This window comes from Papio anubis, chromosome 11 (assembly GCF_008728515.1).
Source record: "Papio anubis isolate 15944 chromosome 11, Panubis1.0, whole genome shotgun sequence".
Taxonomy (NCBI): Eukaryota; Metazoa; Chordata; class Mammalia; order Primates; family Cercopithecidae; genus Papio; species Papio anubis.
In genome coordinates, this window is record NC_044986.1 from 102,908,250 (window position 1) to 102,959,608 (window position 51,359).

General features: G+C 46.0%; 1 protein-coding gene and 1 pseudogene across 1 annotated transcript; both read right to left on the reverse strand.

Annotated features, from left to right (window-relative positions):
• Positions 1-2,886: 2,886 nt before the first annotated feature.
• On the reverse strand, positions 2,887-4,874 carry PTF1A (pancreas associated transcription factor 1a). Its single transcript, XM_021943116.2, has 2 exons — positions 3,841-4,874; positions 2,887-3,428 (listed from the first exon to the last, which is right to left on the reverse strand). The coding sequence occupies exons 1-2, from the start codon at positions 4,625-4,627 to the stop codon at positions 3,226-3,228; spliced, it is 990 nt and encodes a 329-aa protein (XP_021798808.2). The 5' UTR covers positions 4,628-4,874; the 3' UTR covers positions 2,887-3,225.
• Positions 4,875-29,639: 24,765 nt separating this feature from the next.
• On the reverse strand, positions 29,640-29,756 carry LOC116269602 (annotated as a pseudogene).
• Between the last annotated feature and the right edge of the window lie 21,603 nt (positions 29,757-51,359).

The window sequence follows — 51,359 nt, forward strand, 5'->3', positions numbered from 1 at the left end:
CCATTCCAGAGGCTCCCCAGCTACTGGTGCAGAAGTGGCTGCTTCTCTCTTTTTGCCTCTCTCTTCCTCTCCTCTTCTAGAGTCACCCCACCACTCGTACCTCACCTCCTAACCTAAAGTTCTCTTTAGAAGGGGGTGGAGGGGAGAACAGGAATGGGAATGGTGCCTCTGCTTCCTAGCTTCTGAAAATAAAAAGCCACTCTCCTTGTGACATGCAATGTCTTTTAAGACAACCACAAGAGTACCTTAACACTAAAGCCCACCAGAAATAGAAGAGAGAGGGAGGGATGGAGACAGGGGTCTTTCATTGAGTGAAATCATTGGCAGTCCACCACGAAGGTAGATACAGTAACCTGGGACAGAGACCAACAGGATGGGCTAGAATTGAGGATGTGTATTTGGCAGGAGGCGGGTGAGATATTGGGGGAGAGGAAGAGAGAGCACCCCAGGCCACCTCTGTTCTCCAAAGACTTTATCAAGCCCATTCCAGGGCTCCCTCCCCCCACTATGACTAGCAGTGGAGTCTGGACCACTGGAGAATGATTTAACCAGCTGTCCAATAGAGATCATAAAATGCACCCTGTACTGGGCTTGCAGCTTCTTTATTATGCTAAATGGACAAGGGCAGCCAGGGCAGACTTTAAACTCTTTCCCCTGGTGGTCCCAGGCTGGGTTTCAGCGCAGGGGCTGATGGGTGTTCAGAAGGGCCGGGCTGGGCAAAGACTCTTCATATCCATCCAGGAGTTTGGCTCACTCAGTTATCTTCATATGCATCTTTTTTTAAAGTTGGACGAAAAGTGTGGACTTAGAAGGACCATTGAATACCTGTCACTCAAACTGCCCTCACATGATCCTTCCAGTGCCAGGCTGTATTTGCCGGCCAGAGATGCCCAGGGCCAGAGGCTCCCCAGACTGGCTCTGCCACAAGGAGAGCAGCCCCTGCACCCAGCGCGGCTCGGGCCTCCCTGACGCCAAAGAAGACTCTGAAATGATACGTTTGTTCTGCCTTTACTGCTGCATTTAAAAAAAAAAAATCGCTACACTAGAATGAATGGATTATGAGTAAATAAAAAGAAGCTGTCAGTCTCTTTGAAGGTTGTGCTTAAAGAGACTTGCCAAGTCAGGACAGAGAGTGACAAGATAGAGACCCTGGTGTTTTGCATGCTCAGCTCGGTTCTTCCGCTTCATCTGCACCGCACTAAAGGTTGTGTTGAGGCATTGAATAGCAAAAAAAGTGGCACGCAACATAAAAGGTGCCACATCACAATGATTGCAGTGTTTTAACTGTGAGTGCCACACTGCCCAATCCAACGGAAACGCAGGTCTATACAGCCGAAGAAAATGGTACAATACTTCCATAACTTATAATTAAGTTGAAGTCGGCCTAACATTTGACTTTGTAATGAGTGTAATGAGATTACATGCCTGATGGAAGCATTTGTGCAAAAGCAACTTTCGTGTTTAATGAGGCCCTAATAAAGGACAAAATCGAATTATTTTCTCTCGTTCTGAAATTCTGTCTCCAGTGTGAAATCTTCTTTTAGGAGGAGGGGAGGGAGAGGGCGCGAAGGCTTAAAAGTTGTGAGAGGGTCCATGGCCAAGGAGCTCCCGGGAGCCTCGCGACCCAGAAGCTCCGCGTGTCTGGCCAGGCCGCGCTGCGGGATCGGGCTCGCGGCCTCGCTTTAATTGCTCTTGGACTAGGTCCATGGCACCCGCGGCGCGCGGGGAACCCCTCGGTGGGTCTGAAACTAGGTTAAAGCAATTAGCATGCTGCCAACATATTGTCCTGCGGCAGGGCCGTGAGTATTAGAGACTATCCGCAATTGTACCTTCGCCCACCAGGCAGCTGCGGGCCGCGGAGCCACACCCCGACTGGGCCAGGCCTGCGCCGCGCGGGACTAAGGTGCCACGCGAAGGAGCGCATCTCCAGTCCGCGCTCGCGCCAGCGCCATCTGCGCGCGCGCCAGGCCTCGCAGTCCAGTGCCGCGCGTCCCGGCTCTGGCGGGCAGGGAAGTACGCCCCGAGATCCCGGGAGGCGCTCTTGGTCACAAAGGAGACAAACCCAAGCCTGGACTCCCAGGCTTTCTGGCTAAGCGACCTCGGCCTCGCCCTCGCTCTTCTCCCCTTCGCTAGGGGGCGACCCTACGCCCCCCCCGCCTCAGGCTCGCCTTCTCCCCAGGTTGCTGGCCGAGGAGGGTCAAGTTCTGTTGAAGGCAAAACGAACTCAGTTTTAGAAGTAAGCCTGTTGCAAAGGTGGCAGGGGTAGCGGGCGGCTTCTTCCTACCTTACCTAAAAGACCCTGGATTTATGTTGAGTGGCCTCGGAGTGGTCTCTAGGTTTGGCACCGTAGCCTGTCCCATCTCCTTTGTGAGGAGTAAGCCTGAGTTCCAGGTACCTGATGCTGTTGCTGCCGAAGAAGTTGGTCACAGGGCAGCTCAAGAGTAGCCCCTTTCCCAGCCAGTGGAAGCAGAAAGGCCCATTCCCTCAGCCCACTAGCCCCCTGCTCCCACAGTACACCGCGCGCTCACTTTTATACACCAGGAGTAGACAGGGTAGGGGTGACCTTGGGTAAATCAAATGTCGTCTCTGAGTCTTAGCTTTTCCATCTGCAAAGTGGGAACAATAAATACTCCAGGATGTATGTGTATAGGGTGTTTGGAAGGTGGGCTAAAAATACATACCAAAGTTGCTATGTAGGGCAGGCGACCTAGATGAAGCGCTGTCATAGAAAGTTGAGGTCTAATCCTCTAACCTACCCACCTTTAGGCGAAATCTGAAATGTAGTTTCTTACTAGAGAGCTATACTTTGAGTCTCTGGTTCGGTTAATTTTTACTAATTCTTTTTAAAGATTATCAATCAAATCATGTACTCAAAAACCTTCAGGAAAAGGTGTAAATAGCATTTATTGACAACGCTTAGAAATAAACCATATCTGGCAATAAATAAGCATGACGTTTTCTGGCCAGAGTTCTCCCAACAACACAGAGTTCAGGAAAATCATAGGCTATTGCATATTTTCAGAAAATCAGGATAAATTATATAAATTATATATTTAAAAAGAAATCATCTATTTCATCAACTCAATAGGATAATAAATAGATAAATAATAAACAGTTGATTGCCATTAGAAAAATTTGATTCTTAAATTACATTTACATTATAGATATTTACATGTACAATATGCACAGAGACATAATCAGATCCTCAGCCGAGTCTGGGACTTCTCAGGACACAAACTCAAATGGTGGTTCGTTTTCTATGTTGTTGAAGGAAGCTTTGCTGTTGAGTTTTCTGGGGTCTTCTGGGGTCCAGACTTTGGCTGTTCGGATAATATTTTGTTCCTTGAGTTGTTTTTCATCAGTCCATGAGAGAGAGTGTCCTGCTAGGGGAGGGAGGCCATAATCAGGGTCGCTGGGGGACGGGGACCCTGGACAGGTGAGAAGAGAAGACAGACTGTGAATATCCAACCACATTCCCATTGGTCCCATCAGGTCCTTTAGGACCCTTTCCTGGGCACCTCAACTGAGCAGGTGTCCTCCGGTTACACTAGAACTACCCTCTTCCTCCACACTTCAAGCCCCCACCATCCCCTCCCAGGAATCCGAGGAGCTGCAAGTCTGGCGGGGACGCGCGCCCTTGAGAGCCGCGGTCAACGTGGCAGAAAAAAAGAAAAAAGAAAAAACAAACAAACGAGAAACGCGAGCTCGCATTCAAGGTTGCCCGTGCCCACCGACAATCCGTCGGTCCGTCATTCGGCTTGGCAGTCAGCTCCCCCAGCCCCTCCGGAGCCTTCGAGTGCCCGTCCCCGTCTACCTGAGTTGGGAAGCGGAAGCACTTACGGGTGCCCCGATGGCAGATGATGACCTTCTGGGCCTGGCCGCCCGGGCTGTCCCCGCCCAGACGCCCGCTGCCGCCCGGACCCCCGCAGCCTCCCGCGCCACCGCCGCGCAAGGGCAGGTCGGCCTGCACGAGCTCGCTGAGGAAGTTGATGTAGCCTATGGCCAGGCGCAGCGTGTCCACCTTGGAGAGGCGCTTCTCGTAGGGCAGCGTGGGGATGTGCGAGCGCAGCCCCTCGAAGGCATCGTTGATGGACTGCATGCGCCGCCGCTCGCGCACGTTGGCCGCCTGCCGCAGTTGCTGCAGCTCCGCCTCGGAGCGCACCCGCCGCCGCCGCCGCGCAGCCGCGGCCGCCGCTCCGCTCAGGCCGCGCAGCCGCGCCCCGGGAGACAGTACTGCCGCCCCGGCGCACGGGTAGGCCAGGCACGAGGGCGGCGAGCCGGGCGAGTAAGGGAAGCCGCCTGGGGGCGCCCCCGCCTCGCAGCAGTAGCCGCCGCCGCCGCCGCCGTCCTCTGGCTCACCGGGGCCCCCCGAGGGCGGCGGGGCGAGCGCTAGCGGGGCGGCCGAGGGCGCGGGCTGCAGCAGCAGGCACGCCCCGTCGCGGTAGCAGTACTCGTGGAGCTGGTGGCTAAGGAACTCCACCTGGGCCTGCTCATCCGCCAGCAGCTCATCACCGTCCTCCAGTGGGTCCCGGGAAGACTGGTCGGTGAAGAAGTCTTCCTCGTCGAAGTACGGAGAAGGAAAGGCGTCCAGGCCCCCGGGGAAGTGCTCCAGCAGCACCGCGTCCATGCTTGCCGCCGCAGTGGGCAGCGGGACTGCCGGGCTGCGCGTTAGTTCTTGGTAAGTTTCTGTGGCCGGTGTCGCCTGTCCCAGCCCCTCCCTCCCGGAGCCCTGGCTGGGGGCAGCTAGGCGGCCGCTGGGCTGCCCGCCCCCGGGCCTCCCTGGAGTGCCCGCGGCCGCTGCGCTCTGGCCGGCGCCCGCGTTGCGCTGGGGAGGGCTGTGAAGGACTTGCTGGAGCTGAGAGCTGGCACGCGAGGATTCTTATAACAACATCCACAGGCGCGTGCCAGGGACCCATCGCGCCAGCCAATCAGAGCGCTGGGTGCCGGCGGCGAGGGGGCCCGGAGGCGCGGCGGTGGGCGGGGGTGGGGGGCGTTTTGCTCCCTTTGGGAGCTCCTGGGGTGAGGAAAAGGCGGGGTCGCGCGGCCCGGGACTCCTCGCACTTCTCTCCTCCTGTTCCTCTGCCTCTGCGTACTGGATTCTGTACCTAGCCCGCGCGCGGCTCCAGCGCCACCTGCGTACCGCGGTGCCCGCCGCCTACCTGCGCGCGCTGAGCAGCGCCGGGTCCTTCTGTCCTGGGGCTGGGGCAGCCGCGCGCCGCGTCTACAAGCAGCCAGAGAAGCTTCTAGGAGTGCGCGCCGGTGGCCCAGATGGCGAGAGCGGAGGCCGCGCGGCGATCGTCGTCCTCCGCGGCAGCCTGGGCAATCCAAGGGTGCTGCCCTCAGGGGCCAGGTGGGTGCATTCCGCCACCCCCTTATCCGAGGCGCGCGGGGCTCCGGCCTGGGTTCCACTGGGGGCTTCTGTCCCATCTCTGGACTTTTCAAGGGCTTTTGCACAGTTTGCAGAGTATATGAGGGTGGCATTGGAAGGTGATCCGGGCCCACTCCCAAGGCGTTCCAGATGCAGCACGGGGGTTGGGAGCGCACCTATGGGACGCCGCTCCGGAGCCTGGCTCCGGTGCCTGGTGCCCGTCCCCAGCGACGTCGGCTCAGTGGCAGCCTCCCCTGCCCTCCCTGGCCCGGCCTGGAGAAAGGAATGGGGAGACGGGAGGGGCTGCCTCCGAGAGCATCTCAGCAGGGCGCGTTTCTTCTGAGAGCAAATCTAGACCCTAGGGATTCTGAGCAATAAACCGGATACAAAAGGAGTCAATTGAATCGTCTGCTCCGGCACAGTCCAGAGGGAGGGCATTGAAGTTAAAGGGCAGAGTGTGAATCGTTTTCAAAGCCCGAGTCTCTCACCTTTCTGACTGGCCACCGGGACCATCCCTGAATGATTTTTTTCTTTCTCGACCTTTCTTTTCTGAAACACACACACACACCACACACACACACACACACACACACACGCCACAAAACGTGTGCAACTCTGCCCCAAGACAGACTTAATCACAGACTGCGATGCAATGTGAATTCCTCCTTTTAAGAGCAACAAAGAAACACTTTCGAGGTCTGGGCAATTCCGGTTAAAAGCCAGGCCGCAGCTTCCACCCCAGAAGAGTTCAGAAGCGCAGCCATCCTGCGTCTTCTCCCTACAGAGGACTGAAAGGAGTCGTCCTCCTGGGCCACTTCCTTTTTCAGGCACTTGTCTCACGAGAGGTTTCTGTTGGGTATTCAGACACCTCTCAAATTCCAAGTCATGCCTCTTCAGATTAGTGATTTAAATACGATTCTTGGTTTTAGACACTGCACTGTAATTAACTGAATTGAGACCAGAGTTAAACCAAAAGATACATAAGGTTAGAAGGCCAGAGATTGCCTTACCTTGAACTGCCAACAACTGCAAACAATTTTAACCCAAGGATGGTCTGGTTTTCAGTAGTTTTTTCCTGTCTTAGTTTCTCAGCCTTCATAGTGAAGGAGTCGTTCACTATTTGCATATCCTTAAAGGCAAATATGGACAGGTTCCCGGTGATAGAGCCTGAGCTGTGATTCTCTGCAATTAGGTTTCTCTTTCTGACCTCAAAGAAAGGGAAAAGGGTGTGTGTGTATCAAGACCAGAAATCTAGCCAGCTAGTGATGTGCACCCTCCCTTCCTCACATAGACTAAAACTAAGTGGAAATATGCCCGTGCCCGTGGGGCAATGTGAGGACATGCAAGAGTAACAAATTACCCAGCTTCAAAGCCTTATCGGAAATACTGATAACTATCCACTGAAGAGAAGACTAGAATTGAGCCTACAAAGTCTCTTTTCAGGAGGTTGAAAGGCTTTCTCTGGTGGCTCTCTAGACTGGTGGCTCTTGAGAAACTATGTGTCATAGACATGTGGGTAGGTGGAGGACTGGGAGACAGGGGAGTGAATGTGAATATATGGGTATCTGTTTTTTCTTTTTGGGGGGGGAGCATGGAGGTTGGGGGATAAAGTCTTGCTCTGTCGCCCAAGCTGGAGTGCAGTGGTGCGATCTTGGCTCATGGCAACCTCCGCCTCCCAGGTTCAAGCGATTCTCCTGCCTTAGCCTCCCGAGTAGCTGGGATTACAGGTGCCCGCCACTACGACTGGCTAATTTTGTATTTTTAGTAGAAACGGGGTTGCACCACTTTGGCGAGGCTGGTCTCGAACTCCTGACCTCAAGTGATCCACCCACCTTGGCCTCCCAAAGTGCTGGGGTTAGAGGCATGAGCCACCATGCCTGGCTATATATGGTTATCTTTTTATTCAATATGATTTTAGCAATCCACTTCCACAGAAAATCATCTGACATTTTTGATGAGTTTGCGGAAAGAGTTACAGAAATTCACCTTGAACACCCAGTGAGCTCATGGGACATTCACTGCTGGTAGGAAGCTTATTGTCTTATGAAGGGGGCAGAACTAGCATGCAGGCTCTGGGTGGCTCCTAGGGGCGCATGGATGAGCATGGGGTGGGAAGAACAGAAAATGTACTCACTTGTTTCAGACATAGTCCTTCCTACCCTTCCTTCTCCTCCTCCTCCTCCCTCTACTGCCCTCTAAGTTTTTAGAGAATTGCTGGCTGTGCACACTGGCCTTGTTGAGAATCTAGGACAAGGCCTACAGACAGTGACACTGTGTCTCACACACACACACACACACACACACAGGCTTTAAGTAAGACATGATCATTCTTTACTCTTATAAAAAGAAGAAAGACTTCTCCGCTAATAAAGGGAATTTTCTCTGGGTCACTGGAGGTCACGACCATGTGGATGGCTGCCCTCTGCCACTGGAAGCAACAGGTTGGATGAGAAGACTGAAACTGAGCCTTATCTTGCCAGGCTAAAGGCCCCCAACTCTCATTCCAGTCATGCCCTCTGCACTCCTGGATCCTCTGGGCAGTTGGGGAGCCTGGAGAGGTGCTTGGTCACAAGGCTCCAGGAGTCTGAGAGAGAGAGAAAGAGAGAGAGAGAGAGAGAGAGAGAAGGCTGCTCCCAGAGCTGCAAGCCACTCTATTCTCTGCCAGGCTCAGGCTTCTTCTCACCACACATTGTCCCCATGAGAGATGTCCCCTAACCTTGTAAAGAGCTCTGCCTCATTATAGAATCGTATCTCATCCCCTGTGGTGGGCAGTAGAAGGAGCACTTGGTTCTTTCTAGTGCCAATCCCTGGTGAGACCTCAAGACTTTTTCAAGTCTTCAGCACGGGCTCAGTGCCACCCTGTTGCCCTGGGCCTGGCAGATTCCCAGGCTTCCTTCCGGCTGCCCATAGGTCTTGCCCCATCTCCTAGGTTCTCAGCTGCAGGAGAGCTTCTGGCCAGGGCCATTGATGTTGAGCCTTGGTCTCATCTCTCTATCTCTGCCTCTCTCTCGTTATTGTTTTTAGAGACAAAGTGTCGCTCTGTCACCCAGGCTGGAGTGCAGTAGTTCAATCACAGCTCACTGCAGCCCTGAACTCCTGGGCTTAAGGGATCCTCCTGTCTCAGCTCCCTGAGTAGCTGGGACCTCAGAAATGAGCTCTCTTATGCTCTCACACGCGCGCTCTCTCTCTCTCTCCCTCTCCCCACACCTAGCTATTTCTCCCTCTTGGGGACTTGAATATTTATTCATTTGTTTCTCATCAAACATTTTCAGAGTCTTTTCCCAGCTTCTAGGAAAAATGACAAGAGGGTTAGAGCCCAGGTCCCTGGCTTTGTCCAGGATGAACTTGGGGCAAAGGCCACTCATGAAGAATGGCACCTCCTGGCTCTCCATCATCAGCTTCCCCATGGAACATTCTCACAGTGCATGATGCTGGGTGTGTATCCTCCCTTCAAGAACCTCATCCTGCAGAAACCAGGATGCAGCTGTCTCACCCACAGTATCCCACATGCCTCCTTAGTGCCTGAAGGCAGGTACTTGTGGATGTGGCTCACAGTCTGTTCCTAGCTTGAGAAAGGGTCCATGTTAATTCCTCATGGCCCATACTGTTCCCTTCCCCACCTCAGAAACACAGAGGTGATGGCAGGTGGGTGGTTTCTTCTCTCCTGTGTCCCTGTCACCACTCCTTATCTGAGATATCTTTCTTCTCCCCGCTTGAGTGGCCAGGCACCCTCATTGGTCCACTCTTTATCCCTGTACTCTTGGGAAAAGATATGGAAAATATACTCACAAGGTTCACGCTGAAAGGCCTCTGAGGCCCAGAGACGTTCAGAGGTTTCCCTAAGGTCACACAGCAAGTTAGTGTCAGTTTTTGTTTTTTTAAATACAGATTTTTCAAAAATAGAGACAAGGTCTGCCTATGTTGCCCAGGCTGGTCTCTAACTCCTGTCCTCAAGTGATCCTCCCACCTCAGCTTCCCAAAGTGCTAGAATTACAAGCATGAGTCACCATAAACGGCCAAGTTAATGCCAGTCTTACCCATCTCAGCCCAGTACTGGCTCCACTGACTGCTGAGAACAGATTCCTGCCCTGCTTCCCTCACACTTCAAAGGCATATTTGTACCTATGTGCAGTGTTGTCTAGGCTAGTCTTGAACTCCTGGCTTCAAGATATCCTCCCACCTCAGCCTCCCAAAGTCCTGGGATTACAGATGTGAGCCACTTTGCCCAGCCTCCCCTTTTTTCTGAAGAAGTTGTTGAATGTAGTTGCTTTAATATGATTTTCACATGCATTAGCTCATTAGCTCCTAATACAGAACTGTGAGATGAACTGGGCAGGTATTTTATTAAACTTTTATTTTTATTTCTTTTTTTGAGACAGGGTCTCACTGTGTCACCCAGACTGGAGTGCAGTGGTGTGATCATAGCCCACTGCAGCCTCTAACTCCTGGGCTCCGGGGATCCTCCCCACTCGGCCTCCTTAGTAGCTAGGACTACAGGTGCACACCACCATGCCCAGCTTGGGCAGATTGCTTTTTATCATTCACAAGTGGAAACAGATTTAGAAGGGCTAACTGGCTTGGAGTGACATGCTGGCACTATGGAGCCACAAGTAGAAATAAGTGGGTTTCTAGCACAAGGGAATGGGGATCTCTTGTGGGAGGGTTTCCTAAGAGACGTTCTCCACTCAGTGGCTGCTCAGCCTTAAAACAATACATAACGGCCGGGCGCGGTGGCTCAAGCCTGTAATCCCAGCACTTTGGGAGGCTGAGACAGGCGGATCACGAGGTCAGGAGATCGAGACCATCCTGGCTAATACAGTGAAACCCCGTCTCTACTAAAAAATACAAAAAACTAGCCGGGCGAGGTGGCGGGCGCCTGTAGTCCCAGCTACTCGGGAGGCTGAGGCAGGAGAATGGCGTAAACCCGGGAGGCAGAGCTTGCAGTGAGCTGAGATCCGGCCACTGCATTCCAGCCTGGGTGACAGAGCGAGACTCCATCTCAAAAAAAAAAAAAAAAAATACATAAATAAAACTGGGCTGTCTCCCACTGAGAATGAGGGCAGGAGGCACGTATCGGTGGTAAAATACAGAGAAGACCCACAGGCTGAATGCCCAGCCCCATTCCTTCTTGCCTTTGCATTTCTCCTTGTTAAACATTAACTTTTAAAGTGAGAACCACCTAAATGCTGATATAATTATCCAAATAAGCATTTTCTGTCATGCCAGGGTTTATTTGATGAATAGCAAAGCTTCTGAGCTTTGTCCTTCGCTTTCGTTATTCGGCAAGGTGTTTGAACTTTAGTAATGTAAACACTGCAAGTCATTATTACTGGATGTCTGTATCTTGGCCTCCAAAGGGAGCAGTGGAAAGAACAACAATGAATTTAATAGAAACAAAAAATTTTTTCTCTGTCTGTTTCTTGTCAAAGCTATACATGTTTTCTGTCTTCATGCCCTTTGGTAGGGCCTTAAATGAACTATGGTGCATCTGTATAATGGAATATGCAGCAGCCAGAAAAAACAAGTTGTTATTTTTGTTTTTTAATTTGGTGATGTGAAATGTCTCCAAGATGTATTGTTAAGTGAAAGAAGCAAGAGTGACTAGTATGTTCCTTCTTGCATTTAACAAAGAAGACAGGGAATATATGTAAGCATGTTTGTGTAGGCATCAAATATCTCTAGATGGGCAGGGTGCAGTGGCTCATGCCTGTAATCCCAGCACTTTGGGAGGCCGAGGCGGGTGAATCACCTGAGGTTGGAAGTTTGAGACCAGCCTTGCCAACATGGTGAAATCCTGTCTCTACTAAAAATACAAAAATTAGCCAGATATGGTGGTGCGTGCCTGTAGTCCCAGCTTTTGGTGAGGCTGAGGCATGAGAATCGCTTGAACCGGGGAGGTGGAGGTTGCAGTGAGCTGAGATGGAACCACTGCATTCCAGCCTGTGTGACAGAGTGAGACTCTGTCTCAAAAAGAAAAAAAAAAAAAAAACCCTCCAGATGGATACCCAAGAAACTAATGCAATTATTGCATCAAGAAAGGAACTGAGTGGTTAGTGGATAGAATTATTGTATACTCCTTTGAATCTTTTGATTTTTAAGATATGTGAAAGTAGATGCAGGATTTTTAAATTTTAAAACTATTTTTAATTTTTAATTTTGATGGATACATAATAATTATACATATTTTTGGATCACATGTGATATTTTGATACCAGCATACAAAGTGCAATTATCAAATCAAGGTAATTGAGGGTATTCATCACCTCAGACAATTATCACTTCTTCATATTTGGAACATTCCAGTTTTTCTCTTCTAGCTATTTTGAAGTATACAACCTACTTGAGTTTGAACTTAGCTGACTTTTATATTTAGTGGGTTCATGGTGAGGCCCCAATAATAGAGGTTAATTGACTAACCGAGTGGATAAGGTAGGCTTCACCACAGCAGCTTTTAGAAAGTACTGACTTCTGGGGGGGTGTAAATTTCCTTTTTAAAAAATATTTTTTTCTTTGTATATTGTATTTATTTTGAACATTCTTTTTTGAAAAAACTATTTCAATAGCTTTTGAGGTACAAGTGGTTTTTGGTGACATGAATGAATTGTATAGTGGTGAATTCTGAGATTTTAGTGCACCTGTTGCCCAAGTACTGTACGTTGTACATAATATGTAGTTTTTCATCCCTAGCCTCCGTCCCACCACCCCACTTCTGAGTCTTCAAAGTCCATTTTATCATTCTGTAGGCCTTTATGCAGGAAATTTTTAAAAAGTTAATGAACTTATTTTTTTAAGAAAAATTTTGGAGTTTATTATGTCTTTATATAAACCCTGGAGGAGCCCTTCAGAGATCTGGATTGTAGCTTGTGCCATTTTAAAATATCAGCAAGAACTAGTTGGTAGGTGGGAACAACAAGGGCTCGCAGGGGCTGCCAAGTAACCTTGGTGACTCCCTTCCATAATAATCTAAAATGGGTGGCATTGGATGCAATGCTTTTTCTTGTATGAAGTCAATGTCGAATAAAGTTTAGAGAGATTCAACAATGTAAAACACATTTTAAATTACTAAATACTCATGAAAACCACCACATTTTCTGCATTGTCTGCAATGGCACAACCTACTGGTGACTATTGTTTGTTAACATTTTGGTCTATTTTCTTCTGTGTATTTCTAGTTCTATATCTTACAGTTTTCACTGGACAGCATCTCATAATTTCTCCATCCCTTTACTGGCAGGCTTTAATGGTGGCATGATTCTTCATCACATGGCTTTACTGTTGGGTAATTTCATGTTCACTGAGCACCACTCGCTTCATCTGAGAACTCACAATTCAGTTCATGCTTTCTGTATCTCTTTGACTGCCTTTGTATTCTATTTGTGGTCTTTTTTTTTTTTTTTTTTTTTTTTTGTAGTAGTACTATTCCTCTTGTTCCCTTAAAATCTTGTCTAGAGCAAAAAACTCTTCATCTTCTGGGTTAATCTGTGCTTGAAGAAACATATGCCAGACCACATCTGGTTCAAGCACAAAAGTGCCCAATGTTAGCCAAGAAACATTAGGTTTTTGGGAAAGCTGCCTGAAATCTCAAGTGTACAGTTTTCCTGCTTATGCTTTTCAAGAAATAGGCAGCTGCATGTCCCTAGCCATGCCTCTGCTCCTGCATATACAAAAAGAAATTATCCTAATATTACCTCATTGGGTTATTGTAAGGATTAAGTGAGTTAACAGATATAAAGCACATCAACAGTGCCAGGCACATAGTAGTAGTTGCTTAATAAGTTATTTAGTAGTAGGTGCTCAATACATGATGGAATGGATATGTGTAAGTCATCGTGAGAAGTGGGAGCCTGCTTAATCACACAGGAGTCATTCCAGGTGTTGGCCACCGCATCCTACCTCCTAGATTCATAGTGGAGAGTATCAATGACTATATCAACAAATACTGAGTTTAATTCACTGTCTACACTGGAAGATGCAGCATACTTCTATTCAGCTATTCTCATGACTTCTGGAGCAGTCAGGATTATATCTAGTTACAGCTTTTTGCTAATGATCCTGGCTTTAAAGTGGGGACCAGAAAAGTAGTTCGTTGGCCAGGCATGGTGGCTTATGCCTGTAATGCCAGCACTTTGGGAGGCCGAGGTGGGAGGATCACTTAAGCCCAGGAGTTGCCTCGGCAATGTAGTGAGACCCCATCTCTACAAAAATTAAAAAAGTTAACTGGGCATAGTGGCACATGCCTGTGGCCCCAGCTACTCAGGAGGCTGAAGTGGGAGGGTGCCTTGAGCCCGGGAGGTTAAGGCTGCAGTGAGCTGTGAATGCACCACTGCACTCCAGCATGGGTAACAAAGTGAGATTCTGCCTCTTAAAAACAAACAAACATAAAACAAGGCAAGATGCTCAGGATGGTGGGCGGGAGGCGGGGGAGGTGTTCCCACAGGCCAATCTTTATCATTTCTCCTCTGCAGTGTCCCTCTCCAAGTCACCAGTTAGACTGATTCCAAGACTGTGAGTGCAGGAGCCCAGGAGGAGACAGCTTTCCCCGTCTAACTCCCTCACTCTCCCCAGCCCTGCAGAGAAGCCAAGGATGTTTGTTTCACTTCTTATCTGAAGGATAAGCCAGGCTTGTTATGGGACACGGTTGCCTCACAATCTGCTCATTCCTCTGTAATCAGTATTTATAGCCATTTCTCTCTTCATAACAAGGGGACTCTCCATTACTGGGATTGAGTTTCCTGGCAGGACCTATCATTGGACCTCTCCTTTCTGTGGGACTCTGATTTTTCTGGATCCATATTTCTTCAATGAAAGCTCCACAGTTTTATTACAACAATTTTTTAATTTTGTGATATCATTTAGATGATAACCTTTAAAAATAATGACAGTGAAGTATGGGCGTCTGCTGGAACATCTAGATGAGCACCTTAGGACTTGGTCCTACCATGGGACATGGGACCTGAATCTGGGCTTCCATTCATGTTTAAGATTAGGGGGTGCCAATCAGGCAACTTTAATTACTGCAGGCTAAAGAAAACACACAAAGATTGTGCTTGTGCCTAGAAAAGATGAAATAGCTGCACAACAAGCTAGACAGACAAAGCTAGCATGGTAGTTTAATTAAACTGGGGTAGAACTATCCCGTGGCACACAGTGGACTGAAGAGAGGAACTGATACCATGTTAGCTTTGTAGGTGGCATATGTCACTATGACAGAGTCATATTATCTATCATAGTAAATGCTGGTTAATTTGAATTTTGTTGATTTATAAACTTTTTCATTTTAAATTTTGTCTGGCTTTGTAGTTATCTAAGAGCAGTACATAGAAAGAGTTTATTCTGATGTTCTAAGTATTTGTGAATTACTAATTAAATTATTAATATGAAATTACTTAAGTACATTACTTAATTTCATATTAATAATTATTGAATGTGACACTGAGAGCCCATAAATGTTTTTATTTGTTGCTGTTTTGTTTTCCATGAATGTATAAATTTGTTTTTGTGCATGTTAAAAAATGTACCCAGTGTATTACTACAGTCTTATTTGTGTGCAATGTAAGTAATCTCTATGGAGATTTTATACAAGTACATACATATGTGTATGTCTACAGGAATATACACATATGTACAGGCATGAATATATATACATATTAAAGTCAAGATTGAGAAATACTATTCCAGATGATTACCAAATACAGATGTTTGGCTTCAGGAGGTAGATAGCAGAGAGGAAAGAGGACAGGAGAAGAAAGTAAAAAGGAAGTGAAGTAAAATAAGAGGGAGAAGATGTAAGAAGAAGAGTTGGAAAGGTAAGAAACACACATGAAAGGGCAGAGAATGGAAAAGCATGGACATTTGGCCCATATCACCTGAATTCAGATCCAAATATCTGCTCAAATGTCCTTATAGTCGTCTGTTCCTGGATCAACTATTTAATCTTGCTTAGATTTAGTTTCATTGGATAGTGAAAGGGGAAGAAATAACAATGTTTACCTTAAGGATTGTTGTGGAAAGTAAAGTAAATGATTTATGAAAAGCATCTGATACGCAGCAGGCATTCAATGAATGCCAGTTCCCATCTTGCTTCCCCTACACTCAGTGGCTAATAAATACGTTTTTTTTTTTTAAATCAAATGTCTATAAAGTACAGAAGAAAAAAGAAAAAAAGAGGCATGCATGAGAAGTGATATTACAGGGGTTCAAAGAAGAACTGGAGCACTCTCTTCCACTGGTATCTTTCACCTTGAGCCTTGATTATCTGTATCAACTTAAAAGTTCTTTTTTTGACTATACACCTTGCATTATTTTGGATAAGTGTTCTACCTTCTGTAACACCTGTCTAAGGATAAGGGTGATTAAAATATAACATTTATGTCTCTCTCATGTAATAGTTTAGCATAGGCAATCCAAAGTTTATATGATGACTACATGGGTGGAGGTCAAGCTTCCTTGCAGCTTGTTGCTCTGAAACTTGCTCCTGAAACATGGCTTCCATCCCTGAGTTTAAAATGGCTGCTCCTACTCCTACAATTGCTGCATCCCAGCCAGCAAGAAAAAGGAAAGGACACACTTTCCTTCTTTCCTTTTAAGAACCCATGACCTGAAGGTTGCTTACATCGAGGCTGGTCACACTCAATTGGCCTGAGCCATCACATGGCCACATCTAGCTGCAAGGGATGCAGACAAACAGTCTTGAGGTTGGTAGGCATGTTTCTAGTTATAACTTAGAATGTTATCAAAGAAAGAGAGAAAAGTAGTGTGTGTTGGGGAGATGGAGATTAGCTGTGCCCAACGCACCTTATCATTACCAGTTTTGAGTATGACCTCTTGAGAATATATGTATCTTTATATATTTTAAATTGCACACAAATAGGACTGCAGTAATACATTGGGTACATTTTTCAACATGCACAAAAATAAATTTTAAGAAGGTGAGTAAAGATGTAAGTTCTAAAATTCTTCCTGCACCTCAGTAGAACATCTTACTTGCTTTGGAAACTACTACTCTATATAATGCTGAACAATCACTTAAGTTTGTTTTCTTTTTGTTTTGTTTTGAGACAAGGTCTCACTCTGTCACCCAGGCTGGAGTGCAGTGGCATGATCATGACTCACTGCCTCCTCCACCTCCTGGGCTCAAGCAATCTTCCCACCTTGGCCTCCCAAGTAGCTGGGACTACAGGCACATGTCACCACACCCAACTAATTTTTGTAGAGATGGGATTTCACCATGTTATCCAGACTGGTGTTGAACTCCTGGGCTCAAGTGATCCACCCACCTTGTACTCCCAAAGTTCTGGTAACACAGGCATGAACCACCACACCCGACCACTTAGGTATTTTTTTTAAGCTGAATAATCTTGTTGTTTTTCATCATTATATATGAAGCTGTAAACACAGAAATGCTGAGAAAATGTCAAATCATGCTGTTTTAATTTATTTATTGCTTTAAGGAATATGTTTTGAGCATCAACTATGTTCAGGTGACCGTGTTATAGATGTGGAAATACAGAGATGAATATGTGCAATCTCTGCCCCTTAACACATTCTTGGTGTAGTAAAGAGAGGAGTGAGTAATTATGATCCAGTTCAGTGAGGGCTATATTGAGGTATAAGTTGGTATAAGAATGAGGGGACAGGGAGAGCTTCAAAAATGGAACAATGTTGACCAGGCATGGTGGCTCATGCCTGTAATCCCAGCATTTTGGGAGGTTGAGGCAGGCAGAGAGGTCAGGAGTTTGAGACCAGCCTGGCCAACATGGTGAAACCTAATCTCTACTAAAAATACAACAATTAGCCAGGCATGGTGGCACGTGCCTATAATCCCAGCTACTCGGGAGGCTAAGGCAGGGGAATTGCTTGAACTCAGGAGGGAGAGGTTGCAGTTAGCTCAGATTGTGCTGTTGCACTTCAGCCTGGGCAACAGAGCAAGACTCCATCTCAGGGGAAAAAATAAAAGGAACAACGTTGAGCTAAGCCAGTCCTGAGGAAGCATGACCACAAGAGGAGGGGCAGAAATGTGCTTCTGGGAGGTTGAACATATTTACAAAAGCCTAGAGCTGTGAATAGCCCATGGATATCCCCAGCAAATCCATGAGATGTTAGGGGCTCAGCCCCAAGCACAGCCTGGGTTCTGCACCTTCCAGTGTGCCTTTTTGCATCTCCTTTCTTAGTCCCGCCTCCACACCCCAGCCCCATCCCAGGCATGGAGTGGCCTCATGGTGAACACATGGATGACCCACCAAGACTTGTGTCTTCAAAGAATGCCCAGTGCTCCAAATTATCCTTTTTGCCCTCTTTAGAAGCCAATTACTTCAGGGCCATTGGTCTCACTTAGAGGCCATAAAGGAAAACATCTGCTCCCCTAAGGTATGAGCAACACAGAGCAACCACATCATTCCCTCCCCAGGATTTGATTAGGATTCTTGAAAGGTAATGCCATAAATCACAGGAAGGGATTTTTTGAATCTGGCATTTGGGCCTTAGTGCAGTCATTTGAAGGCATTTTGGGGGTAGACAGAGATTTCCTCGTGTCTACTGAATCTCACTTTTATTTAGCCTATACCAGCTCTAGAAATAGATTTCCCTGTGTGCACCTCATGGTAGAATGTCTTTCTGTATCCTAATACACTCCTGATTCTGGCTTTTTTTCTTTTTCAGAAGCTTGTTATCTACTACACCTGAGTACAAACCCATTGTAGAAATCCAAGATGGTGCTAGGAATATATGCAGAGACTCCTAAAAATGTTAAGGGATGTCCCAGATGAAACCAAAGCTGAGAATGCATCATCTGTTATATAATATTTCCCTGCTCAAATTTAAAATGATGTGAGGGATTTATGTTGTCATTGACCTTAGAGGTCTCCAGGACTTAGAGAGTACATTTCGTCTTCAGCTGGACAAGTTTGAGCAGAGAAGAAAGGAAGGTGCAGATAGATTATTTTATACTTTCTGGATGCTTTACAAAAAAAAAGATTAACCGGGAAAGCTTCCACCATACCTAGGCTTTGGGAGCCACTGGAGCAAACCACAGATACTCTAGTTCTTCCAGGCAGATGATAGCTTACACTTCTCTACCCTCTTCAAGGTGAAATGTGGCCATATGACATGCTCAGCGAATGAAAGATGTGTGAAAATGACATGGTACCTCTGGGAGGAAACTTTAAGAGCCAGTGCACAGTTTATCTCTTTTGCCTCCATATTCTGTACTGATTGTGGACATACATCTTGGGGCAGAACATCTGTCAGCTGGGGACCTGGAGTGACTCTGATGAACAAGGTTCCCCAGCAAACCTTCATAGAATGGGTAACCTGGACCAGAAATAAACTTTTGTTGTGTGAAGCTGCTGAGATTTGGGGGTTGCTACTGCAGCAAAACCTAGCCCACCTGACATACCTAGGTTGGTGCATGTAGTATTCTGCACCTAGTGTCACTGCATAGAGACTCAGTACCTTTGTGGATTTGTTTACAATCTTTTGGTTTTAAGTAGTGGAAGCCAATTTGAACTAAGTTAAACTTTAAAAGGGGGATACATCACGGGATACAGAGCATCTCCTAGAATCTGATAGCAGGAATGTAGTGAGGCCTCAGGAGGCAGCAGTGCCAAGTGTTGTAGAAACTGAAGATTCTCCCCTGATACCTAATTTCTCCTTCCTTTCCTAATGGCACTCCAGGATTTTAGCTGGGCACATAGCTACCCAGAATAAAAACTACATTCCCTGCTCACCATGGCAGCTCAGTGTGGCTATGAAACTAATTTCTAATTAATGGGTTGTGACCAGAAATGAGGCCAAGCTTTGGGATTCAATCTTTGAAGGGGAAAGACATGTCCTATGTTGTCACTTCCTCTGTTTCCACTGGTTGGAATGCTGAGGCAACAGGAGGAGTTGGAGCAGCCACTGTGAACTATGAGTTGAACGCTACATGTTGAGGATGACCAAATACACAAAAGGAACTGAAGTCCTCCGTATCATTTACAGTCCATACCAAGCCTGGAATACCTATCCAGCTTCGTTTTGTCTTTATGAGAAATAAATAAACTTGTATCTCACATTTTAAAACTTTTTAAAATAGAGTAGCTAAACTTGTATCCTAGTCAACACATCATGATCTAGAAAGATACCTGGACATTGTCTCCATCTTTCCTGTGCTTCTCTCTGTTTCCTTCTGCACATATTCATCCTTTTCATTTTCTATGGATCAGCTTTCTCTGATTTCTAGTTATTTCATAGAAAACGTGGCTGCCTCAAAGAAGCACTATGTTCATGTATGTAACACACATTTATTAAGCACCTGTTCTGTGCTGGGAAATATCTCTTCTATGTACTGTTCTGTCTGTTGCTAGCATTAAACACTAGCAGAACACAGATCCTTTTTTCCGTGGGGCATACAGAGGAGTGAAAATGAGGAGTAGAGGTAGACAGTAACATGAAACAGAATGATCATCTTGAAATTTGAAGAAATAAAAAATTTTATTTAAAAAAGAATTTTATTAAGGATGAAGTAAAGAGGGATGCTAAGGATGGAAATGTAGATGGGATCTAGATCAAAGAAGACCTTGTAAACTGTGTTATGGAGATGGGCATCCTATAGATAGTCATTTCCAGACTGGATAAACCTTATAGGGGTACGGGAAGAAACTATCAGAACTATCATCTATATTTTTATCTTTTTAAGAAAAATTGTGTGTCTTATGCATTCTTTGTAATATATATAACTGATTTGTAAAGCAGTGCATGTTTATAACTTACATATAATTAATTTGGGAATAGAAAGCTGACAAATGGTTTTACCCAGGGGGATAGCATGATCCAGTTTACCAATTACAAAGGGTGCGGTGTGGAGAATGGATGGAAGCAAGGCAGGACTACAGGCAGGGAGACTGAGCAGAAGGCTGTGGCAGCAGAACAGCTGGGATATTGTGAAGGACTGAACTGGGTGGTGACTGGGCAGAATGGAGAGAGATTTTGGAAAGAGAATTACTAGGACTTCTGAACTTATTGAATGCGGGACTTGGAAAAAGAGAGAAGGAAAATATGATACTAAGGATTCTGCTTTTGCCATCAGGATGAATGGTAGGCCTGTTACTGCAATTTTAGGCAAACTAAGGTCTGTAAATTGGCCCTACATTGAGGGACATGGAAATTGCTGGTGAAAATGATTAAAAACAGTTTCAATGTGAGACTGGGGTGCAGAGTGATGAAGACTGAATAAAGGCAACGAACTTGATTGAGACACCTATCTGGGGGAACTTATTAAGAGGTAGAGTTGTGAACGTGATAAGAGAAAGGTCAGGGGTGATTTTTTGTTATTTTTTGAAGATGGGAAAGACTTTCACCCTGGGAGGAATCCATTTTCTCCCCTTCATTCTCCTCTCAAACAATCCTTTTCAGACACACATCCATCTTCCTTATCCTTGGCCAACTTCCTTGTTCCTGGATCAGCTTCTCTATTACTTTAAGAAAATCATTTTATTTTATCTGGTCAAAAACGAATCCTAATAATTGATGACGCATATAAAAGTAATGACGGTGGTGGACTTACATTAAGGGAAAGGAAGTTTCCAGCTAATATTAGACAAGACAGACAAGCTCTAAAACTTTTTGAAGTTCCCTTTAGACACCCCCAACATTTCTGTCTCCTTAATCTTTTCTTCAAGTTGGCCCTGAGTATTATTAAACACCACTTGTTCTTTTTTAAATTGTCTTAATATCATAGCAGTATTTCTTGTGCTATTTTTCTTTTTCAGTATTTTCGCCCTGTGAAGGCTTTTTGGGGCTTGCCTAGGGAGTAAACTCCATTCACAATTTACTCCCTAAGGAAAGAAAGCATTTCAAGGTTTTGCTTTAAAAGCCAGCTTGAGGGGTGGGGGTGGGGCGGGGGGCTCAAGTTCTTGGTTTGTCAGGTCTTCGGGGCACAGACGGGTACAGGAGTGATCCACTAAAGGCATAGCTGTTGATGCAGCCCAAAGAAGCTAACGTACCTTTCGTGGTTTCTTCTGGTCAGGGAGTGACTGTGGCTTTGGGAGAGGTCAGTAAGGAGAAGGCCACACTGCTGTTTAACCAGAAACAGCTGCTAAATGCGCCTGGGCTCAGGCCCTTCTTTGCACAGGAAGACAGACAAGGAGAGGGCAGGCCTACCTGGAAAGTTCAAGTTAAATCCTGGCAGGCTTCTGGAGGCCCAAGCAGCCCAACGTGTGGGCAAAATGTTTCTTCCCCGGCACACCGCTTGCCTCCCCGGAGAGGTTCAAGCGTCCTGTGACCTCCTGCTGCCCTTAGTCTTGAAACCAAACCGGGACTGGGCAGCCAGGCCCCTGCAGCTTTTTCTGTCCCGACCCCTAGGACGTCCGTCGGCACCCCTGGCTGGCTGCTATGGCTGCAGAAGAGCAAGAGCGAAACCGCGCGAGTGGCAGGAGCAGGCCAGGCCGGAGGCCCCTCCCCGGCTCCCTCTCCGGCGGCCTGCCCTCCCCCTCCCGGGGCGTTTTTATAGCAGACACCTGCAGCACGGGCGGCCGCCCGGGTTCCCGACACAAGGCGCTGGTACCTGAGCCCTTGACTGGTAATGCACCATAAACGGCTCCTTTCAGGCCCTTTCAGAGCGGGAGCGCGGAGGTCACCGTGTCTACAAACCCCTCTGTGTCCGCCACGTCTCCTGGGCCCTGGGCGCTCAGGCCTCCAGCCGCAGAGCACGCCTGCCCGTGGGAATCCCAACACTTGTGCTCTGCGAGGCCGGCGGGGCGGGGGCGGGGAAGTGGGACCACCCGGCCCTCCCCAAGCCCTGCCGCCTCCGCCCTCCCCGCCGCTCGTTCACAGAGCGCAGCGAGTGGAACGAATTGGGTGCGCAGTCCTCAGACGCTGGCGGAAATCAAATGATAAGGCGAGGTGGGACACCCGCTCTCCGCCCCACGGCCGACGTCCACCCCACGGCAAAGGTATCACGCGGTGTGTCCCGCCTCCCGGCACCGCGAGAGGCGGGATGACTCTGCCTGGGCCCCGGCGCAGCCAAAGGCCCGGCTCGGTGGGGCGCGATCCCAGATCGGCGCGCACAGCCCTCCGAGGGCCAGGTTGGATTGGGTGCGGTTGTACCTGTGGCGTGGGTGACCCAGTGACTGGGACCCGGGCCAGTGCTGTCAGATGTGCACGTCCTGGGCGGGGCTGGCGGCCGAGTGTCACTAGTAGCGGCGGCGGCGAGGCAGCCATTTGCCGCCTCCCAAGCCCGGCGGTGCGCGCAGGGCTTGGAGCACTCGGTGCTGAGACGCGAATGCGTATAAAGAGAAAAGTGTTTCCAATGTTTCCCCAAAATGGGGAACAGGGAAGAAGGACAAGTATCATGCAAGACGCCACGGCCACCTGTCTTTTGCCGACCATTCTGCCTTCTTTTCCGGTGGCCTGGCTCTGGGCACCGAAAGGCGGGGAGAGGGCGCCGCGCCCTAGAGCCAGCCGCGCTCGGGGACCGCAGGCGGCGCTGGCCCAGGCCACCCAAGTCCAGCAGACGAGCCCTCGTCCTGCGGGGGACCGGGCCGGAGGCCAGGGGGACGGCAGTGTCGCCGGAGGGAGCGCGCAGTCCAAGGCCGGTGCTCCGGCCCCGCGCGCCCCCTCCCGGGTCCGCAGGGAACCCGGGTTACCTGGGGAGCCGGGCTTTGTCGGCCACGCTGGCTCTCCGAGGCCCCAGAACTAATTAAACGCCTCTTTTGGCCAAGGAAAGCCTTGCGCCGGACGGGGGTGGGGGCGTGTGGGGGCGGCATGTGGGCACGGGAATAATCAGCCCCATTCTTGCGCTTCTACAAAACCCGCGGCGCAGCGAGAAGTGAACAGCGGCCGCCTGAATGGCGGTTTCAAAAGGCGACACCTGCAAGCGCGGCCGGTTGTGAATTGAATTGAGTCAAATGCGGCGCCCGCTCGTACCTGAGCAGCGAGCTATTAGTGTCAGGCGCTCCCGGTCGTCCGGGAGGGGAAGCGCGCGGCCCGGCCGCCGGCGCTGAATGCGGCAAGCTGCGGCGCGGCCGCTCCATGGGAATGTCGCCACTTGTGCTGCTAGCGGTCGGGAGGGGGTGCGCTGCCCTTTCAGAGACAGACACAATTAGGCAAAATGCTCAATGAACATTATAAATGACGTGCGATCGCTCTGCAGATTGCCTGGCAAATCAAATTATATGGTCGCTCGCGGGCAATTTCCATGTGCTTTTAAAACTTGAACAGGTATTCGCCCATTTAAAAAAAAAAAAAAAAAAGAGGGGGAGGGGGGAGGCGACTCAGGGATTCCGGAAAAAAAACAAGTGAAAGAGTCGGTGTTGAATATTCACATGTCCCCTTTGTTGGCGACTGACTTCACAATGGGCTTGGAGAGGGGGTGCGTTTGGACGAGACACATTTTTTACTGTCTTCCATGCCGCAGAGGAAGGCACCAGAAGTTTGCATTTATTACAACTCACAATTACAGTGGGACTCCCTTTTTTCTTTTAAGACTAAAATACTTCTCATAATGAATGACTTGAAAGCTACTGTCATTCTAATAAGATGGAAGAAACATTCTAATCAGATGGAAGCGCGCCCGGGTGCACTTGGGGAGGAGGCGGAAAGAACCCTGCGCTTCTCCCTGGCACCGAGCATTAACCCCGGAGGGAGCTGGGGAAGCTGGGGCTCCAAGCTCTGCACAGCCCAGACTCTGGGCCTCAGGCGCGGCCCCGAGGCTCCCCAGTTGTCCTTCGGCCTCCCTGCGGTCCCCCAAGTATCAGGAGGAGCAGCGGCACAGGACCAGTGAGAGAAGAAGCGCTGGGTGCAGTGCGCCCAGGGCGGCTCCGGCAGTGATGCTGGCACCGGCACGAGCACCCCGGCCGCCCTTGGTCTGCCCCAGCTTGGCCCTGCGCTCTGCGGCAGCGACCCTCGGAGGAGGGGGACAGCTGGAGGCGCCCGGATTGCGCGGACCCCCGCAGAGGCCAGGAGCCGAGCCTCAGGCGAGAGGCTGTCATCGAGCAAGAGCAGAGTCGATTCTGGCTTCAAAAAAAGGAAGCAAGGAAGCAGCAGCCATCCGTGGCCTCATGCCCCTGCCGACCTCTATCTCATTTTCGATTTTCTACTCTTTTTGTTTCTAGATAATTGGGACGGAGGGAGGGGCGAAGAATTGCAGATCGTGGTGACAGTTGGTAAATATATGCATCTTAGTGAGGAAAGACAAGCAGAAGAGAAAATTGGAAATCCAGCTTTGGGGTTCGTCTTTGTCGGTGACTCACTGTGTTATCTTGGGCAAGTAGCTTAACCTCTTGGGCTCAGTTTTCTCATCCATGAAATGGGAACCAATGTCTGATGTGTCTTCCTCGCGGGGTTGTTTTCATTAGGACTTTAATTGGGAACGACAATCTTTTGGGTAGGTTGTTTTTGTGTGCCTTGAAGTCAAAAACTATGCATAAGCCCCAGGGATAAAAACCTCCGTGAGAGGACAAATCTCAGAAACTCAGAGACCTGAGCACTGGTGTCCCTCCCCTCCCAATCGTTGAGCAGGAATCGCTCCTTGTTGGGACTGGAGGAAAGGAATGTTCTTCCCAACTGCTTCCCCGTGTAAAGAGGGATTGGGTCCCTGAGGAGTGAGGAGAGCAAAACTCAACCAACATGCTGACCATCTGGTAGTGTGTGTGTGCGCGCTTGTGTGCACGTGTGTAAGGGGCCAGGTCTCCAATAGTTGGACATTTTCATTTCTCCTTGTCTCACACTTTTCCTGCTGGTAGCAATGACCATTTCGTGAAGAGCAATGAATGAAGCGCAATTCATGAGTTAGGAAGGTGAATTTCATTGAGAAATAACATTTTTTATTGCAGTTCTGGGCATGAGAGTCCCGGAATGGTGAAGGTTCTGGGAGCCCCGCGGAGCCAGGTGCGCTGGCCTTGGTGCTGAAGGTAAAGGCCTAGCCTGCGGAGGCAACCGCCTCAAACCATGGGCCATCTGCTCAAAGCTAAAAGCAAGGGGATCACACCTTTTTAATACCTCCCGTCCAGGGTGTGTGCTTGTTTCCGTTAAGGGGGTTTAGGGGTGAAGGGTGTGTGTGTGCGCGTGCCCGCGCGTGTGTAATAAAAAATAACATATGAAAGCACAGTGACATTGTCTAATAAAGTTTAGTTCATTGAATGGACATTTAAATACCTTTCTCTGAATCTGCTCCATAACTTACTTATTCAATTCCATGTGGGAAAATTTTTACTAAATAATAGTCATACAATGTCTTAAGGATACCTGTTTCTTACTTTCTTTTCATCGTCTGATCTAAACATTATAGTGGAGAAGTTTCAGCCAAGAGCAAAATTTGTCAAAGACAAGAGTGGTCCATTCAGCACTTCTCCCTGATGACATTTAAGTTCTTCACTGCTTCTGGGCCCAAAATGGGGTGATTCCATCTCAGGAAAGAAATGACTGGGAAAGAATAATCTTGGAAAGGTACATGCGGTTTTAATTAATGAATCTATTCTGAGATCTCTAAGGAAGCTCAGTTAGTACAGGGTCAAACCCAGTGATTAAGGCTTCATGTGTGCCATTTATGGGAAGAATTTTCCTTGGGCTAAAATATGGTCAAAAGACCAAGGACCTGTTCTCTTCATTTTTCTGTCACAATATCTTTTTTTTTTTTTTTTTTTTTTTTGGAGACAGGGTATCACTCTGTCACTCAGGCTGGAGTGCAGTGGCATAATCACAGCTCACTACAGACTCAAATTCCCAGGCTCCAGCCATCCTCCCATGTCAGCCTTCCGAGGAGCTGGGATCACAGGCACTAGTCACCAAGCCCAGCTAATTTTTGGTAGAGACAGGGTTTGACCATGTTTCCCAGGCTGATTTTGAACTCCTGAGCTCAGGCAATTCACCTGCCTCAGCCTCTCAAAGTGCTGGGATTACAGGCATGAGCCACCACACCTGAAATATCATATTCAACAGTTAAAAATCTATTTATACAGTGCTCATTCAAAATAGATATTAAGTAGTATGTGCAAATATGTATCCTTTAACAGGATCAGAAAATAAGTAAATGAGAATATTTGGAGTGAAAGTAGAAAAAATAAAATGTAACTGGAATTAATTTCTGTACATTTGCTAGAGATGCTCTAAAGTTTGGCTCCAAACCTCCTAGTTGTTCCCAATGCAAAGAAGAACCACAATAAATGTCATGATTCACGGGGTCTAAGATAAAAGTAAACTGGTTTCTCATAGAAGAACAACTGTTTGCAGTACTGACATCAGACGGAAACCTCTTCCATGTGCCCCCATAAAATGATGTACCCATAAAATGAAAAGTGACCTGAACAGTGTCCCTAAAGCAAACAGATCTTAGTTGTGTGGGCTAGCTTCTATTTGTGTCACTCAGTGAAGCCCCACAGTATTCCCTTTGTTTGAGTAAGAATAAAACTGGCGAGAAAAAGACTTGGTAAACACCATGCTCACTCACATCCTTACTGGGATGTTGCAGTCTTAGCACTGGGGGCAAACCATCCTGAGAATCCTCATGCTACAGTTGTTGCAACTTCTGAAAGATTTGCAAAAAATGCTCTCGGGACTCAGCCTGGTATTTAAGGTAAGACCAATGACAATGACAGACTTTAGAAAAGAGGAGGTGTTACTGTTAGTGCTGGAACCTTCAGAGCCATCTTTGGGCCAGTGCTCCAACTTCAGTACCTATAAAAGTCATCAGCTTTAACTTCACGTTTTTAGGCCCTAGAGATTATGATTTGGTGGGTCTAGTGGCATCAGGAAAAAACATTATATATATATAAAATATACATATATACATTATATATGTGTATGTATGCATCATATGTATATGCATACACATACATGTCTATATGTGTGTATATGCATACACATACATGTATATTTATGTGTATACATAATTTTTGAAAAAGCATAATTTTTTATAAGCACCCTAGATATGCAATGAGATCACTAAATTTTTTCCTTCTTCTCTTGTATAGAGCTAATCTACAGCTTCCAGCCTTTCTTGCAGCTGTGTTGGACTGTGTAATTGAGTCCAGGTCAATGGAATGTAGGCAAAAGTGATGTACATCACTTCTAACATTAGTCCCTAAAACCACTCTTGAAATCCTCTAAGTTGGCTTTTTCTCCTCTTGTCATCTGCCACCTTTGTACAGAGGATCCCAGAGAGGACTCTGAATGCCCTGAGTGATGGCAGAGACATTAGATGGAAGGAAAACTGTGCCCCTGAATGAGTGTGTAGGGAAGATCACCATTTACAATCTGCAACAGTCACAGAGCTATGTAATGAGCAATAACTACATGTTTATGCTGTCAGCTACTGAAATTTGGGGACTGTTTGTTACAGCCTCTAGCTTTTCTTAACTTAATATACCAGGTGATTCTAACATGGTCCAATAACCACTTTTGGAGAAACACTACTCCAAACCAAACTGTGGAGAAGCAAATGATTCTGCCTTCTGGTGACAATTCCTTAGCGTCTAAGAAGGACTCAAATGGTAATGGTTTCAGGAGTGGTAGCAATCCAAGTAAATGCAAGATTTCGGGTCAGTGCCTACATTCCACAAATGTTGCCTCCTCATAAAATTTATTCAAAAGTCATAATTTATATGGCATTATTTTATTTCCTGAATATTTTCCTCCTTTTTTTCTCTCTGCCTTGATCCTGTCACCACTGGGGAAGAAAGATGAGCTCGAAGAGAAAAGGAAGAGCCACAGGTCTGTAGAGTCTTTGTTATGTGGTAGACACTATCCAGAACACTTTTCATGCACAATCTCATTTATACTCACATACATCCCTTCAAAATAGGCATGAATATTCTCATTTTATAATGAAGACTCTAAAATCTTGTTGGAATTGCTGTGCTGGCATTAGGGACTTACTGATGAACTTAAAGCTCTGCCCTTTTAGGGAGTTTGACTGGGTGACCTAAGTACACCTAAGCTATACATCTCAGTGGGAAGGCAGATGAAGGGGCATCACCTCAATCTGAGTGGTATCACTGGGCTGGAATAGCAGTTAGGGAAAGGGTGTGCTCGATGCTGTAGACCAGTTTGCTCAGTTCTGCAAGGGACTGTTCTAAATGGACCCATTGTAAGCCTGTTCAAACTCATTAAGCTCCTTGAATTCTGACCTGGTAGAAAGGATGTGCTTTTTACTAAGAACCTTATAAAGGTACTATTTTTGGCCCCAGAAACTCCATTTCTAGGGGTCAGTTCTAAGGAAATAATTTGAAATACGGAAAGCACTGTATGCAAAAAGCTCTACAATGACACTATTTATAAACAAAATGAGGATACAACCTAAATCCTGTTTAAGTGGATAAGTCATTTAATGATGCACTATTAAATGACATGCATGGTCATGAAAATAATCATGCAGAGGGCTTATAATAACTTTTAAAATGTTGACGAGATAATGTTAAGTGAAAAATATTAAAATGTAGATTTGAATTAAAATGGCCACCTAAAATGAAAAAAAGCACATCAAAAGCTAGTGATAGAAAAAAGATGGAAAGAAATATACCAAAATGTTCATAGCATTTTGTCTTTGGGAAAAAGAATTAGAGATAATTTTCTCCCCCACTTTTCTAATTTTTTTCAAATATTCTATTATGCTCATGCTTATATTTTATAATGGAAAATCAAAAAATAGAAAATTTAATACAAGGAATTTGCTTTTAGAGAAATAGTTCAGAAGAAAAATTTTAAGCTGTAAAAAAATTTTGAAATACAGCACACAGAAAAATGTATGAAATGCACAACTCAAGGATTTATCACAAGACAAGCACCACCAAGCTCAAGAGCTAGAATACTGCCAGTGCCCAGAAATCCCTCTTATATCCCCCTCAATCACCATCCCCTTTGTCGTCTCCAAGAATAATGACTGTCAAGCTTCTATGGTCACTGTTTCCTTGCTTTTCTTCAGAATGTTGTCTCCTAAGTCTGAATCCTTAAACATGAGGATTTTATCTACCTTTTGAACTTTATGGAAATAGAATCATAGAGCATTTCTTTGTATCTGCTTTCTTTTTTTAAAAAACACTATAAATGGGAGGTGCCTCCATGTTGTTGCATGTGGCAAAATTCATTAATCGCTGTATAGTGTTGCATTGTATGAATGCAACATTATTTATCTATCATTTTCCCATAGATGTTTCCAGTTTGGACCATTAGGAATAAAGCTGCTGTGAACAGTCTTACACGTTTCTTGGTGCATGCATGTGCAGACATTTCTTTGAGGATAAACCTAGGAGTGGAAGTTCTGGTTCATAGGACATGCGTATCTTTTTCTTCTTCTTTTCATAATGTTCCTTCTTATATGTATCAAAGCTCATACTGCACAATGAGCTCTGGCTTGCAAAAGAGAATTTATTTTTTGCATCTGTCTAAGGATGTGGATGTCTTCAGTAGATTTAATGCTGAACTATTCCCCACTGTGGTTCTAAGAGTTTACATTTCCATTGGCAAGAAGCATGTGCTTTAACTCTTTATGGAGTGGAAGCATATGGTCCATAAAAGGAGACTCTGGGGGATATGTTTTTAGCCTTTTTCTTTCAGGGACAGACTGGAGAAAGCTTCTTTATCCGATTATGTGATCCCCAAGGCTCACAATAGATACTGACATTGCTATATACTCCAGCTCAGAATCTAAGCTGACCTTGAAGTGAATCTCCCAATACAGTTAAAAAAAAAAAGAAACCATCCCACCAGCCACAGCGTTGAAGGGCACTCAGAAATAACACTTGGGTGAAAAGAGTTAGGTACTAAAGAGTAAAGTTCTGGATGTGAATGGATCACATAAATAAAATATCTTTCGATAGTTCTAAGTCTGGGAACTTCAGGAAGCCATGGAGATGGTAATGGGGCTAAACCAATAATTTTCAACATTAAACACTTAGAGAAATGAACTGTTTACTGCGAATAGGACTGGGCAGGATCTCTAAAGCTTCCTGGCCTTGTTTTGACCTGGAATTCTGTGAACTCATTGTGATAGCTCTGGCAACATCATGCTAATCACAGGCTTTGGTTGGAAGTCATGTGTATCTCTGAGTAACAAAGTTAGGAAAATTAGCTTTAAATGGACACATGTATAGTCTCTTAAACCTTGGGGCCTATGGGGTTTGTGGTGTTGAAGAGACTGGGGAGCACTGAAGGTTTATCATGAGGAATGTGGGTATGCTTGGCAACCCAGAAACATACCCGCACCTGTCTGTTCAATCTCTCCTTCCTGGCCATTCTTCATTTCTTAAATTTTAAATGTTTAAATTTATTTTAGAGGTGGAGTCTTGCTATGTTGCCCAGGTTGTTCTCAAACTTTTGGCCTCAAGTGACCCTCCCACCTCAGCCTCCTGGGTAACTGGGATTCCAGGTTCCACCATGCCTGGCTCTCTTTGGCCATTCCCTACTCTCTAGCACAGACTCTCAGTGATGGGTCCTGTGGAGGATGACACATTTTACCCCTGTCCACAGGCGTAGGGGCTTAGCAGGATTTGACCAGCCTGTTATGCAAGGCAAAAGAAACATCAAGGGGATGGCACGTGCCACCTCTGTAAGAAATACATCTTGGGGGACAGAATGGATGTCACCATATGATGAAAGACCTGTATTAGTTTTCTGCAGCTTCTGTAGCAAATTACCACAAATAAAACAACACAAATGTATTATGTTACAGGTTTTTTGTTTGTTTATTTGAGACAGTCTCACTCTGTCGCCCAGGCTATAGTCTAGTGGTACGATCTCGGCTCACTGCAACTTCCACTTTCCGTGTTCAAGTGATTCTCGTGCCTCAGCCTCTAGAGCAGCTGGGATTACAGGTGCGCACCACCACACCCGACTTATTTTTGTGTTTGGCAGAGGTGGGGTTTCGCCATGTTGGCCAGGCTGGCCTCAAACTCCTGAACTCAAGTGATCTGCTGGCCTCAGCCTTGCAAAGTGCTGGGATTATAGTCCGGGGCCTTATGTTACAGTTTTGTAGATTAAAAGTCTGACATGAAGGCTGGGATGCAGTGGCTCTGGCCTGTAATTGCAGCACTTTGGGAGGACAAGGCAGAAGGATCCCTTAAAGCCAGGAGTTTGAGACCAGCCTGGACAACAAAGTGAGACTCTGTCTCTCCAAAAATAAATACATAAATAAACAAATAACGGAAAATTAAAAATTATCAATTTTAAAAGTCTGACTTGGGTCTCAGCGGACTATAATTGAGTGTCAGCAGAGCTGCCTTTCTATCTGGAGGCTCTACGGGAGACCCACGGAGATCTGTTTCCTTGTCTTTCAGTTTCTAGAGGCCTCTCACATTCCTTGGCTTGTGGCCTCTTCCTCCATCTTCAAAGCCCAGTAATATTGCATCCCTGGACTATCTCTTCCCCCAGTCACATCTCCTTCTTCCTTCCTTTTTGTCTTTTAAGAATGCCATGATTTCTTAGTGCCCCCAGGATCACCCAGGATCATCTATTTTAAAGGCAGCTAATTAGTGACCTGAATTCCATCTGCAACCTTAATCTCCCTGTGCCTTGTCACCTAGCATAGTCACATGTTCCAGAGATTTGGGTGTGGCCATATTTGGGGGCCGTTATTCTGCGTGGCACAGACCCTTGGCATCGGGATGGTTAATTGATGTGCTGAGAGCTGCAAAAGAAAGAAGACCAGGGGTGGAAGTAGGGGAGGACAGGTTGAGCCTCCAGGGTATAAAAACAGCTTCCCCCACAACCCCACTTTTTCTTGGTGAGGCACAGAGCAAAAGAGGGTGAGCAAGCCCTGTAAATGATGCCGCTGCACATTGCAGTCCTGGAAGCCACACCCTTGGGTTTCATGAAAAAGCTCCATCAACTTCCAGACATTTTCAGGCAACAGCTTGACTTGTTGCTGAGACATTGATGTGCAGAGCGATTTCATGGTAGTGTATTTGAACCTTCTCTCCTTGCATCTCAGGAGAGACTTAGTCTGAATGTGGCCTCCAGGAGTGGAGGGACTAAAAATGCCAGAGGGAAGAACAAAAATGCTGGAAATCAGCCGCATCCTAGCAGCTAAACTTGTGCCTGCTCTATACAGGTATTGGGCCTGAGCACATTACATGCATTGCCTTAATCTTTGCAAAAGCAATCACTGTCTATTACTATCCTGATTTAGAGGTGAGGAAAAGAGAGACACCCTTGACCGTCACAGTCCTGCAGTCATGGTCAAACATGGAGGGCCGGAAAGGAGAGCTGGGCACCTCTGGGTGTTTTGTCAGCCAGTGGCTCTCTTTCTGAAGGAGGTTGCTTTTCTCTTCTTTTTGAGATGGAGTCTCACTCTGTCACCCAGGCTGGAGTGCAGTGGTGTGATCTCAGCTCATTGCAACCTCCACCTCCCAGGTTCAAGTGATTCTTCCGCCTCAGCCTCTCAAGTAGCTGGGATTACAGGCACCTGCCTCCCCCAGCTAATTTTTTGTATTTTTAGTAGAGATGGGGTTTCACCATGTTGGCCAGGCTGATCTTGAACTCCTGACCTCAAGTAATCTGCCTGCCTCGGCCTCCCAAAGTGCTGGGATTACAGGCATGAGCTGCCGGACCCGGCCAGAGGTTGCATTTCTGTTGAATTTCCTCCACTTTTGCTCAGCAACACTAAGCGCATTTGGCTGTCTGCACGCCCTCCCTGCCAGCCTGGCGAATGGAAGTGAGACGTTGTTACATTCCTAATTGAGCAGATTAAAAAATGCCAGTTCCCAGGGGCTGATGGCAGAACTGCCCCCAATGCCACCTGGCCCCTTTGAGGCCCCAGTGATGCTGAAATGGGGGTGGGGGATCAGGGATGGCCAGGGGATTTAGCTCTCCTTTGTCCCCAAACTCTCTTGTTTGGGTGGGGCTGCATCTGTTGTGGGGGACGGCTGTCCTGTAATGAGGCCTGTGGCTTGGCTGTTTCTGCTCTCTGGCCTTGTTGGCACGGGACCAGCCTTTCTTGGATGGGTGGGAGCCTCATGCCCTCTTTATGAAGGAGACTGGTCCAAATTCTTGAGATGGGCTCTCCAGACCTTTGTTCTGAGTCTTTATTTACAACTGTGGTTCTCATTGATCTCTCCTGGAATCCTCCACAACTAAGCTAAGGTGACTAACTGCTACCCATGGCAGTAGTTCAGTTTCTACCATTTCCCATTTCAAATTATTTCATGTGTGTTGCCTCCCAACTAAGTTTCTTTCGTTTTTCCTTTTTTTTTTTTGGGATAGGGTCTCCCTCTCACCCATGCTGAAGTGCAGTGGTGTGATCATAGCTCACTGTAGTCTCAAACTCCTGAGCTCAAGTGATCCTCCCACTTTAGCCTTCCAAGTAGCTGGGACCACGGGTGCGTGTGCCACCATGCCCTGCTATATTTTTTTTAATTTAATTTTTTGTAGAGACAGGGTTTCCCTGTGTTGCCTAGGCTGGTCTCAAACTCGACTTGTCAACTAAGTTTCTTAATCCTCTAATATCTCTTCCTTCAAATATTCTCATCCTCTAATATCTCTTCCTTCTAATATTCTCATCCTCTAATATCCCTTCCTTCAGTCACCTCAGTGCTACAGTCTACCAGGGACATAAATAATTGCTGGAAGCAGGGGGTGGAGTTGGCTGAATAATAGGAAAATTAAGCTGTTTACATTGATTTCTAGTATATGTAGATCTCTGGTAGAAATAAAGCACCAGAAACTTCCGAGCAATATATATGAATCATAAACATGCTTTATCAAAAATGCTTTTCCATTTCTAGATTTTATCCTTTAAAACAAAAAATCATGTCAAAAATTTGTTTAGCTGCTGTGTCAGTAGATGTTTTGTATCTTGAGAATTTGGTATGTTTTCTTCTTTCTGAAAAAGAGAACTATTTAAATAGTCTCATTGTCTTTCTGTCTGTCAGGTAGCTCAAACGTAGTATCTAAACCTAGTCAGAGCAATAATTATAAGTCACATTTTCTATTCTGTCCTCTTCAAGTTATTTTTGTTAAGGGATGGAGTGCAAATGACAAAAAGTAAAACTGACCTTTTAGGAGGTGTTGAAAGCCAAAGATAAGGAAGCATGATTGAGAGGTGTTTAGCGATACTGTATCTGCTACAATTTTAATTTGCTTCTCTTGAGGCTTGATTCCTGGCCCCAACAGCCTCATTTTCTTTTTTGCTGGTGTGTCCTCGGGAACCCTGGCCATTTGGCATGAAGACATATCTACCCCACCCCACGCCTCTAACCCCAAAAGCCCCAAACTAAAGAAATTTCTCATTCTGATCTCTGCTGTCCCTGATGGGCACACTCCAGGAACTGAAGTCACAGCTAGGGGGCAGGGCAAGGTGGCTCACACCTGTAATCCCAGCACTTCAGGAGGCCAAGGTGGGTGGATCACCTGAGGTCAGGAGTTTGAGACCAGCCTGGCCAACATGGTGAAACCCCATTTCTTCTAAAAATACAAAAATTAGCCAGGCGTGGTGGTACACGCCTGTAATCCCAGCTACTTGGGAATCTGAGGCATGAGAATCCCTTGAACCTGGGAGGTAGAGGTTGCAATGAACCAAGATCGTGCTATCGCACTCCAGCCTGGGTGACAGAGTGAGGCTCTGTCTCAAAAAAAAAAAAAAAAGTCACAGCCAAGCCTGAGAGCAGACGTCCTGAGTCAGAAAACCTGAGGCCAGCTAGACTCTTCTGACACTGAACCCTTGGCAGTCACTGCGTTAAGATGTCAGTTTTTCATGTTTATTTTTCCTAATAGTGAGTTTGGAGCTTTGTTGACTCTGTAAAGCTCCTGACAGCCCCTGGAAGTTAAACTGCAAGAGAACAATCTTCAATTCAGCGACTTTAACTCTTTCAGCAGCTCGCCCTGAGCTCATGACATGCCGAAATCCTTCTGCAGTTCTCTGGGGTCTGCTCAGCCCTGTCTCTCCCTTCCTGTTCTTGTGAAATGGAGTTTCACTGACACCACTGGCTCTTCCCTGGAGCTATGATACATTTCATCGGGTTGATTTGAGCCTATTGTTCTAGCTGATGATGACTTTTTAACAGCTATATTGAGGTGTAATTAGCACATCATACAATTCACCTAGTTGAAGTGTATAATTTAATGACTTCGTATATTTAGTAGATTCACAATATACTATATCCATCACCACAATCACGTTTAGAACATAACCACATTTAGAACATTTTTATTACCCTCAAAAGAAACCCCATACCCTTGGCTGTCACCCCCAATCTCCTCATCCCTCCAGCTCCTGAGAATCACTAATCTACTTTCTAGCTCTGTAGATTTGCCTCCTCTGGCCGTTTTATATAATGGGAATCATGCAGTGTGTGGTCCTATGTGACTGACTTCTTTCACTTAGCTTAATGTTTTCTAGGTTCATCCACATGGTAGATGTATCAGTACTTTATTCCTCCTTTTTTGACAAATAATAATCCAGTCAGCAAGACCTCATTTCCCAGCAGTTAAATGTGGCTACATGACTAAGTTGTCCCCAAATGTGAGGCGTTAAGACAGTGAGTGTGCCTTCCCCATGTCTCTTTTGCCTTCCTGCTGGGTGCAGCCTGGACACAGTATGGCCCAGCCCCAGTCACACAGAGGAAAGGCCCTCAGGGATGGCAGGACCCCAGGATGGAAGATCTTGGGTCCCTGGATGACCACATGGAGCAGAGCTGATCATTGGCACAGAATACTCACCCCAGACTATTACATGAGTGAAAAACGCATGCTTTTTGGTCTTTAAGCCATTATATTTGGAAGGGGTGTTCTCTTGTTCCAGTAGCTCAGCTTTTTGCCCTACCTAGCACACTGAGGTAAGTAGCATGTTACTCTACTCAATATTTTATTGGTTGTGAATTAATCAGCACACTTTGAGTATAGTCATTAAGCAGGTTGTGACCTGCATAACCATCCTGTCTCCATTCTCTGGTGTGGCTCTTTATGGTCTTATGGTTGTGTGCATAGGCTCTGGCCTCAGCCTCCTGGGGTTCAAATCGCAGTCTCAGCTTCTACTACTTGTGTCCCTGGGCAAGTTACTTAATCCTCCTTATCCATCACCTTAGTTTTGCCAGTTTAAAAATGTAGACACTTGTAGTGCCTATCCCCTGTTTCACAGGGCATTTCTGAGGATGAAATGAGTGAACACACCTAGTGCTTAGACCAAGACTGGCACCATGTAAATACCCACTGGCTCTTAGTTCTTATTTATTATTTTACACCTTGTTCATAAAGATATCATTTATGCATAACATTGAATGACTCCTAGTATATGATTTGCATCCTGCTGGGTTCTGGGGCTAGGGAGAGTATTAAGACAAAATTCTTTCCTCAGGGAACTGATAATTTAATAGGAAAGTCAGATTAAAAATAACTATGGAATTGAATTGGAGCTATAATATATTACAAAGTGTATGCCACGTGAGAGGAAAGATGCACTAGCCCCCCTCAGGTTGTGGGTAGAAAGGTAAGAATATCAAGAAAGAGGCTGGATTTTTTTCTTTTTTTTTCTTTTCTTTTTTTTTTTTTTCTTGAGACAGGGTCTCACTCTGTCACCCAGGCTGTAGTGCAGTGGCACGATCTCGGCTCACTGCAACCTCCGCCTCCCAGGTTCAAGAGATTCTCCCACCTCAACCTCCCAAGTAACTGGGATTACAGGCACAGACCACCACACCCAGCTACTTTTTGTATTTCCAGTAGAGACAGGGTTTCACCATGTTGGTCAGGCTGGTCTCGAACTCCTGGCTTCAAGTGATCCACCCTCCTCGGCCTCCCAAAGTGCTGGGATTACAGGCCTGAGCCACAGCGCCCAGCCAAGGATGGACATTTTAAGAACATGGCTGAAATTCAGACACACCATTTCCCCAGTAGATCCTGGCCTTCAGAATGCCAATCATGACAAATGCCAGTGGGCAAATGCTGTTGATCTGAACAGATGGTCTCATAGGTCTGAAGCAGCACAGAACCAGAGCTAACCCCCATTACAGCATAAGAAGAAACAGTCACTGTCAAGGCTCCTTTGAAAGCAGATGCTTGAAATGTTAGTTGAGAATAGGAGAAAAGTGATATGCTCAGTTGGGTAAGTTGTTTAGAATCCTAATTGGTTCTCGAATTTTCTCCTATCCCCTGGCAGGTCACCGTACTTGACCAGATTTTTTTCTCACTGTGTGTCTGCCGTTTCACTTTTTTTCCTAAGCCAAGATCTCTTTAATTATTCTATTCCCTATTAACTGGGCAACTTTCACACTGTTAAAATACCTCACCACAGCAGTATTATTTGTTTGTTCATAGTCTGTGGGCTAAGAAAATACGGAATGTGCATTTCTAGTGCTGAGATTACTTCTAATTTTTTAAGTGTCTCGGGTGGTGGGAGGGGAGAGAAGAGTGTTCAATGGGTTTGATAAAGCAGCTTCCCAAAGAGGAAAAGCAGAGAATGAATGGTTCTAAAGCAGTCATTTGGCTCCCTCTGGTGGGTTCTTGCGGAATTACTCATCCCCCCTCATAAACAATCCTGTCGCACATCAACTCACTTATTTGGAAAATAGAAAAATGCAACGAAACAGTCTGTTAACACAAATCCTTGGCTAAATTCCAAGGATGAAGGAATTGACTGAGGACTTTAGGTCAATTTAGGCAGAGCTAAAGCAAAATTCAAGAGATAAAATTGATTCAGTTCCACTCTATGCAAAATAGATAATGGCATTTTAGCAATGTTTGTATATTAATTTTGGTAGCTACCATTATTTCTTCCATAGTGCCTTAGTCTACAACACAGAGTCCATTCAATACATGTCAGGGTCTTGCCTTCCCCCACCACTAATTGCTCAAAAGACTTGTAAAGGTGAAGGTTGCCCTCTAATGGTTTGGATGAGTCCCACATGTGAAATTTTTTGTCTTAGTTTGGACACCTCAAACAGAATCTACCCTTTAGAATTCAAGAACCCTCCTCCCACCACTAATATTAGTTGCACATTTCTAATTGATTTATAAAGGTTACTTAATAATTTTAAAACCACATTAAGTTAATGCGTACTTTGCATTCTAACTCTGTGTGTGTGTGCGTGTGCATATGTGTGCAATTTCTAAACTACGCTGGTCGGTGGGCTATGGATCACTGAGGTTTACCTGCTCTTGCTGTGGGAGGCGACAGGGGCTTTGCAGCTTAGCCCTGTCCTGACACAAGGATGCTGTGGGTCTCAGGTGTCTAGGGAGCTTATTTCCACCTGCGGGACCCTCTTCAGCCCCCAGGACTCTGCCCTCCCTGGTTGACCAGAGGACTTTTCCTGCCTGCCTTTTTACGACGCTGCGTAATTAATTACACAGGACCATCCGTGCCTGGAGCTCACGGCTCATTATGATGACAGAGTCATGGGGCCGTCAGGCAGGGGCATTTGTTTTTGGATGCACTTGGTTGCCTATATTCCTTGGCTTTAGTGTGCTTAGTGCAGCCGTGCAGTGAGGGCACTCAAAGGCTGAGTTCTGTTGACTGCAGCAAGATGGGCCATTCACATCAGCTCAAGGTCATCTCATGGGTGACCTTGCAAACCCAACTACCTGAGAGTTGGTCGCTCAGGTTTAATGTAGTTCTTCCATTTTAAAAAATGTTTTAAAAGTACCTATCATGCACAAGGCCTTGTGCTGGACACTGCAGGAAGTTAAGATCAGTAAAAAGTCCCTACCGGTAAGGAGTTTCGTTTCTAGTCTGGTAGAGAAGACAGGCTGTGCATTAAAGGCAAAATCCTTTGATCCACACAAGAGAAGTGCGCAGACCTGCACAGTACTGCTGTTCTGTTGTATTGTAATTGCCCACAGGCCTGTGATTCCTAAATGAAAGATATTTTAATAGCTAGTTCGTTTCTTTCCCTTTCTTTCTCTCCCTTCATCCCTCCCTGCTTGCTTTCTATTTTTCTTCCTCCCTCCTTTCCTCCTTTCCTCTCTTTCTCCCTTTTCCCTTCCTTCCTTCCTCCCTCCCTTCCTTGCTCCCTCTCTTCCTTCCTTTCTTCCTTTTTTCTTTCCTTCCTCCCTCCTGCTCCTTCTCCCCTTTCTTCCCTCCCTCTCTTTCCTTCTCCTTTCCTTTCCTTTTCCCTTCCTTCTTCTTCCTTTCTTTCTTTCTTTCTTCCTTTCTCTTTCTTTCTTTTCTTTCTTTCTTTCTTTCTTTCTTTTTCTTTCTTTCTTTCTCTTTCTTTCTTTTTCTTTCTCTCGCTCTCTTTCTTTCTCCTTTCTTTCCTCCCTTCTCCCTCACTCCCTTTCCTCCTTCTTTCCTTCCCTTCATCTCCTGTCTCTTTCTTTCTTTTCAACAGGCACATTGCCTGGCATGCTGTAAGCCTATAGTTACCAGAACAAATACATAGGAGGAAAGTGGGGTTGGCTCTGGAGAAGGGCCGGCTCACACGCGCAGTGTGGGTGGAGGAAGTGGTGACGGTGGGCGCCATCATCAGCACTGCACACCCATGTGATTGGGAATGCACCTAATTAGGTCACAAAGTCCCCTCCAGATTTCTCTCCTTCCTACCCTCTGCGACTTTCCTGTTCCATGCAATCTAGCCCAGCAGATGGATCGTTCTCATCTTGCTTTTTGTGTGTGTGTGTGTGACGCTGCTATGGCCTTTCTTGTTGTGTCTTGGTGCACATAGAGACAAATATTTGTAAGATATTTATCCAGAAGTAGGATCTGGGTACATTCAGCATTGGTGGCTGGTACTTGTTCTGGTGGTCTATTGCTACCTAACAAATCACCCCAACATTTTGTGGTTTAAAACCACCACCATTTTGTTATGTCTATTCTGTGGGCTACAAATTCATGCAGGCTCAGCTGGGCAGTTCTTCTCTCCACTTGGCTCAGACTAAGATCATTTAAGTATTTGGCTGTCACGTGATCTGGAGGGTCCAAGATGGCTTCACCCACATATCTGGTGCCTCAGCGGGGACAACTGCGAGGCTGGGCTCAGCTGGGACTGCCGAGATTGTCCTCCATGAGGCCTCTCCAGTGTGGTCATCTCAAGGTGGTGGGGCATCTTACAGCATAGCTGGCTGCCCCTGGAGCAAGTGTTCAAGGAGACGGAGGTGGAAGCCATAAGGCTGCTGCTGACCGAGCCTCAGAAGTCATGCAGCATCGCCTCCGCCACATTCTGCTGATCACACGAGTCACCTAGGCCAGCTCAGATTCACAGGAATGAGAATTAGACTCTGCCTAATTCCAAATAGGATAAGGAACGAAGGATTTGTGGCAATTCTAATACTTCTCCAAAGTGGTCATGCCAATTTCCACACACGCCTGTAATTTATAGGACTGCGAGGGAGAGATTTTGTGTGTGTGTGTGTGAGACAGGGTCTCTGTCACCCAGGCTGGAGTGCAGTGGTGTGATTATAGCTCACTGCAGCCTGAACCTCCTGAGCTCAAGCAGTCCTCCCATCTCTTAGCCTCCCAGGTAGCTGGGACTACAGGTGCACGCCACCACACCCGGCAAATTTTGTGTATTTTTTGTAGAGATGAGGTTTCAACACATTGCCCAGGCTGGTCTCGAATTCAAGGTCTCAAGCAATCCACCTGCCTTGGCCTTCCAAAGTGCTGCAATTACAGGCATGAATCACTGCACCTGGGTAGGGTGAGATTTGTAATAGGAACTTTTGTTGTAATGAACAAAGCCATTTGCAAGCCTCTGGAACCCCTGATCTCTTTCCTTCCATCAGCTACAGAACAGACCTGCTTTCACTGCTTCTCAAGAATCCGCCTCAATCTCAACTGGCTGAAACTTGAGGCGATTGAGTTACTTGGCTTAACTTCCTACCTCCTTGCCAAGACATTCATCAGTTCCACGTCCTCACCTTGCTCCTTCCCTCCCAGCTCAGGAGAATAAACCTCTGCTCCTCTCCAAGGCCAGTCCCTGACCCCGGCTTCAGCCTCCCCAAGCCCGACTCTGCCCTACCCACTCCATCTTTCCTCAACCTTCAGTCTTTCCCCCTCTGCTGCTGCTTTTGTCTCCAATGCAGCCCTTAATGGGACTGTTTTAAAAAATTATCAAAAACTTAGACACATTCAGCTGTTTGCCCTTTTAATGTATTTTTAGTGATCAACTTTGAACTGTGAAGTTGATCTCCAATCCAACAGAGAGGGAGGGGCCCTAAGAGGAAAGAAAGGGGTGAGGGAGATATTTTAAGTAAAAAAAAAAATTATATATATATAATGTCTATTATAGTATATATATTAGATATCATATATATTATATATAGTATCTAAATATGTGTGTGTGTGTATATATATATGGGTTTTTTTTTTACAATCTATTTTGGTTTTTTGTCTTTTTTTTTTTTTGAGTTTGAGACTGAGTCTTGCTCTGTCACCCAGGCCAGAGTGCAGTGATGAAATCTTGGCTCACTGCAATCTCTGCCTCCTGGGTTCAATAAATTCTTGTGCCTCAGCCTCCCGAGAAGCTGGGATTACAGGCACGTGCCACCACACCTGGCTAATTTTTGTATTTTTAGTAAAGACAGGGTTTTGCCATGTTGCCCAGTCTTGTCTTGAACTCCTGGCTTCAAGCAATCAACCCACCTCAGCCTCCCAAAGTGCTGGGATTACAGGCGTGAGCCACCGCACCCAGCCTACAACCTATTTTCTTCCAAAAGGTCTTATAAAAGAGAAACTTTTTAAAAAAATTTATCAAAATATGAGTCCTAGTACTTTTTGTTATTTTAACCATAAAGAAAAGGGCTGTCAGTGATGAACAAGTCTAGTGGTTTACAGGTTTTTAGAACACGTTCCTAGATATTCTAACATTAGTGAGATAGGATCGAGAAGAATCTCCAGAAATCTTGTTGGCTGTATTCCTACGTTTGGATAATCTTCTGGAAACTCAGATAATTTATCCTCAAAGGAAAACTGTATTTATTGCTTCTGGGGAAATGTCCTTATTGTCCATCTCAGTGACAAAAAATTCCAGGAGTCATTCCAAAATGGAACAGAAGAAGCAAAAGAAATGGGAGAGAGTCTCATGGAAAACGAAGCCCTCCAGCTCCAGTTCTCGCCCATCCAGGCTGCTGGCAGTGTCCAGCCACAGGAAACCCCTTAATGTCTGCACCTACTGTTGGGCTGGGCCACGGCCGAGCAGGCACTAAGGTTAGGTGTGCCCCAGCTGGCTCTAGGCAAAATGACAAATCGGGTGAACAGCAACAAGATGCGCGGGTTAAAAAGGGTTACGTGCTGCCAGGCAACTTGCACCTCCTAACCATACCCACCCTCCATCACTCCTTGAGGACTCTCTGACAGACAATTAGAGCTTTTGATGTATTGGTGACCACAGTCATGGATCAGGTCCCTAAAGGAAAATGATGACAGGCTTTCCTGGTGGACAAGCTTCTGTTTCTCAGCCGTGAGCAGAGCACACGGAGCTTTGCACCCCAAGGCTCTGACACCTGCAAAGTCCCCGAACCTTAGTGTAAACACCTACCTTATCATGGCCTGGAGCAAATTTGCACGCAGCGCGGTGACTGGTGCCTATCACTCGCTGCAAGACCGTCTGCCAGGAAGAACTGCCGTGGGACTTTGTGGAGTGAAAGCATGCCGAAGGAATGTAAGCCATTCCTGTTTACGAATTCTTGCTTTCCATATCACAATGTGGCTCAAAGCACCAGAGAAGGCACACTAGTGGCCACCCTCATTTGGTTCCCACTCCTTGAGCTGACAGCAACTGGCTGTGGGATCTCAGCCAATCCTTAACTCCTCTGAGCTTCATTTTCTCCATCTGAGAAAATTGGAATGGACCCGAAAGATCCTGTTTGACGTCCAAATTCTATTTTATTTCAATTTGAATAGGATGCATAGAATGAGTCCTAGATATTATTATGTGCTAGGTGCTGTGCAAAAGTCATCCACTGTATTCTAGACTCTTTCCAATAACCCTCTGGGGTGGGTTTGAGGTGCTCCTGTCATCCCTGACTTTACATACAAGGAAACTGAGCCACAGAGAAGTTAAAGCCTTTTCCTAATGTCACACAGCCCATAAGTAGCAGAACCAGGATTCAGACAGCAGCTGCCTGCAGAGGCTTAACTTTCAGCCACGCTGCTATATACCATGAGACCCAGGAGGGTCGATGTCAGTCTTGTTTTTCCCCCGAGGGACCTGTGTAGGGCTGCACAACTGACAAGTGGTGTGGCCCCAGACAAGAAAGCTAGTTTCTGTCTGAATGTAAAGTCAATCCTCTTCACCACTGTAGTATCACTGATGTCAGACTCCCAGAAGCATAAATGGAAATGTTCAATGGCAAGACATTTGTTAAACAGCAGCACAGCCGTACAAAATAATATGCCTTCAGATTGTAGGGACGGACCGGGCGCAGTGGCTCACGCCTGTAATCCCAGCACTTTGGGAGGCCAAGATGAGTGGATCACCTGAGGTCAAGAGTTTGAGACCAGCCTGGCCAACATGGCGAAATACCATCTCTACTAAAAATACAAAAATTAGTCTGGCGTGGTGGCATGCACCTATAGTCCCAGCTACTCGGGAGGCTGAGGCAGGAGAATTGCTTGAACCTGGGAGGTGGAAGTTGCAGTGAGCTGAGATCATGCCACTGTACTCCAGCCTGGGCAACAGAGTGAGACTCTGTCTTAAAAAACAAAAATTATAGGGAAGAATATTTATTTGTGTGAAAGGACATCCAAAACACACTGTGGAAAGCAGTCACAAAACAGTGTGGCTTAAACCCATATGCAACCATGAAAAAGGTAATGAAAAAGAAGTGAAATACAATTTCTCACCTATTTAGTTGATAAATGTGACCAGTCCAACAATACCAAGGGATGATGAAGATATGTGGAAGTGGGAACCTTTTCTTTTTCTTTCTTTCTTTTTTTTTTTTTTTTTTTTTTTGGTTGGAGTCTCACTCTATCACCAGGCTGGAGTACAGTGGCACAATCTCAGCTCACTGCAACCTCCACCTCCCAAGTTGAAGCAATTCTTCTACCTCAGCCTCCCAAGTAGCTGAGATTACAGGCACATGCCACCATGCCCCGCTAATTTTTGTGTTTTTAGTAGAGACAGGGTTTCACCATATTGGCCAGGTTGGTCTCGATCTTTTGACCTTGTGATCCACCTGCCTTGGTCTCCCAAAGTGCTGGGATTACAGGCGTGAGCCACTGGGCCCGGCCGGAAGTGGGAACTTTTAGATGCTGCTGGAGTGAGTGTATATGGGCAAAAACCACTTCAGAAGTCAACTTGTCAATCTTGAAATGTGTATACCCTTCAACCCAGCAATTCCAGTTCTAAATACATATGTTGAAAAGCCCTCAAGTGCATAAGGAAACTGGTAGAGGAGTTTCTTTGCAGCATTGCTTATAATAGTAAAATATTGGAAACTATCAACATTTTAACAATAGAAGAAGAAATCAAATTGTATATATTGGCACAACAGAATGCCACACAGCTGTTTAAACCAATCAGTCCGTGCTACATATACCAACATGAAGAGATCACAGACATGTAGAGTAGAAGTAAAATCAGTGGGCCCAGTGTGGTGGCTCATGCCTGTAATCCCAGCACTTTGGGAGTCCAAAGTGGGTGGATCACCTAAGGTCAGGAGTTTGAGACCAGCCTGACCAATATGGTGAAATCGGTCTCTACTCAAAATACAAAAATTAGCCAGGCGTGGTTGTGTTCAACTGTAATCCCAGCTACTGGGGAGGCAGAGGCAGGAAAATCACTTGAACCTGGGAGGCAGAGGTTGCAGTGAGCAGAAATCATACCACGGCACTCTAGCCTGGGCAACAGAGTAAGACTTCGTCTCAAAAAAAACAAACAAAAAACCAAGAAGTAAAATCAGCGGCTGCAAATCAGTATGCATAGTAATTACCATCGTGTCAATTATATAAACATGCACACTGCACATGTGCACACGCACGTGCACACACATGCACACACACAGGGCCTGGAAGGATATATATCAATTCATGTTATTGGTTGCTCCTGGCGAAGGAGGAAGGAGACTGGAACGTCAGAGAGAGGAACCAAGGAGATGCCAACTTCCCCTGCAGCATTTCATTCACACACCTACAGAAAAACACATACACACCCACGTATTATTACCAGATGCTCACATTGATACATTCTGCTGGTGAATAGTACAGATGTGTTTGCTGGATTACTCTGTACTAATTTTCTTCAACTCTGCCAAGTATTTCATTTTTATATAATAAAAGTATGTATTTACCTGGAAGGAAATGATCTCCAAAGACTCACGGTGGCTATTTTTAGAGGTTGGAATTATGGTAATGTAGATTTTCCCCTCTCCAAGTATCGGTATTTTCTACATTTTTCGCTTTTGTAGTAAGACAAAAAGTGAGTTATATGCAAATTTTTGTTGAATCTAGGAGCAAAGTGAGGAAGGAATTTAGACCCCTGAGTGAGGTATTTTCATCACCGCCCTCTGTGGTGGTCAGTGTTTCCACTCAGGACTTAAGGGAAGAAAATGGAATTGTGACGAAGTCTCTCCTTCTGCAAAAAGAAAAGCTGAGTCAGTACTGACCTTCATAAAATGCATGGGGCAGCGGCAGGCTGGTGACAGACAACTTTCTGCAGACAAGAGAAAAAAAATTATATTTTTGTTTCTAGCTTAGAGCACAGGTCTAAAACACCTGCTGCCTGGACAGTATAAAAATTGGTTAAAAATATGGATACCAGCCGGGCGCGGTGGCTCAAGCCTGTAATCCCAGCACTTTGGGAGGCCGAGACGGGCGGATCACGAGGTCAGGAGATTGAGATCAGCCTGGCTAACACGGTGAAACCCCGTCTCTACTAAAAAAAAAATACAGAAAACTAGCCGGGCGAGGTGGCGGGCGCCTGTAGTCCCAGCTACTCGGGAGGCTGAGGCAGGAGAATGGCGTAAACCCGGGAGGCGGAGCTTGCAGTGAGCTGAGATCCGGCCACTGCACTCCAGCCTGGGCCACAGGGCGAGACTCCGTCTCAAAAATATATATATATATGGATACCTTGAAGTGATTTTAATTTCTTCATTAAGATGTTTTTATTTAACAGGAAAAAGAATTTGAATTGGCAGATATTTCTACTAGCGCGTCCAAATCACTTGTCATCTAAACTAGGACATTCTTGAGAGAGAAAGGATAGCTAACATGGATCAGGACTCTCCTAGGCATGGGACATAAGGTCATCCTAACTATGACCGTCAGAAGTACTTTGTGCAGTAGAGCACCAAGGCTGCCATGCATCCAACATGCATTCAATCATCCAATGAGCGTCTAGTGAGCGTCTACCATGAACCTGGCACTATGCATGTCCTGGGAAAGCAGCAGTGACCAAGACAGACTTGGGTGGCCTCCACTGAGCTCATCACCTCCATGGAGAGGACCAGCCCTGCTTTCAGAGACCGGAGCCCAATCGCTCTGAGGCAGAGCCGGGGCAGACCCGGGCTTTTGAAGTTACACCTGAGACATGCTATTCAAAGCTGCATTGATTCCTGCATAGGTGGTGGCAGGAGCCGAGCGGCGGGGAGCGTCACTAAGGAGAAGCTGGGAAACTGTGTTGGGACACTTGAAACCCATCATCTAGCGGGGAATAATGCTGTTAAGCAAGTAACTACATAATTCATGAATTGCACGTGTACTGCGTGATTTGGGAGCCCAGAGTGTGTAACAGGAATATCTGACCTGGTTTAGGAGCTCAGGATTTTTCCCAAGGAAGTGGTGTCAAGCCAAGACCTAAAGAGTGATAGGATTTAACTGGATAAGAGGGAAGGGGCTTTGTGCAGAGCCCCTGCATACTTAAAAGCAAGAGGGAACACAATGCATTTATGGATCCAAAAGAGGCCAATGTGGCTAGAGAACAAAGAAGAGAAGTTCATATGCTTGGTTTATTTCTCTAGTTTCGTGTGTGTGTGTGTGTGTATGTTTATAGATTTAGAATATATCCTGTTCTTAAAAACCACACTTCACTCCGAGCATTTTACCCAGCAATGAAAGGCTTTCTGGAGGCTTCAAGTGAAGCTATGTACAGACACACTTTGTTTCCTGGGAAGTGCACAGGAAGTGGTATGGCTGACAGGAGTAACAGAAGCCCTTCTCAGTGCTGGTGCAGAGGTGAGAACCCACTTCTGTGCCAGCCAGGCAAGACCTGGCACAGTTCCACAGTAGCCCAGGCGGAGGAGCTGTGTGCGGTCAGGGACCCTCTGTGCACTCTTAGGAGCTTGCTGGTCTTTAGGTCCCCAACTCCCTCTTCCCGCTTCGTGGGTTAGGGTTTTATCTTTCAAGTGGCCTAGAAATCCTGCGTCCCTGGGCCACCACAGCGATAGCTGCCAGCTCAGGAGAAAAACGGCTGATCACAGTGACAGAGGCAAATCTGGGGCTGAGAAAGGCAGGCTTCTTACCTCGGCGTGGCTGGCTCTTGTCATTTTTTTCTGGGACAGCAGTTTCCCTCCATTGAGTATGTACGGCTGGAACTGAAGCAGTGTCAACCTAGGATGTTTGATTCCATGACACATAACTGGATGGGGGCAGAGGGTCCATCAGAACGATGAGTGGAGCTCTGGGAGCTGGGACCAGCATCCTGGGGTCAGCACAATGGCTGACACCCATGTTCCTGCAGAGTGCGCTGAAACCAGGCTCTATCAGCAGCCGCTCCCCACCCAGCCGCCCAGCAAAAGGACTGGTTACAGGATGGGTGTGGCTGCCAACTTCATCAGGCTGTCTCTCTGATGGTCTCTCTGCGGCTTCCACAGGGGAAAATTACAATAGTAGTGCTAAAGAATTATGATAGTTGGCCGGGCGTGGTGGTTCATGCCTGTAATCCCAGCACTTTGGGAGGTGGAGGCAGGAGGATCACACTAGGTCAGCAGTTCAAGACTAGCCTGGCCAACATGGCAAAACCCCGTCTCTACTAAAAAAAAATATATATATATATATATATAAAATTTGTATATATATAATTTGTATATCTATATAATTTGTATATATATAATTTGTATATAAAATTTATATATATAATTTATATGTAAAATTTATATATATATAATTTATATGTAAAATTTATATATATATATAATTTATATATACAAATAAATTTGTATATGTGTATATATATACCCACACAAAAATTAGCTGGGCGTGGTGGCGTGCACCTGTAATCCCAGCTACTCTGGAGGCTGAGGCAAGAGAATCGCCTGAACCCGGGAGGCGGAAGTTGTAGTGAGCCCAGATCACTGCACTCCAGCCTGGGCGACAGAGCAAGACTCCATCTAAAACAAAAAGACTTATAATAGTTACGTAGTGCTATAAAAGAAGCCCCACAAATTTTGGAATCAGAAAAATCTGGGTTTGAGGCTGGTCCTGGTGCCTCATGCTTATAATCCTAGCACTTTGAGAGGCCTAGGTGGGAGGATCGCTTGAGGCCAGGAATTCAAGACCAACCTGGGCAAAATAGTGAGATCCCATTTCTACAAAAATAAAAATAAATTAGCCAGGCATGGTGGTGCATGCCTGTAGTCCTAGCTACTCGGGAGATTAAGGCAGGAGGATCCCTTGAGCCCAGGAGTTTGAGGTTTCAGTGAGCTATGATCAAGCCACGGTACTCCAGCCTGAGTGACAGAGCAAAACCCTATAGAAAAAAAAAAAAAAAAAGGAAGGAAAGAAGAAAGGAAAAGAAAAACAAAAATCTGGGTTGAAATCTTAACTTTGACCCTGCTAGCTGGGTAACCTTGGGCAAGTCATTGAACTCTTTAACTGTAAAATGGGAGTATCAATATCTATCTCATAGGGTGGTTGTAGGGATTATATGAGATCATGTATATCAAATATTTAGCATGGTGCCTGACAGGTAGTATGTTCTCAGTAACCGCCTGAGCTAGGGAGAAAATTGTTTTTCTCCCTTATTATTCTTAGCAGAACTGTGTTGGAGGTCATCGGCCTGAAGATTGAACCAGGGACAGTGGGGCTGTGATGGCAAAATACAGCCAAAGGCTTTCACACTCTACCTGTTACAATCCATGGGCTTTTAGAACTCTGATTTAGGCTGGGCACAGTAGTTCACACCTGTAATCCCAGCACTTTGGGAGGCCAGGGCAGGTGGATCACTTGAGCTGGGTTCAAGACCAGCCTGGGAAACATGGCAAAACTTTGTCTCTGCAAAAAAACAAAATTAGCCAAGCATGGTGGTACATGCCTGTTGTCCCAGCTACTTGGGAGTCTGAGGTGGGAGCATCGCTTGGGCCCGGGAGGTAGAGGCTGCAGTGAGCCATGATGGCACCACTGCACTCCAGCCTGTGAGACACAGCGAGAGCTTATCTCAAAACAAACAAACAACAACAACAACAAAACCCTCTGATTTAGGGAACTTTCAGGAGTTGGTCTCCTCAAACCCCAAATCAGTGGACTGCCACTTCCTTCTGCCTCGTTTGATCAGGTCTTCCAAATGACAAAAAGCAAACAAAACTTCCCTGTCCCAGCCAGGTTATGGAGGTGAGATGTGAAGTAAAAATGAAAAGAGGTGGCCATCTAGATATTATAACATTTGGAGAATCTTGTAAATTTCTTACTGCCTCAAAAATAATTGTTTAAAAAGCTCCAACCCAGACTCGGTTATTATGTTATGCATCCACTTGGTGGTCTCAGCCTCTGGTGACCAGAGCTAGGTGTATGGGCTGAGTCCCATGGTCTGCATGAAATGTGCAGAGTGAGGTCGTGGAAGGTGGACCCTGGTTGCCATCTGCAAGAGAAACAAGCCATCGGAACCCCCTGGCTTTCAGCCTAGGTCTCGGTTATTTGTCTCACAGGGTATAGTTGATTTAAAAAGTTATAAAAGTACCCAGGGGCGATGCTCACATGGAATCAGAACTTTAGGACTGTAAAATAAAGATCAATAAAAAATATTTTATGGATCTGTTAGCAACCTTCTGTGGGATGTGTTCTCATCTTCATTCTTTTTGACTGGGCCAGCTGCATTCATGCCCTCCTACGGGGGTGGATAGATGGCGAGGCATTTTCTTAAACACAGAAAGCAGGATTTTCCTGGCATGAACAAAGAGTGATCTCAAAAAAATAACTCACCTTGGTGTTCAAGTACTGCCAACTAAAAGGGCTACAAAGGCAGTGCTTGAACAAAATTTCATTTTTGAACAAAACAAAATTTTCATTTTTGAAATTTAACTGGCTTTAGCTGATAACTCTATGTAGTCATTTAATTTATTCACATTTAATCTATGTGCATATTAAAAATTATCACAAAATTAATATATTTGATGAAGAAAAATGAAAAAAGAACTAAATAGTGCAAAGTGAAAAAGTCTTATTATGTCACCATCCAGAGGCTATGGCTGTCCATAATGTGATGTATATCCTCTCGGTGTTTTTCTATGCCCTTACCCAGAGCTTTCATTATTTGGTGGCGTACAAAAGTTGAAGCTACAGCAAACATGCTGGCTTGCAACCCATCCCCCTCCTTATTTTAACTTCACAGTTTCCCTTGAACATTTTCCTATATCGTCATATCATTCATCTGCGACTCTAAAAGCTGACGGACATACCACCGTTTTACTTAGCCTATCCTCTATTGCTGGACTTGCGTGCTTTTCCCAATATTTTACTATTATATACAACAGTAGCTATATAAGTTATCTACATATACATCTCTGCATATATTTCAGATTATTCTTTCAAGGAATTACTGGCAAAGCTATGCTATATATAAAAGGAATTGACAAATATTGCCAGGGGCTGGTTCCCTTGAATCCCTGCAGTAGTGCATAGGGTACTTCTTGTCTATACTGGGCCTATACTATTGCACTCACTTTTAAAAATCCTTGCAGTTTGATGTGTAAAGCTGAGGTCTGGGGAGCAATTGAACCTGTCGCCCAGGTAGTGAACATAGTACCCAATAGGCAGTTTTTCTACCCTTGCCTCCCTCCCTCTCTTCTTCCTCCTATGTCCAGTATTTGTTATTCCCATCTTTCTGTCCATGAGTACCCACTATTTATTTCCCACTTATAAGTGAGAACACACAATATTTTCTGTTTCTGCATTAATTCGCTTAGGATAATGGCCTGAAGCTCCATCCGTGTTGCCACAGAGGACATGACT

Excerpts from the sequence above, each read along its gene's own strand:
- PTF1A (XM_021943116.2), bottom strand. The coding sequence starts at position 4,627 with ATGGACGCGGTGCTGCTGGAGCACTTCCCCGGGGGCCTGGACGCCTTT. Across the intron at positions 3,429-3,840 it reads CATCTGCCATCGGGGCACCC|GGTCCCCGTCCCCCAGCGAC; the intron begins GTAAGTGCTTCC and ends TCACCTGTCCAG.